We start from the raw sequence: 60,948 nt of genomic DNA, 5'->3' as shown, positions 1-60,948 counted from the left end.
CCCCACTAGGAGAGTGTAGGAAACATTGTTCTTCCACTGAAGGGCCTGGGGGGTGTCTCTGATGTTTCATTGAGGGGGCCAGGGAGAAGGAGTTGGGGTGAAGGGGCCTGGGGGCTCTTTTGCTCCACTGAGAGGCCTGGGGGTCTCTGATGTTCCATTGAAGGGGCCTAGAGTAGGGTCTTGGGGGGAGGCAAGGTGCAGGGGAAAGGCAGGCTGAGGGGGTGGGGAAGTAGGGTGATGGATCTGGGGGGGAGTGAGGGGGGCAGGTCCCACAGGCTGCCTGCTGAGTGCTGGGGTGTTTCTGAGGGGCAGAATTTCCCCACTCACTGAGCCAGTATAATTCTGACTCAGTCCCACCCCAAGGGACACAGGGTGGGGCGGGGAGGGGGGGGGTTGTGTGGCGTTGGTCAATCAGTTGCTCTCAGGTCAAAGGGCCAGGCCTGGCTGTGTTTGCTTGGAGTTTGACCTGGGACGGTGAGGTTGTGTCATTGATGGAGCTGCTTTTGGGAAAGGGGGGTTAAGAGTTTTCACAAACACTCTATAAATGAGCTGGCCGGGACTTTGGAGCCAGAGTGAGCAGCAGCCTCCAGCCACCCGTGAGTACCTCTCCTGTGGGTCACACAGCCTGCCTGCCTCTCAGCCTGGCTCCCAGAGTGCCTGGGGGCTGGAGCAACCTCACGCGGGCTGCCCTCTCTGGAGTGAGATCTCCCCCTGCATCTCTGCATCCTGACCTGGAAAAGCCACGAGGGAAACAGCCGCCTCTCAAGGCTAGGGGATTTTCCTAGGAGCACGCAGCCCCGAGGGGTTTGCGTGGCTTCCCTGGCCTGTGAGCCCAGGGTTCTGTTTCTCCTTTACCAGCTGTACATGTTTCGTTTGGTTTGTAGGTTTCCGTGCCTTGCTCGAGTCTCAGGAAGGAGCCACGCTCTCTACGACAGGTATGATCCCTAGTCACCCCAGGGCCTGGATTCCGCTGCCAGCCCAGTGGAAGAGGAATCTAGATACATTCAGGCCAGTAACCGTACAGCGAGAGGGACTGGGGACAGATGTGGGGCTCCCTCTCCCTTGGTGTCTGTAAACAGAGCATAGGCATCTCAGCTAAACCATCTGCTCTGGCTTACCCAGGGCCAGGAGGATGCAGGAGTCACTGGGAGGGGCTCTGGCCGGGGTTATGCAGGATTTCACATCAACGAATGTCTGAATTTGCACCCCAGGCCCTGTGTTGTGCTTTGCAGGTGTGCAAAGTGTGTGTGCAAAGCTCCCATCCCATGTCAGCAGGGTTCCCACCCACTTTGCCAGTGCAAATGGCAGGACTGGGCGCAGGGCAGCACAGCGAATCAGCTCCCGGGAAGATGCTGGCACCTTGGTCTCTCCTGGTCACTGCCTTGAGCACACAACAGTTTAGTCTCCTGAGGACTGAAATGCTTTGGTTTAACTAAAGTCTCTGGACTCAATAGACGAGTGTCCGGATTAAACTGAATGGAGCATGATATACAGGAGGTCAGATTGGATGATCTAATGGTCTCTTTTGGCCTTAAACTGTATGAGACAGGGAACTACTGGGTGCACAATCAGCCTGTGAAACTCCCTGACACACAAGGGCACTGAGGACAAGAGCTCAGCAGGATTCTGACAAGGATGGGACATTCCTATGGAGAACACGAATATCCAGAGCTGTGATAAGGATTTAAAAAATGAGAGGTTTGGCACCGCCCTGCTATGGGGCATGAGCAACCCCCTCTCTCACAGAGTCCAGAGTCAGGTGGGGATGGCCACCAGGCGCGTGCTGCTGATAGAGGCAGGAGGCTGGGCTGGATGGATGTGACTCGGGTGGGGAATCCCAACAGTGTTCCAGGAACTATGCTGTACGGAACAACCCCGAGCCAGCTCTGTGGGCCGGGGATGTGGGCTGGACGGGAGCCACCTCATTTCCCATTCTTGATGTCCACTGGTGTGAGCTCATCCCCAGTGCAATAAGCGAGGGGGGGAGGAAGGGGCTAGGCTCAGCACTGTCCACTCTGACTTTCCACGCACACATCCAGTGCACAGGGAGAAAGGGGCATTAACCTGAGGGTTTCGTTTTCCAGCAAGGATGGGGCGGATGGATCTGAAAATTGCAGTGGCCTTCGTCCTGCTGCTGTTTCTCTGCACTGGTAAGAGATGCTGGCGGGTGGTAGATTCCCTGAACCCAGAGATGCGGGTTAAATTCCTCCTCAGGATGTCTAGAGAGATGATGTCTCCTCACGTTCCCCAACTCCAGAGCACGTTATTCTTCCTCCTCCCCAGTTCCAGTCTAGGGGTTGTATCCAGGACCAGGGGAAACCTGAGGATGCAGCCCAATATTTGCCAAAGTGGCTGCTGATTTTAGGGCCTGATTTTCAGAGCTGCTGAGTTCCTGGTGCTCCCCCAGCTTTCCCTGGAGTTAGGGGCTGGTCAGCCCTAGATTCCCTCTTCAGGGTTTTCTTCAAAACATTTCCCAAAATGTTTTTTTCACCAGAACAGAAATTTCCAAAGAAATGTCCAATTTCAATGACATTTCTTGGATTTTTGCCCAAAATGGAACATTTTTTGGTCTCTGGCAACTGAAAGCCAAAAACCAATAACAACAAAGTTGCAGTTAAAAATGAAAAACAGGAGAATGAAGGTAAAGAAAAATGAAAACATCTTTGTTTGAATCATTTTTTTTCATGAGAACAAATGCCAGTTCTCTGCCAGCTCCAGAATGAGTTGCCCTAAAGCACTGGCCGGCTCTCATCCTGGGAGTCTGTTAGGGCAGCATCTCTCAGCCTTTTCTCAGCAGTGACCCCTTCTTCAAAATAAAAGTGATCCCCTACGGGTACAAAAGTGGGAGTTAAAAATACAATGGCTACATTCAGGGCCGGCTCCAGGGTTTTGGCCGCCTCAAGCAGCCAAAAAAAAAGCCGCGATCGCGATTGCGATCTGCGGCGGCAATTCGGCGGGAGGTCCTTTGCTTCCAGCGGGAGTGAGGGACCATCCGCCGAATTGCCGCCGAATACCTGGATGTGCCGCCCCTCTCCGGAGAGGCCGCCCAAGCACCTGCTTGCCAGGCTGGTGCCCGGAGCCGGCCCTGCCTACATTTGATGTTACACATGTCGATAGTTTTGGCTAGCATGAAGTTATTCTGGAAATCCTACTTTATTTGCTTTAGAATTGTGATACAACTGTACCGCACTACAACACAATTTAGAATTGTAATACAATTGTACCGCACTACAACACAATTTAGAATTGTAATTCAATTTTCAATGCCCCACAACCCCCCTCATTTGCCTTTCAAGACCCTTCTGGGGCTTGCAACCCATCCGTTGATAAACACTGTGTTAGATTTTATGGTGGATCTGAGCAATGGCTGCCTCTCCTAGCTTGTTTCAGAGTAGCAGCCGTGTTAGTCTGTATCTGTAAAAAGAACAGGAGTACTTGTGGCACCTTAGAGACTAACAAATTTATTAGAGCATAAGCTTTCGTGGACTACAGCCCACTTCTTCGGATGCATACAGAGTGGAATAAATATTGAGGAGATATATATGCACACATACAGAGAGCATAAACAGGTGGGAGTTGTCTTACCAACTCTGAGAGGCCAATTAAGTAAGAGAAAAAAAAGACTTCTTATCAAACTGTCTGTACTGGGCTAGCTTGATTATCACTTTAAAAGTCTTTTTTCTCTTACTTAATTGGCCTCTCAGAGTTGGTAAGACAACTCCCACCTGTTTATGCTCTCTGTATGTGTGCATATATATCTCCTCAATATTTATTCCACTCTGTATGCATCCGAAGAAGTGGGCTGTAGTCCACGAAAGCTTATGCTCTAATAAATGTGTTAGTCTCTAAGGTGCCACAAGTACTCCTGTTCTCCTAGCTTGTGTTTAGCATGTCACTCACACACCAAAGTGGAGGCTTTCATCTGTCCGGCTGGAAATAGGCTGATTTCCTTTCTGCATTAAACACAAACTCCCTTCCAGCCAGTGTTTGCTGTTGCGTGTTGGTGCATGAACAGCATCTTGCGTGGAATGGATGTCTGTGGTGCAAGAATGGTACCGGGATATTTGTGACAGGTGCTTTGCACATCAAGGGATCACGAGGATTCAGCTTTTCCAGTTTGTCTCATGTATCAGAGGGTAGCCGTGTTAGTCTGTATCCACAAAAACAACGAGGAGTACGATGGCACCTTAAAGACTAACAGATTTATTTGGGCATAAGCTTTCATGGGTAAAAAAACACTTCTTTAGAGGCATGGAGTGAAAATTACAGATGCAGGCTTAAATATACTGACACATGAAGGGAGGGAGTTACCTTACAAGTGGCGAACCAGTGTTGACAAGGCCAATTCAGTCAGGGTGGATGTGGTCCACTCCCAATAATTGATGAGGAGATGTCAATACCAAGAGAGGGAAAATTGCTTTTGTAGTGAGCCAGCCACTCTCAGTCCCTATTCAAGCCCAAATTAATGTGTTAAGTTTGCAAATGAATTGTAGCTCTGCAGTTTTTCTTTGAAGTCTGTTTTTGAAGTATTTTTGTTGTAGGATGGCTACTTTTAAATCTGTTATTGAATGTCCAGGGAGATTGAAGTGTTCTCCTACTGGCTTTTGTATGTTACCATTCCTGTTATCTGATTTGTGTCCATTTATTCTGTTATGTAGAGACTGTCCAGTTTGGCCAATGTTTGTCTCCTGGCTTTCCAATACCAGTGTAAAAGCAGCTACCTCCCTGGACATGGCCCCTCCTCCCCTAGAGAGACCTGAGCCCCATTTTCTGTCTCTGCAGAGGCTGCCAGTTATCGGCTGCAGAAGCGAGAGGCTCAGGACTCATTCTCCCAGATCCAGGAGGTTGCCAAGAGTTATTGGGAGCGGCTGAATTCAGCGGTCCAGGGCTGGATGGACAGTGTCAAATCTTGGTAAGGGGTAGGCAGAGTGCAACCCTCCTGGGTGTAGGGTTCTGTCCCATGTAGTGGCACCAAGACCACTTAGAGAGGGATAAAATGACTCTGCTCTACAGCCTTAGCTAAGAGCCAGTTGGCTTTTAGTTCATGTGGTAGGTAGAGTCTCATGCACTAAGTTCCAGAGGTCCCAGGTTTGATCCCGCCCGCCGACGACCAGGGTCTGTCAGTATTACACAAGCAGAGATTAAATCTGGAGGAAGCCACCAGCATGGTTGGTCTTTCCAGGCAGCGTTACCTGGAAGAGATATACCCCCAAAGGGAGTGGTTTGGGAGGTGGTGGTCTCTGGCTCCGCGCAGACAGAGGGTTTGCTCTGTTGGTGACATAAGCCCTGGAGAGTCCCATGTGGGTTACAATCCTGGACGTGCACAGATGCAAAGAGCATGCACTAGTTGTGACCTAACAGCCCTTCCCCATTCCTGGGGCTGATTCCCTATCGCCTTCCTTCCTGCGACTGGGGCAGGCCCTCTGGCAGGTAGGTTAAAGCTGCCTTTGTGGTTCTTGAAGTTTGAAACTCTGCAGGGTCCAGCTCAGGCCCTAGTGTGGCTGCTTTAATATATGCAGATGATACAAAACTACTCAAGCTAGTTAAGTCCCAAGCAGACTGTGAAGAGCTACAAAGGGATCTCACAAAATTGGGTGATTGGGCAGATGAACAACATGGCAGATGAAATTCAATGTTGACAAGTGCAAAGTAATGCACATTGGAAAATATAATCCCAACTATACATATAAAATAATGGGGTCTAACTTAGTTGTTACCACTCAAGAAAGAGATCTTGGAGTCATTGTGGATAGTTCTCTGAAAACATCCACTCAATGTGCAGCAGCAGTCAAAATGTTGGTAACCATTAAGAAAGAGATAGATAATAAGACAGAAAATATATTGCCTCTATATAAATCCATGGTGTGCCCACATCTTGAATACTGCGTGCAGATGTGGTCGCCCCATCTCAAAAAAGATATTTTGGAATTGGAAAAGGTTCAGAAAAGGACAACAAAAATGATTAAGGGTATGGAATGGCTGCCATAAGAGGAGAGATTAATAAGACTGGGACTTTTCAGCTTAGAAAAGAGATGACTAAGCGGAGAATATGATACAGGTCTATAAAATCATGACCGGTGTGGAGAAAGTAAATAAGGAAGTGTTATTTACTCCTTCTCATAACACAAGAACTAGGAGTCAACAAATGAAATTAATAGGCAGCAGTTTTAAAACAAACAAAAGGAAGTATTTTTTCACACAACACACAGTCAACCTGTGGAATTCCTTGCCAGAGGAGGTTGTGAAGGCCAAGACTATAACAAGGTTCAAAAAAGAACTAGATAAGTTCATGGAGGATAGGTCCATCAGTGGCTATTAGCCAGGATGGGCAGGGATGGTGTCCCTAGCTGCTGTTTGCCAGAAGCTGTAAATGGGCGACGGGGGATGGATCACTGGATGATTCCCTGTTCTGTTCATTCCCTCTGGGGCACCTGGCATTGGCCACTATCGGAAGACAGGACACTGGGCTAGATGGACCTTTGCTCTGAGCCAGTATTGCTGCTCTTATGTTATGTTCTTTTCATGTCTCTCTCTGGGCCCTGGGACGCAGAGATGGATGCTATGGCTCCAACATGGCATTCTATCCCATTTGGGAAGGTCCTCTGAGCAGGGCGCATTAACAGACAGCTGTCCCCACCTATCTGAAGCCCCTCTATGCTGCCCGAATGGCATGACAGGACCCTAGGAAGCAGGGCCCATGTGTCAGTGATTTTCAGGGCTCCATGGCTGGATTTGGTGCTGGTTTTACTCTAACCATGGACTGTATTTAATAATGATGCTGACAGTGCAGACCATCCCGCAGGGACTAGGGTCCAGCCCTCTCACGTGGCTTCTCCTCATCCCCTCCATTTTCCTTCCCAGGGAAATCTACGAAAAAACCACATCGGCTGCGGGGACCTACACAGAAATCCTGAAGGACCAGGTTTACCATTGGTGGCATGGGGAGCAGTAACATAGGCTGCCGTCCACCCCATCCCCATCCCCCTCCCCTCCCCACTGCCATTCCTACAGGGACAAGCCAGGATAGTGAGCGGGTTCCTCTATGTTCATATTTGTTCACGTGCTGACACTTTTCTGCTTACAGAGTCAATAAAGCAAATTCCCTTGCCTGGCTCCATTCACTGCTGTGTGTGTGGATCTGTGAGTGACACAGAACTTGGCATGTATGGGGCTCACTCAGAGTCTTAATTATAACTGCACCTCCTGTCTCATTATCCCTGTCTTCAGATATTGGGAGGAAACTGAGGCACAGCGATGGCACGTGAGAAGGAGTAAGCTGCAGACAGAGGAACAGAACCCACAACTCCTGACTCCCCCCTCATTCTCCACTAAGTTGAGAATAGAACCCAGGCGTCCTGAGTCCCAGCCCCCTTCACTCTAACCATTAGAATCCACTCCACCCAAGCATCAGGCATCCTACCTTCCAGCCCCTTCCTGTTCCAACTGACTGGACCCCACTCCCTCCAAGACACCCAAGCATCAGGCATCCTACCTTCCAGCCCCTTCCTGTTCTGACTGACTGGACCCCACTCCCTCCAAGAGCTGGGAGTGGAAAAGGTCATACTGCAAACTTGTTCTAGCGCCTAAGTTTCCTCCCTGTTTGAAGCTAGCTGCCACTGCGGGGTTTGGGATGGGCCCATCTATTACATTAAGGGGTTGAGTGATCAGTGCTAATTTTGTACTTAAAGTACTGCACAAGATCTTTTCAGGGGGAATAAGGCAAAGCACCACATTTATTGGTAATACATGTATCAATCAACACTGTATCATATGCATATGAGATACAAAATTTTATTAGAAAATGTTTAAAAATGGATGATACAGAGTGTTGAAACTTCAGTTATTAGTCATCCGGGGTAACATACAGAGTATAGGGGGATGTTAGTATTTTGACGTTGGATAGCACATAACACATACAGTCTGCAATATCCCCAATGGATGGGTACAAAGTGGATGAATCAAGGTACAGTCAGCAAGCAGTGAGGATACATCACTCATATAGGAGTTACAGGCAATCATAGGTATAAATAAGTGGGCCGGGTAATGAGGATAGGATGACCCTCATATGGTGGAGTTCAGTTCGGTTCGGTGGGTTCAGGGTTCAGGGGATAGGGTCCAACAGAGGAAGTCTTCAGGTCTCTTCCTCATTGTGGGTGCGCGGAGTCACGCTGGCTCACTCTCGGTATTGGCGGTGGCCGGTGATGTGCTCTGTATAAATGTCTCGGGACCATCGGATAGTGTCCGAGACCATTAGACATCGCAGGAGCTGCACGTAGCGATGGCCTACCCCGCAGGTCCTCAGTACGCACTCGTTACAGGGGTCCCATCTTATACTCATGCACTTACACACACACACAAGCACACTCCGTCTTGTTGTTGTTACCAACTAGTTGCTCCCCTTAACTTCACTGGCCAGGTGAGTTAGATGGGGGAGGGGTGGAGCCGGGCTTCTGCTGATCCAGATCGATGCTCCCATGTTGACAAGACGAGACCCGGGGTCCTCTGCAAGCCACCTCAAATTTATAGCAGCTTCCCTCTCATGCAAATCTGTACCAGCTTCAAAATCCGTGTCTGTGTCCATTGGTCCTTTGTGCTGCTTCTCTCTGGGGGTTGTCCCAATGCTGTTCAAAGAGGGTGTTTTCGAAAGAAGGTACTCGCTTCTAACGTCCCTCCCCTCCCCCCGAGGCCATCAATATGTCTGCTCTTCTTTAGTGAGCCCACTTGACACGTTTTATTGTCCTTTTGTCTGGCTCCCAGCCCCTCTCCAAGAGTTGCAGCTGTCTGGAGGTGCTGCCTCCCGCCTTCCTCATCCACACCTCGTTCATTCAACAGGGCAATTGATTAAAAGGGGGAAGATCTTGTTCTACTCCGAGCAAAAAGACATTTTTCTTCTACTTTAACTATCCGGAGGGGCTATAACATTATACCAAGGCTCAATACAAAGTTTTCTATATAAGGATCTGATACAAAGTTGTATGACAAAGTCATATGAAAGTTATATGAAGGTGCTTAATGCAGAGATTTATCCACAGTAAAACTGCAAAGGCACATTGAGCCAAACACACAAACATACACAGACACAAAGCCTTGCACACCAAGAGCCATACATCCCCACATACATGCCCATAAAAACTCATCCACAAATAGCCAAACACTCACCCCCACCTGCATACGCACCCCATGCAGTCTTACACATACACACCCAATCTCAATATCCACACAGAGCGATACATACACATAAATGACCCTTCCCCCAACACTTTTTTTTTGTATGCAAGTCCCCCTTGTGAATGGGATGGTGATTCTGGGTGACTCACAAAGTGATAAATAGGAAAATTACTGAGGTCACTAAAGAGGAAATGTAGGCTGAATTCTGGGGATAAGGGGGAGATTTAGGGCAAAATGGTTTGTTACAGGCAAAGCATTAGGATTAGCACAGTGGAGGTAACTCAGAAGATTTACGGTGAGATGCAGATGGAACAACTAGTCGGGGTAACTGCGGTGAAACATAGGGGACTAGAAATATAACGTAGGGTAATGCACCCTACATCTTCTCTAATCACTCATGTTCCTCTCTGTGAATCACAAGTATATCTAGAGGGAAACTTTAGGGTGTAACACAGGTGACTGGGTGGGGGGAGATTTAAACTGCAACATGTGGAGACCAGAGGGGAAGATTTAGGGTGTAACACATGGGTCTGGTAGGAAGATTTAGGTTGTAACACACCAGGATAATTACAGGTCAGAGACTTCAGGTGTGGGGAAAGGGAGGCAGGTGCTTCTGGGGACTTTGCACCCAGTGAGCAGGAATCCAGCAGATGTGACCCAGCCCCAACCCAGCCTTTATTTTGGGCACCTCTCCACCCCAGCCACAGCCCCAGGCCATCATTTATGCAGGTTTCAGTTTCCTGCACAAGCAGAACAGCCAGAGCGGCACTGATGCGTCGGAGAGCAAGATGCAGTGCAGGAGAGGTGCAATGCACAGTACTGCCAGGCCTCACGCTCCGTCCAAGCCCTCTATCCCTTGGGGAGAAGGGTTGTGTTCTCAGCCTCTCTCCTGTGCTGGACGATGGGGCAAGGTTCGCATGCAAACAGCTCTGCACTTTTCCCAAGTGTGCCTCTGTGCCAGTGTGTTTAGATGAGGGCGCATCATGTGTGTGCGTGCATGCACACACGTACACACAATGCACATATGGCTGATATATCTGCAGGGCGTGCATGTGGGTGAGTCCATATCTGTGCCGCATGCATGAATAGTGTGGGGGGAGAGGGGTGTAGGCATGAACTGCCTCATTCCTCTACATGTTGCTTAAATGGCAGCATCCTCTGTGCTGACCCTTTCTACCTGGGCCTGAAGTTATTCAGGGATTCACATAGCACATGATGGACGCCTGTGCTCTGAACACTTACTGTTGTTTAAATTACTTTTAAGGATTCACTGCACTTTGCCCAACGCTGCCACCCTGGGAGTTGCCTTGCTCCTACTTATAAGCCATGGCCTGGTGTACCCAGGGATTTGTAATTGTAGACTTTGGTGTATACTGCTGGGTGCCTGCTGGCACTGGCCACTGGGTCTGTGGGCCCCCTGCAGCTTCTGGAGGTATGTAACTGGAACAAACATGGCACTGTGATGTGATGCAGTGCTCTGTATCTGTGACTCAAACCGGGATGCCTCCTGGGGTATGCACAGGAATTTCTGTCTCAAATTGGGACAAAAAGTCTAAATCTACATTTTTCATGGAACAAAGTATTCTGAAATATTCCAGTTTTGAAATATGAAAAGGACCCTGTTGAAAGTAAAGGGTAAAATGTTTCATTTCAATAGGGTTGAAAGGGTTTGTTTAGCTAACATTAAAACATTCACTCCCTGGCATGATCCCTCTCTCACTCACCCCTTGACCGTGCCTCACTGATTGCACTTGTACAGCACCCAGCACAAAGAGCTGTCCACCTAGGTGGGATCTGTAGGTGCTTCTGCACTACAAAATAATAACAACAGTGCCCTGTAAGTTAAAGCCTCTGACTAGGACTAGCTGCTGAGCGCAGTGACTCTGCATTGAATGGCAATTTACAAGCCTCATTCCATACCGATGCAGAAAGAAACACACTTTGCTCTGTAAGTCACAAGAGATGGTGAATTCTCTGCATAGTGAGTGGGTTTGTGCCCATGTCCCATTGGTGTTTATTTTCCCCATGTAGGAGGAGGGTGGTTCAGGTCAGCCCTTTGGAGATGCATTTAACAATGTTTAATATGCTAACAATTAAATGAAAGAGAAGGTGGCCCAATAATCCCGAGAATACCACCACCACCAGGGTCACTCACTGGAAAATCAAACACTGATTAGAGCTTGTTCTGCCTACTGGTGTTAGTTACTTTCCCTTGTCAGAGCAAAGAAAACGACTATACATCCAATGTGCTCTCAGAGCCAGGCGGCACCAGGGTTGGGGTTCAGTCCTGGGGTCTGAAGAGAGTGAACAATGACCACTGGCCATTCAAGATTGTGGGCTTGCTAGAAATGCAGAGTTACAATCATACTAGGACATGAACTACCCCATGGTTATAGCAACAGAGGGAGAGTTGTATCTGCAGTTGCCTGCTCAGCACAAGGAAAGTCACCCCAGTGCAGCAGGCAGCTCAGAGCAGACGTACCTTTCAGGCCTGTCTAGCTAGGCCCTTCTATGGCCCCAATCATCTCTCAGGGCTTTTCTACACTACAGGTTAGATCAGTATAACTTATATCACTTAGGGATGGGAATAAGCCACTCCCCGAGCAACATAAGTTACACTGACCTAAGCGCCGGTGTGGACAGCATTATGACATAGCTACCGCCTCTTGTGGAGGTGGTTTTATTATGCCAATGTAGTGCTTCTAGTGTAGACTAGCCTTCAGTCTCACCCCCAGGGGGAAGCAGGTAAAACTGTCCCTCTTAGAAGATGGGGACCAAAGCTCAGAAAGATTCAGTGACTCAGCTGAGATCACGCAGTGAGTCTGTGGCAGAACCAGGATCAAACCCAGGAGTGGGGCTGGGCAGAAAACTGGTTCCCACCCAGCTCAGGAGAATTTTCAACATTCAAATTTTCTCTCCCATCTCAGATTGGGATGAAAAGTCAAAATTTTAAACATTTCTGTGAATCAAAAATCAGAAATAATTTTTGGTTTAGGTCAAAGTGTGACTGTAAATGGCTCTGTTTACTTACAAACCTTCAGGAGTAAGTGCCAGCCAGCCCTGGAAGAATGGAGACTAGGGGTCTCACGGGACATGTAACTATGTCACCTGGTACTGGAATCCATCTTAAACCTGGTGCTTTTCCATTTAGAAGGAGGGGTGGGGACCCAGAGAGATAAAAGATTCCTGCCTTGTGCCAAAGCCATAAAAGGGGCTGGAACAGAACAAAGGGGTCTGCCAGTCATGAGAAATCCCCTAGTTACCATCTGAGCTGGAACTATCAAGGACTGTACCAGGGAAAGGATTGGGCTCAGAATAGGAAGGAGTCTAGTCTGTGAAAGAAACTTATTGGAACATCTCTGAGGGTGAGATTTACTGTATTCAGCTTCTTAATATATTAGGCTTAGACATGCAGGTTTTGTTTTATTTTGCTTGGTAACTTACTTTGTTCTGTCTGTTATTACTTGAAACCACTTAAATCCTACTTTTTATACTTAATAAAATCACTTTTGTTTATTAATTAACCCAGAGTAAGTGATTAATATCTGGGGGAGCAAACAACTGTGCATCTCTCTCTATCAGTGTTGTAGAGGGCGAACAATTTATGAATTTACCCACCGTGTATAAGCTTTATACAGAGTAAAATGGATTTGTTTGGGGTTTGGATCCCATTGGGAACTGGGTGTCTGGGTGCTGGAGACAGGAGTACTTGCTGAACTGTTTTCAGTTAAGTCTGCAGCTTTGGGGACGTGGTTCAGACCCTGGGTCTGTGTTGCAGCAGGCTAGCGTGTCTGGCTCAACAAGGCAGGGTTCTGGAGTCCCAAGCTGGCAGGGAAGACGGGCTCAGAGGTAGTTTCAGCACATCAGGTGACAGTCCCAAGGGGTTCTCTGTGATTGAACCCGTCACAGTGAGTGTTCCATCAAACCTGACACTGTTTCACAAACAGTTTCTGTTTTGATCAATTGGCATTTTCCAACAACAACAAAAGTTGAATTGGAAAATTCCTGACCAGCTCTACCGAGGAGCACTGAGTCCCAGTCCAGCACATTAATAAAAAAGCCCTGCATTTCTTCACCATTCATTCCCATGGAAGCCCCCTATTCGGAGGTCTTACGTGGGCTGCCAAGCCTTGGGCTGTGGATTTGACATGCCCAATGCCTATTTATCACTTCCAGCCCATGTTAAAGGTTGAGTTGCACTGGGCGAATTTCACCCAAATGGCATAGGAAGCAGGTCGTGCCCTGAACTATTTTTAGCCCCAGTTCCCTCCTCTGCAGCAAACCCCTCCCCAAGGGAACGCAGCAGGTGGAGCAGACAGTTATTTACCTGGGGAGACAGATGTGGTTTTGTTTCTAAATTCAGTCCCTAATCACTGACAGCTGTTGGATCATGTGGACAGTTCATCTTGTATAAACCCACCCCATTCTTGTGCCCAGCTCAGCCTGGCACCATGGAGATCGTCTTGTTCGCTCTTCTGCTGAGCGCCACAGGTAACTGCTCTCCGCACTGGCCTCTCCTTTCTCCTTGTTCTAACTCCCCCAGGCTAATCCCCATCCATCCCCTTTGCCTTGCAGCGGCCTCACAGCTGGAGGATGATGATAAGATAATAGGTGGATACGAGTGCTCGCCCCACTCCCAGCCCTGGCAGGTCTATTTCACGTATGGCTCAGGCTACCGCTGGTGCGGGGGGTCACTCATCAATGAGTGGTGGATCGTCTCAGCAGCTCATTGCTACAAAAAGTGAGTAGACGGGTGCAGTTTGGGAGGATTCATCCCTGTCCTAGCACAAGGCACAGGCCCCTTTGGGTAGGAAGAAAGTCTTCAGTGGGACCCAGGCCTTGTGGGTGTTATGTGGGGGCCTTAAGTCTTACCATGGTCCCAAGCAACTGAACCATGGGAAACACTGTGATGCAGTTGCCAAAAAGGCTAATATAATTCAAGGGTGCATTAGCAGGAGTGTTGCATGTCAGACAAAGGAGGTCATGGGCCATTTGACTTGGAACCGGGGAGGCCTCAGCTGATGAAGTGGGTCCAAAGCTGGGTGCTGCACTTTAGCAAAGATGTGGACAAGCTGGAGAGAGTCCAGAGGACAGCAACAAAAATGATCAAAGGTTTAGAAAACCTGACTTCTGAGGAGAGGCTAAAACAACTGTTATAAAGAAGCCAGGGATCAGTTCTCCCTGTCCACTGAAGGTAGGACAAGCAGCAATGGGTGTAATCAGCAGCAAGGCAGATTTATCTTAGATATTATGAAAACCGTCTAGCTCTCGGGGTAGTTAGGCACCGGAACAGGCTCCAAGGGAGGGCGTGGAGTCCCCGTCAATGGAAGGTTGAAGAACGGGCTGAACAAACACAAATCAGGGCTGGTTTAGGGTTACTTGGTCTTGCCTCAGTGCAGGAGGCTGGATGTGATGACTTCTCGAGATCCCTGCATTTCTATGACTCGATGGCTGTTCCCTGCAGGCCCAGTACCCTGGTGGCTCATCTCGGGGAGCATGACACCAGTGCAGACGAGGGCACTGAGCAGCATATCCAAGTGGCCAAAGCCATCCAGTTCCCCCAGTACAGCCAACGCACCATGAATCATGACATCATGCTGGTGAAGCTAGCCCAGCCGGCCCGGTTCGGTGCCTACGTGCAGCCAATCCCCATCTCCAGCAGCTGCCCTGTGCCAGGGACAGAGTGCCTGGTCTCTGGCTGGGGGAACCTTCTCACATCTGGGGGTAAGATACAGTGGAGACAACTTCAGCTCAGGGAGCATCTGCAAGGGGGAGGGGTCATCAGCAATAATCCTGACTTACACCAACTCCAATGGGGTTACTCCTGATTTACACCGGCATGGGTGATGGGGAATCTGACGGGTGCTTCCCTGCCATTGAATAGTCTGTGGCATTCAATCCCCATTCTCTCTCCTCCCCAGTTCAGTACCCGGATGCCCTACAGTGTCTGAATGTGCCCATCCTCTCTGACTCTGCCTGCCATGCCGCCTACCCTGGTCGCATCACCACGAACATGTTCTGTGCTGGCTACGTAGAAGGGGGCAAGGACTCTTGTCAGGTATGGAGGGAGTGGCTGGTTAGGTTTGTGGTGTGTGGGGAGGTTGCCTTTCATTCAGCTGCCCTGGGGTTCAAAGCGAATGCTGTTTCCTCACTACATGGCAAGCGATCGCCATGCTTGGGTTTTGCAAGTACAAGGACAATGAGCTCTAGACATGTGTCCTGGGGATGTCAGGATCAGGTGATCATGATGTCATTGGCATCATTATAGGGTGCACTTGCACGTTTCTGGGATATTTCCTCTCAGTGGAGCCAGGCAGGGCCGGCTTTAGGAAGTGCGGGGCCCGATTTGAACAGTTTCAACGGGGCCCCGACAGGGATGACTTAAAAAAAAAAAAAAAAACCACGTTAAAAAAAACACGTGGGGCTTGTACTCACCGGGCCGCGCTCCTAGTCTTTGGTGGCGGGTCCTTCACTCACTCCGGGTCTTCGGCGGCACTGAAGGACGTGCCGCCAAAGACCCGGAGCGAGTGAAGGACCCGCTGCCAAAGACCTGGAGTGCCGCCGGGTGAGTAAAAATTAAAAAGGTGCCTCTAGCCAGGGAAGGGATTCTCTGCCACTTGCCCCCCCCCCCCCCCCTCTGGGCAACCCTGCCACTGGGCGCGGGCCCTCTTAAGCGCGGGGCCCGATTCAGCGGAATTGGTGGAATTGGCCTAAAGCCGGCCCTGGAGCCAGGTGTCTGTGTGTATGCGCGCACACGAGTGATAGGGTGTTCATGTGTGCAGAGGCATATGGGTGAGTTTGTGCAGAGAGGTGTGTATGTCAAGGGGTTTGTACACATTACTATTTACAGAAGGTGGGGTGTGTAAGTGTGTGTGCACAGGGGTGTCTGTGTGCTAGTATAAATGTGTGTATTACTAGTGCCTGAGAGCAGGTTCAGGCCCCGGTGAAAAAATTTTTTCGGGCCCCGCAGCAAGGGCAGACTGGCTAAACAGGGCCGACGAGGGCGGGGGGGGGCGGGGGGGGAACCATGGAAGCTGGGCCCCGGTAATTTGTACCGGCTTCCCCCCCGCCCATCTCATTGGCCCTGTGCACAGGGATATGTATGTGCATGAATATGCATAGGAGGTTATGTCCGTTCCAAGGAGGACACCTTACCCCAGCTTGCAGCTCTGCAGAGAGGTCACGCTCACTTGCTAGACAATAAATCCACACCAACAGGAATGTCTGACCTACAGTTTCTAGGAAAAGCCCTAAAATTCTGCTCTAGCCCAGGGCCTAGGCACCAAAGAACTCTGACTAACCCCCTAATGTACACGGCCCCTGGGCTGTGCACTGGCCCCTGTGCCTCGGGCAAGTTGATTCAGTCTCCTTTGACTCTGTCAGTTCCTGTGATGTGGTCTGGCACTTCCCACCCTAGTACTTGGCTGGTGCTGGGATGTCCCAGCGAGGGCATGTGTGAAGGAGAAGGATGGGGGGCCTGCGATGGGCAGGTCTTCCCACTGTTACCAACATCACCTGGATCTCGGCTGACTGACAGCCACGTCCAGCCCTAAGCGGTGACTCCTAGTCGCTTGCGCATAGTTCTCTTGCCAGATTCTAATGCAGGGGTGGGCAGAATTTTTGGCCCGAGGGCCACATTGAGGTTGCAAAACTGTATGGAGGGCCGTGTAGGGAAGGCTGTACCTCCCCAAACAGCTTGGTCCCTGTCCCCATCCACCCCCTCCCACTTCCCACTCCCTGACTGTCCCTGATCCAGCCAACCCCCCCTGCTCTTTGTCCCCTAACCGCCCCCTGGAACCCCACCCCTTATCCAACCCCCTGCTTCCAGTCCCCTGACTGCCCCCCGACCTCTATCCACACCCTCACCCCTGACAGGCCCCCCGGGACTCCCACGCTTATCCAACCCCCCCTCACCATTCTCCGTCCCCTGACCGCCTCCCTCCTGAACCTCCGCCCCTTATCCAACCCCAGCCCTGGCCCCCTTACCATGCTGCTCAGAGCAGCATGTCTGGCAGCTGCGCTACCCGGCGGGAGCCAGACACTCTGCCGCACTGCTCTCCAGGAGCATGCAATCCCACTGCCCAGAGCGCTGCCTGCGCAGCGGCGTGGCAGGGGGGACAGCAGGGGAGGGTTCAGGGGTAGCCTTCCCAGCCGGGAGCTCCGGGGCCGGCCAGGACAGTCCCACGGGCCCGATGTGCCCACGGGCCGTAGTTTGCCCACCTCTGTTCTAGTGCCATGAAGGGACCTGCACAACTCTTTGTTCCCTGCAGGGAGACTCCGGTGGGCCAGTGGTCTATAATGGAGAGTTGACGGGAGTGGTGTCCTGGGGCATCGGGTGTGCCCAGAAGAACTACCCTGGCGTCTATACCACAGTGTGTAACTACGTGTCCTGGATTGCGGAGGTCATTGCCAACAACTGACATGCGCAACCGCAGAGTATTTCTCCTGGCAGAGAGGCTGCGTTCAGACCTCTCCGTCCCGCTTTGCCTGCTGTCTGGATAAAAGTGATTGAAACCTTCCCAGTAAAACCGGGGGGCTGCCGTGACGCCAAGAAACCCAGTAGGGAAGACACAAGATGCTTAGGAGAGAAGCATCAAATGAGGCTATGAAATCCCAACTCATCAATAAAACTCAGTTCCTACATCCTGCTGAATTCTTGGCATTTTTAGCCCAAATCAGCGCTTGCCTCCCACACTGGTATTGTTATAATTAGATGAATATTATGGTAGCAAGCGGATGCCTCAGGAGGCCCCTGCTGAGCTGGGTGTTGCACAGACACAGTGAGTGACACACCCAGCCAAAGCCAGGTCCAATTCTATAGCTGGGAATTGAGCTGCAGAGAGATTCAGTGACTTGCTCAAGGGCACACAGGAAGTCTGAGCTGCAAATTGGCAGCAGATAGCTGTAGTTCCAGCAAATGCCCCTGCTGCATTAAATCATAGACTATCAGGGTTAGAAGGGACCTCAGGAGGTATCTAGTCCAACCCCCTGCTCAAAGCAGGACAATCCCCAGACAGATTTTTGCCCCCGATCCCTAAATGGCCTCCCCAAGGATTGAACTCACAACCCTGGGTTTAGCAGGCCAATGCTCAAACCACTGAGCTATCGCTCTCCCCAAAGGTCATCGAGTCCAGCCCCCTGCCTTCACACTAGCAGGACCAAGTACTGATTTTTGCCCCAAATCCCTAAGTTGTATGGGATGAGTGGGGTGGGGGGCTGGGACTCATGGAGGCTGGCAATATATAGCATGTCCCTAGTTTTCAAGTCACTGAGAATCTCATCCACTTCAGTAAGGCTTTTGCCTGGGTTTTGCCAGGACTCCTGGGTTCTATCCCCAGCTTGCTTGAGGAGTCACCAGCTCTTCCTCGCAGGAGAAGTGGTGTAAAAGCGTTTTACAAATATCAGTCACCACAGATGGCAACTGGGGACAGGTGCATTCAAGAGGAGAGGTGTGTGGAGGAGGGGAACCTCCCTGGTGGAGGTGTGAAGTCCCATGCCACAGAACCGCAGCAGCTGTGAAAGGTGGCCTTCCCCCAGCTATGGCTCCTGGCTGAGTGCTCCATGAGTATTCACATGCAGATCGTGAGCTCTCAGGGCAGGGACTACCTTGTTACCATACAGCAGGGGCTGGCATAGCAGGGCCTTGTCCCCAGGCTAGGCCTTCTCGGCCCTACTGCAAAGCACCTGAAAATAAATGGTTCTGCAGCCATGCAAGGTGTCCTATGAACATATGGACATCGCAGGTCCCAGTCTGCATTTCTCTCTTGTCCACATGGAGTATGGCCCAACAAGTCTAGGGGAGCCAGAGTGGCTGCACAGGTACATCTGAACCTGAACACATTAGTTATGCTAACCCTAACCCACAGACCCTCCCCCTACAGGAATTCCACCTTCTCCCTCTGCAACAAGACAGAATCCTCCCCCGCTCCCCACTCACGTCTCATCCACACCCTGCTTGAGTCACTAGCAGGCTCTCTGCCTCTTAGCCTGTCTCCACTGCAGCTTCCCCGCAATCCTCTGTCCCGCCCTATCCCCTGGGGGGTCAAAGACAGTAGTAGGGCTGTGGGGCATGCTGAGGGTCAGGGAGATTGGCTGGCATCAGAGAGGCTGGGCAGGTTGGGTTTATTCCACGGAGAAGCTCCCAGAAGATAGTTACCTTGGTGCAGCCCCCCACCACACCTCCTCATTAACCCTGAGAAACCAGCCAGCTGCCACATGACCTCATCCTGGGGTGAAACAGCTGAGGGGTTACTTCCCTCTGCGCTCTCATGCACTGACCTCAGAGTCAGACTCAGTGCTCACTGCATTTGCGGGAGGGGACAGGACACTGGCCTGAGCAGCCCAGCGGGGCTGGGTTCTTCCCCCTGCTGGGAGAGGGAGATGGGAATGAGGCAGCCTGGCTGGGAGCAGCCAGCTATTGTGGGGGAAGCACAGGGATGAGGAAATACCCAGAGAGCATGATGCAGCTCCACACCCCTCAATAAACACCCCTCAAGCATCTGCAGACCTCACATGCAACAGCCTCGACAGGCTGACCCTGCTGCCCTCACCCCCAGCGATGCTGCTGGGGCTCACGGAGCTAGGGCAGCAGGAGGGCACGCGCAGTGAGGCACCCGCAGATCCAGCACCTCTGCCCCTCACGCCCAGGGGAGAGCCCGGTGAGCCTCCCCTCAACAGCGATTGGCCCCAGTTTAGCACTCAAGGGTCAGCCCCAGGATTCGGCAGGGCCACGGGCCATGGTAGCCAAGGCCCAGGGTCTCGGGTTATTGGCAGACACTTAGGGATCAGGGTTAGTAACTGGCCACCACAGTAAACAGAGGGAGCCCTTGTGCAATAGCATGTGTGGCAAAGTCTGGTGCCCTTAGCTGGGTTGATCTGGAGCTAAGCTGTGAGCCAGGCCTCTCAGAGCAAAGGCTGCTCTGCTGTTGTTTTTTTAGCCAGTGATGCAGCCCCCCAGCCTCTGACCAACTCAGGTCAGTCTAACTTCAATACCTGGGAAGCTATGTGAAGAAATGATTAGGAAATCCATTGGAAAGCCTCTAGAGAATACAGGCAGGGGGCCTGTAACCTGAGCCTTGCCGCCCCTGGCTGAAGCCTGCGGTCCTCGGCTCTTGCCCTGGGCGGTGATGCTCGGGCTTTGGCTTTGGCCCAAGCAAGTCTAAGCCAGCCCTGGCGACCCCATTAAAAATAGGGTCACAACCCACTTTGGGGTCCTGACCCACAGTTTGAGAACCGCTGACCTAGAGCAGTGACTTTAGCAAGCACAAAACCAGTGCAACATGTCTCATCCCCAAAATGGTACCTCCCGTAGCACAGCGCCCCCATATGCCATGCCAGGGTCCTGGGGTCAGCTCTAGCTGCAAGGGGAGTGTGCCCCCGACTCATACCCAACTTGCTCCCTGCAGTACAGCACCCCTGAGTTCTGGGTGGGGGAATGGGGTCAGCTCCATGAGGAGAGAGTGCCCCCCTATTGAGCTCCCACCATCCTCTAGCACTGAACTGGGGCATTAGTATCAGCACTGACTATGAAAGGAGAGTTCCCCCCCTACTGAGGTCCCATCCCACTCCCTGAAGACAGCTATTAAGAGAGATCTCTGGAACTCCTGCCAATGTCCTGCTCTTATGGTGCATATTGAGGGGTCTGGTATTAGAAGAATCAATCTGGCTAAGAATCAGAAATAAAGAGGTCAGTTGTATTTTAAGGCGTTATTAATTGCCATCAGTGGCTCATGTGAAAGCTGCATCTGCTGCAGATTAGTAATAAAAACTTTCCATAACAGCTCCCCTATAAATACCTGAGGGCTGGGGCGTGTTCTTTTCTGTCCAACAGCCTGGAGAGAAGTATGACAATGTGGCTCGTGCTGGCGTTGCTTGCGGCGGCAGGTAATTATGTTGTATGCAGCCAGGCTAGCTTGTGGAGCTCGGTAGTGACACGGGCCGGGACATAGCTGCAAAGTCAGAGTGAAATTAAACAGGCTCCAGCTAAGCCTGTTAGAATGAAGCTAATGTAATTTCTGCCCAAGCTACTGAATTAGTGACCGAGCGGCTGAAACCTCTGGGTTTGCCTGAGGATTACGGTGTCAATGTGATGCATTAGTGATGGAGGAAGGGCCAAGTGCTGTGCGGAGTCCTGCCTCTGCCCAGCAGGAGTAGTGACATACCGAGACATGGGAACAGCGTGTTGGCCCATTTCAGCATAGGATGGAGTCGTGTCTATCTGACTGGTGACTGTTACAGAAATAAGTCCCTATCCAGCAAACTGGGTCCATAACTTCACTCACAGGTGCAAACCCTATGGGAGGATTCACCTGAATAAGGTTTTACACGCGTCTTTGCAGGATCAGGGGCCAATGAAATGAATCCCACAAGCCAAACTTAAGCATGTGCTCAGTCTGCACCACCTTGTCAAGGCTTGCAAGAGGTTAATGCTCCCAACAACTGAGGACACAGGCCCTTTATCTCCCTAAGAATTTTATGCAAATGATGTTGGAGAGTCATTTTCAAGATTAAATTAATTTATGTATAAGATGCCTCCATGTCACTGATCACAGCACAGATTAGTGCAAAAGCCCAGGTTCTATTCACCCTATGGAATTGTTGCAGAGTGTGGGGGGAGTCAGGGCCCTGGCCCCCGACCCCTCCCTTCCTGAGATTCACCCTGACTCTCAGCCAGCCAGCAAAACAGATGGTTTATTAGACGACAGGAACACAGTCCAAGACAGAGCTTGTACGTACAGAAAACAGGATCCCTCAGTCAGGTCCATCTTGGGGGAGGGGGGAGCTCAGACCCAGGTTCTGGGCCTCCCCCCCATTTCCCCAGCCAGCTCCAAACTGAAACTCCCTCCAGCAGCCTCACCCAGCCACACCCCCCGGCTCCTCCTTCAGCCTTTGTCCACCTGGCCCCAACTCCCTGGGCTCAGGTTATGCAGGACAGCCACCATCCTTTACGTCAGGCCTGCACAACTCGTAAAGCGGCTAGGGCCATATTACTCCAAAGAAAACAGCTGAGGGCGGAACCCCCCCGGCCCCGCCAACCTCCCCCCCCAGCACCGCCCAGCCCCCCCAAAACAACCTCCCCCCAGCGCCGCCCACCCCGCGGAAACAAATCCTCCTTCCCTAGTGCAGCCCCACCAAAACAGCGGTATTGAACCTTGGTAATATGTTATAGCGGGCCCCTCAGATAGTATAATTAAGGTAAAAGAAACCTGTCTTTTTGCTAGAAGTAGAATAAGATCTTCCCCACACTTTGTAATCAATTCCTCTGTTGAATGAATGAGGTGTGAATGAGGAAGACATGGAAGGCAGGCACCTCCAGACAGCTGCAACCCTTGGAGAGGGGATGGGAGCCAGACCAGATCAGTAGAATAGGTCAGCCACCGATTCACCACTCGCCTCCTCAGCTCCCCTCCCCCGCCGCCGGCTCACCTGCCCCCCGCCACTGCCTGCCCGCTCGCCTCTTCAGCCGCCCCGGCTCACCTGCCCCCCGCCACTGCCTGCCCACTCGCCTCCTCAGCCCCCCCCCCCACTGCCTGCCCACTCGCCTCCTCAGCCGCCGGCTCACCTGCCCCCCCGCCACTGCCTGCCCGCTCACCTCTTCAGCCCCCCCCCCCACGGCCCGCCTACTCACCTCCTCAGCCCCCCCGGCTCGCCTACTCCCCCCTGTCACTGCCCGCCTGCTTGCCTCCTCACCGCCCCTCCTCCCCGCCGCCGGCTCACCTGGCCCCCCCACCTACTCATCCCCTGCCACTGCCTGCCTGCTCGCCTCCTCAGCCCCCCCTCCCTCACCTGCTGCTTGCCTACTCACCTCCTGCGGGCCACACAGTGAGCCCACGCGGGCCGCATGTTGTGCTTTACGTGCTGGCCGTCAGGCATCATCCCTCAGTGAACTCACACCCTTATTTCCCATCACCATCTAGTATCAATGCAGACAGTAAACGTAAAACTCCCATGCAACATTACCAGGTTAATACTCCCTACTCCGTCACAGGGATTTATTCACCTTCTGCATTTTGCTCGTCTCGGGCAGGTGGAACAAAACTCAGCAGTTGCGTTTTCTAGCTCCCACTTGCATGAGCCAAAGTTCTTGTCTTTAGTTTTCCACCACAGCAAGGAAATTAAAAAACAAACAAACAAACAAAAAACTAAGGTGACAGCTACTATCCGATCTCGCAGTCCAGCCCACATGGGAAGCACCAGCCCATCAGAGTTTGTATGGATCCGACTGCAGGATTGGGACCCTGGTTCCCATTGAAGCAACACTCTTGGTTTTAGGTCTTGGTAAAGTCTCCCATTTACAAAATGTACCCCGGGGAAACTCAGCATGGTCGCCGCAGCCACTGAGTTCAGTGACAGCCCATCAGACCCTGGGCCAGGCCAGATGAAAGGGGACAGGAATGAGAGTCCAGATCTTCCCCAGCGAGGCTGCATGCATCTCCCCTTGTTACCAGTTCACCCCTATAACCACACTAACGTTGTCTCCCCACAGCTGCTGCCCCACAGGGAGTAGACAAGATAATTGGGGGATACGAGTGCAGCCCCCATTCACAGCCCTGGCAGGTTTCCCTGAACACTGGGTACCATTTCTGTGGCGGATCCCTCATCGCGGACCAGTGGGTGCTGTCAGCTGCCCACTGCTGGTACTAGTAAGTGAGGAACTCACCGTCTGTGTGTGCTTGTCACTGTTGTTATCGCAGTCCCAGAAGGGTGGGAGCAGGCTGGGGCTAGGGAGGTTGTGGGGGATGTCCAGAGGGGCTCTGAGCCACCGTTCGTTTCCCAGCCCCGACTCCATGCAGGTGATCCTGGGAGACCACAACATCCAGGTCTTTGAACACACCGAGCACCTGATGCGCATCGAGACCATCGTGTTGCACCCCAGCTATGACGAGCAGACACTGGACCACGACATCATGCTCATCAAACTGGCCCACCGCATCCAGCCGGATGCCTACGTGCGACCCGTTCCCCTGCCGACCGCTTGCCCAGAGGTTGGGTCTCTCTGCACGGTGTCAGGATGGGGTAACATCCTCAGCGATGGCTGTGAGTTCCCTCTGTCTCAGGAGTCCCAGGCTACTCAGCACATCACACTCAGCTGTCTAATAATTATATGCGGATGACACAGCCCACACTGTGCAGATGTTCAGGAGGGGACAGTCCCTGTCCTGCCCAAAGACCCACTGCCCAGCTGTGTCTGTGCTTGGACTGAGGCTAGAGATAGGGACAGCAAACAGGGATTTTATACAAGCCTGACTCCCAGGTCCCCCTGCTCTAGTCCTTTCGGAGCACGTTCCACTCCCAGAACTGGGACAGAATCTGAAGTGCTTCACTCAGAGCGTGCTGCCACCGTGTGCAACATTCAGGGTAGTAAAAAGAACAGGAGTACTTGTGGCACCTTAGAGACTAACAAATTTATTGTAGCATAAGCTTTCGTGGGCTAAACCCACTTCATCGGATGCATGTAGTGGAAAATACAGAAGGAATATATATATATATACACACACACACACACGGAACATGAAACAATGGGTGTTACCATACACACTATAAGGAGAGTGATCAGTTAAGGTGAGCTGTTGTCAGCAGGAGAGAAAAAAATACAAAACTGTTTGTAGTGGTAATGAAAGTGGCCCATTTCCAGCATTTGACAAGGAGATACAAGGAACTGTATCTCATAGTTTTACTTTGTGTAATGGCCCATCCACTCCCAAAGTAAAACTACTTCCCCATGCTTATCTGCCCCCCGCCCCCCAGTTCCTTATATCTCCTTGTCAAGTGCTGGAAATGGGCCATTTTCATTATCACTACAAACAGTTCCCCCCCCCCCCCCCCTCCTGCTGACAACAGCTCACCTTAACTGATCACTCTCCTTAGAATGTGTATGGTAACACCCATTGTTTCATGTTCCCTCTGTGTGTGTGTGTGTGTCTGTGTGTGTGTATGTATATATTATATATATCTTCCTTCTGTATTTTCCACTATGTGCATCTGATGAAGTGAGCTGTAGCCCACGAAAGCTTATGCTACAATAAATATGTCTCTAAGGTGCCACAAGTACTCCTGTTCTTTTTGAGAATACAGAATAACACGGCTACTACTCTGAAACCATTCAGGATAGTGATATAACTCAATGACTTACCGTCACTCCCCCTGAAGGAATATACCAGCGTGGTGTGGGAAGGAGGAGAATCCCTGGTAAGACCAATTCTTCTCTGCCTTTTAGTGCTAAGCGCCAAGAACCTGCAGTGTGTCGAAGTTCCCATTGTGAGCGACCAGGTGTGTGAGCGCTCCTACCCCGGGATGATCACCAGCACCATGATGTGCGCTGGGTACCTGGAAGGAGGCAAGGATGCATGCCAGGTAAAGGCTACCAGTCATGGTCCTGTCTGGGTCTTACAGCGACTCTAGCCCTTCTGCTAACACACCAGAGGTCAGGAGGGATCTGTCAATGCAGGCCCTGGGTGATGCATGCAGTACAAGGGACTGGAGGGATTCAGAGACTTTAACAGGCCATTAATTTGGTGGTATTGCTTTCCCTCCACTCACACACAGGGAGATGCTGGTGGACCTCTGGTCTGCAACGGGGAGTTGCAGGGCATCATGTCCTGGGGATTTGGCTGGGCCCAAAAGGATCACCCTAGCATCTACACCAAGATCTGCTCTCTGCTGTCCTGGATCAAGAGCACCATGGCCGCTAACTAGCTCAGACAGAACAACACTTTCCACTTGGGAACATGGACTCTCCTCACTCTGCTGGGCCAGGACCTGGGCACAAAACAGAACTCACATTCCATACACATGGTGAGACCATCTCAGTGCTGGGAGGGGCAATGCCACGGTAAGATGGAAAGAGGTGCAAGAGATGGCAATAAATCCAGCTGTCACCACATTAGTCTTGTCTGTGTCGTGCTCTGCGTCATAGCAACTAGCCATTGTTAGGTTTTATGGCCAGAAGAGACCTAGTCCGATCCCTGGAACAGCACAAGCCAGAGAATCTCTCCCAGCGACGCCTGCACTGTAGGGAAATGTTCTGCCCTCTTGGTGCCCTTTTTTATTCAGTGCTTCTCAGACAATCCCCAAACCTGCAGTCAGATCCGACCGCACACAGAGTCACCAGGGCCTGACCACACAGATCCCACCGCACACTCAATACCACGCAGTCACATCAGTAACTCACCCAGCGCCACATGTCTGCACCTTCTGTATTAAAGGGCACTAGTTTAAAAGGGTGCTGGGTGCTAGGCACCGACCTCACCCCCAGACACTGCACACATTTACCCTGAAAGTTAAGTTTCAGATTGGTAGCCGTGTTCGTCTGTATCAGCAAAAACAATGAGGAGTCCTTGTGGCACCTTCGAGACTAACAAATTTATTTGGGCATAAGTTAAGTTCCTCTCCGCCAGCCAACATCTGAGTATTAAGGCTTTCAAGACAGATTGTGGAAACACAGGAATGGCCCATAGTGGGGTGGGGGTGCCTCTGTGCAGCACAGGACAATACTATTTTGGGTTTACACTCCAGAGGGGGTGTGCGCTTGAGTACTGGGCAATCCCCGAGCTGAGTCTTCCCAGGCAGAACTGATCTCAGTGTCTGTGTCTTTCTGCAGCTGGGCGTGTCCCTACCTGTGTGGCTGGAGGAGGCTGGAGGGCCTGGCTCAGCAGGACAGGGTGAGGGAGCCCAGGCTAGTGGAACAGGCGGGCTCAGTTGTACCCCAGTATATCAGGTGGCACCCCAGAAGGTGGGAGGCTACCCATCACAACAACAACATAAGAATGGCCATAATGGGTGCGACCGTGCCTCAGTGGGTCACAGCTGAGGATGCCAAATTCAGGATGGACTGCTGAGAAATAGGGCAGATACACCCCAAGACAGGTGGCTATTCCCCCCATAGGATAAACCAGCAACAAAAGTAAATTTCTGTTTCACCACACTGGCTAATAACAAGTCATAAAAGCAGTTTCCGTGGGCATCCCAGTCTTTGTATTACCACTGAAAACACTAGATTTAAAGGTGAGCGGTTCTTTACAACCAGACTCATTAAATAAAGCAGGGGTCGGCAACCTTTCAGAAGTGATGTGCCGAGTCTTCATTTATTCACTCTAAATTAAGGTTTCGCGTGCCAGTAATACATTTTAATGTTTGTAGAAGGTCTCTTTCTATAAGTCTATAATATATAACTAAACTATTGTTGTATGTAAAGTAAATAAGGTTTTTAAAATGTTTAAGAAGCTTTATTTAAAATTAAATTAAAATGCAGAGCCCCCCGGACTGGTGGCCAGGACCTGGGCAGTGTGAGTGCCACTGAAAATCAGCTCGTGTGCCGCCTTCGGCACGCGTGCCATAGGTTGCCTACCCCTGAAATAAAGGTTCCTCTGATCCCAAAGGACCAGTCACACACACAGGTCAATATATAACTTAGATCTTACCCCAAACTCACACTGATGCCAATCCTTTAGTATCTAAAATCTAAAGGTTCATTCAAAAAATGAAAGAAAGAAAGGTGAGAGTAAAAATTGGTTAAAGGAATCAAATACATACAGTAATTGCGAAGTTCTTGGTTCAGGCTTGTAGCAGTGATGAAATAAACTGCTGGCTTATGTCAAGTCTCTGGCTGCTTCCAAATCATTGGAAGGTCGTCAGTCCATTGGTTAGATGCTCCCATTAGTATAAGTTCATAGTCCAGAGGCTGGAGCAGGACAGAAGCAAAATGGAGTGGTTTCCAGGGCCATTTATCTCCTCTGCCATGTGGAGGGAAACCCATTGTTTGAAACAAAAACTTCAGCATTGCTAGTGAAGAATCACAGGTGACCAGATAGTGTTTTCAGTCACATGGACAAGTCACATGTTCATACCCAGTTTTGCTCAGTCATTGCAGGAAGCCATTACCTATACTCCAGACAGCATGTTTACAGACCAACCTGCTGTGGGGCAGCTACCCAGTCCTAGAGAAAAGGCCAGGCTAATTGGGGGAAGCAGCCTCAGCTGGGGCCATGCTCCAATCAGGCCACACCTGGCCCTGTTATAAGGGCTCAGGGAGGAGCTGGGTCAGACAGTCTCTCTTATGCTGTGGAGAGAGAAGGACCTGTTACCTGGGAGCTCAGGATACAGGGAATGGAGCAGGTCTGGGGAAAGGTAGAAGGCACTGCGGAGCTCCAGCCTGGTAAATCCCTGGGCTGTGGGCCTTGCTAAAGGCCAAAGCTGGCACAGGGGTTGCAGAGGTGTAGCCCGGGGATAGGCAGAGGCAGCTGGTCTGACCCCCTTGCCCATGATGAATGGCCTTTACAGACTGTCATCTTCCCCAGGGAGTGGGGGCTAGATGATGACTGGCAGTAGCTGCTGAGACAAGGTGGGTTTAGAGGGTTGGGGGTTCCCCTGGGAGGGGAGACCCGGGGTGTGGGTGTACTGCTAGGGCAGAGCGCTGAGGAAAAGGGTACTGGGGTCTGGGAGGGATATGGGGCTTGAAGCAGGTGAGACACTGGCCTGCAGAGGGCGCTCTGGAGCTGGAAAAGAGCTAATTCCCTGGATGACCAGCAGGAGGCACTGCACCGGTGAGTCTTCGCTTCGCTACACAGCCACTCCGTGTCGATGGGCATCTCCCATGGCCCATTATGAGTTAAGTGCCCTTTTGATGGGCCACTCAATTTGAATAGTCCCTCAAAGATGTGCTGGCTAACTACCTTGTTAGTTACCCCAGGAGCAAACATTTGAAATACAGATATAGAGCAAATACTCATAACTTCAAATGCAAAAAGATACATGTATACAGATAGCATAATCCTAACCTTTTCCTAGACATCCCACATGCCCCATTTTCTACAAGATTTGTTGAAAATATATAATAGTGGTTACAACAATATCTACATAGTCATGACCATAATGGGTCAGACCAATGGATACACGATGTGACGGAGAGACTGCCGAGACTCATCAAGCCCTCGGATCGCTACCCCTTCCTGCTTCTCCATGTGGGCACCAATGATACTGCCAAGAATGACCTTGAGTGCATCACTACAGACTACGTGGCTCTGGGAAGAAGGATAAAGGAGTTTGAGATGCAAGTGGTGTTTTCGTCCATCCTCCCTGTGCAAGGAAAAGGCCTGGGTAGAGACCGTCGAATCGTGGAAGTCAACGAATGGCTACGCAGGTGGTGTCGGAGAGAAGGCTTTGGATTCTTCGACCATGGGATGGTGCTCCAAGAAGGAGTGCTAGGCAGAGACGGGCTCCACCTAACAAAGAGAGGGAAGAGCATCTTCGCAAGCAGGCTGGCTAACCTAGTGAGGAGGGCTTTAAACTAGGTTCACCGGGGGAAAGAGACCAAAGCCCTGAGGTAAGTGGGGAAATGGGATCCTGGGAGGAAGCACAAGCAGGAGAGCGCAAGAGGGGAGGACTCCTGTCTCATACTGAGAAAGAGGGACGATCGATGAGTTATCTTAAGTGCCTATACACAAATCCAAGAAGCCTGGGAAACAAGCAGGGAGAACTGGAAGTCCTGGCACAGTCAGGGAACTATGATGCGATTGGAATAACGGAGACTTGGTGGGATAACTCACATGACTGGAGTACTGTCATGGATGGATATAAACTGTTCAGGAAGGACAGGCAGGACAGAAAAGGTGGGGGAGTTGCGTTCTATGTAAGAGAGGAGTATGACTGCTCAGAGCTCCGGTATGAAACTGCAGAAAAACCTGAGAGTCTCTGGATAAAGTTGAGAAGTGTGAGCAACAAGGGTGATGTCGTGGTCGGAGTCTGCTATAGACCACCAGACCAGGGGGATGAGGTGGACACGGCTTTCTTCTGGCAACTAGCAAAAGTTGCTAGATCGCAGGCCCTGGTTCTCATGGGAGACTTTAATCACCCTGATATCTGCTGGGAGAGCAATACAGCGGTGCACAGACAATCCAGGAAGCTTTTGGAAAGTGTGGGGGACAATTTCCTGGTGCAAGTGCTGGAGGAACCAACTAGGGGCAGAGCTTTTCTTGACCTGCTGCTCACAAACAGGGAAGAATTAATAGGGGAAGCAAAAGTGGATGGGAACCTGGGAGGCAGTGACCATGAGACAGTCGAGTTCAGGATCCTGACACAAGGAAGAAAGGAGAGCAGCAGAATACGGACCCTGGACTTCAGAAAAGCAGACTTTGACTCCCTCAGGGAACAGATGGACAGGATCCCCTGGGAGAATAACATGAAGGGCAAAGGGGTCCAGGAGTGCTGGCTGTATTTTAAAGAATCCTTATTGCGGTTGCAGGTACAAACCATCCCAATATGTAGAAAGAATAGTAAATATGGCAGGCGACCAGCTTGGCTAAACAGTGAAATCCTTGCTGATCTTAAACGCAAAAAAGAAGCTTACAAGAAGTGGAAGATTGGACAAATGACCAGGGAGGAAGATAAAAATATTGCTCAGGCATGCAGGAGTGAAATCAGGAAGGCCAAATCACACTTGGAGTTACAGCTATAAAGAGATGTTAAGAGTAACAAGAAGGGTTTCTTCAGGTATGTTAGGAACAAGAAGAAAGTCAAGGAAAGTGTGGGCCCCTTACTGAATGAGGGAGGCAACCTAGTGACCGAGGATGTGGAAAAAGCTAATGTACTCAATGATTTTTTTTGCCTCTGTCTTCACGAACAAGGTCCGCTCCCAGACTGCTGCACTGGGCAGCACAATATGGGGAGAAGGGGACCAGCCCTCTGTGGAGAAAGAAGTGGTTCGGGACTGTGACAATGCGGTTCTGGCGGAACCCAACTGAGAGTGCCAACTCAGGACAAATTGCTCAAATAGGGCAGTTACAGCCCAAGGCTGGGGTTTTTTCCACCTCTAAGGCAAACCAAACCAGCCAGACTAGGAGGACTTCGGTCTCACCCCACTGGCTAACCGCAAGTCTCACAAGCAATCTCCTTAGACACTCCAGTTTCCCAGTACTCCCACCAGTGCCACTCGTTATGGGGACAAATGGTTATGAAAACCAATACCCCAGTAAAAGAAAAAGGTTCTCCTGATCCCAAAGGACCAAGCCCCAGACCCAGGTCAATATACAAATCAGGTCTTACCCACAAATCACGCTGCTGCCAATCCTTTAGAATCTAAAATCTAAAGGTTTATTCATAAAAGGAAAAAGATAGAGATGAGAGTTAGAATTGGTTAAATGGAATCAATTACATACAGTAATGGCAAAGTTCTTGGTTCAGGCTTGCAGCAGCGATGGAATAAACTGCAGGTTCAAATCAAGTCTCTGGAACATCCCCCGCTGGGATGGGTCCTCAGTCCTTTGTTCAAAGCTTTAGCTTGTAGCAAAGTTCCTCCAGAGGTATGAAGCAGGATTGAAGACAAGATGGAGATGAGGCATCAGCCTTATATAGTCTTTTCCAGGTGTAAGAACACCTCTTTGTTCTTACTGTGGAAAATTACAGCAAAATGGAGTCTGGAGTCACATGGGCCAGTCCCTGCATACTTTGCTGAGTTACAAGGCTTATCTGCCTTCTCTCAATGGGTCCATTGTATAGCTGATGGTCCTTAATGGGCCATCAAGCAGGCTAGGCAGAGCTAATCTCAGCTTGTCTGGGATGTCACCCAGAAGCATAGCATAAGTTTGCCATACAGACAGTATAGAGCCAATATTCGCCATACAGACAGTATAGAGCCAATATTCATAACTTCAACTACAAAACTGATACACACATATAGACAGCATAATCATAACCAGTAAACCATAACCTTGTCCTAGACACCCCATTTGACCCTCTTTATACAAGATTTGGGTGCCACTACAGGACCTTGGTTGCAACAATGATCTATACGGTCCCAGTTTATGTCAATAACGTCACAGGGACTATTTAGAAAAACTGGATGTGCACAAGTCCATGGGGCCGGATGCGCTGCATCTGAGGGTGCTAAAGGATCTGGGGAAATAGAACAGGGTGGCCTTCCTTTTAATAGCCAGAGCTTTGAATCTGAAGGCCCCGAAATAAACCCTCTAGCAGAGATCTGTTATGCTGACGGCCTTTATACAGAGTAGTACAGGCCTTAGCATGAGCAAGAATGAACAACACGGTTCTTTTTCCCCCCTCCTCTGGTCATTACCCTTGACCGAGTCTGGCAGAGAACTGTGTTGTTCAGTCTTGCTCATGCTAAGGCCTGTACTACTCTGTATAAAGGCTGTCAGCATAACAGATCTCTGCTAGAGGGTTTATTTCGGGGCCTTCAGATTCAAAGCTCTGGCTATTAAAAGGAAGGCCCCCCTGTTCTATTTCCTCACAAGGAGTTGGCGGATGAGATTGCAGAGCCATTAGCCATTATTTTTGAAAACTCATGGCGATCAGGGGAGGTCCCGGATGACTGGAAAAAGGCTAATGTAATGCCCATCTTTAAAAAAGGGAAGAAGGAGGATCCGGGGAACTACAGGCCAGTCAGCCTCACTTCAGTCCCTGGAAAAATCATGGAGCAGGTCCTCAAGGAATCAATTATGAAACACTTAGAGGAGAGGAAAGTGATCAGGAACAGTCAGCATGGATTCACCAAGGGGAAGTCATGCCTGACTAACCTAATTGCCTTCTATGATGAGATAACTGGCTCTGTGGATGAGGGGAAAGCAGTGGATGTGTTATTCCTTGACTTTAGCAAAGCTTTTGATACGGTCTCCCACAGTATTCTTGCCAGCAAGTTAAAGAAGTATGGGCTGGATGAATGGACTGTAAGGTGGATAGAAAGCTGGCTAGATCGTCGGGCTCAACGGGTAGTGATCAATGGCTCCATGTCTAATTGGCAGCCGGTTTCAAGCGGAGTGCCCCAAGGGTCGGTCTTGGGGCCGGTTTTGTTTAATATCTTTATTAATGATCTGGAAGATGGTGTTGGCTGCACTCTCAGCAAGTTTGCAGATGACACTAAACTAGGAGGCGTGGTAGATACACTAGAGGGTAGGGATCGGATACAGAGGGACCTAGACAAATTAGAGGATTGGGCCAAAAAAAACCTGATGAGGTTCAACAAGGACAAGTGCAGAGTCCTGCACTTAGGACGGAAGAATCCCATGCACTGCTACAGACTAGGGACCGAATAGCTAGGTAGCAGTTCTGCAGAAAAGGACCTAGGGGTCACAGTGGACGAGAAGCTGGATATGAATCAACAGTGTGCTCTTGTTGCCAAGAAGGCTAACCGCATTTTGGGCTGTATAAGTAGGGGCATTGCCAGTAGATCGAGGAACGTGATCGTTCCCCTTTATTCGACATTGGTGAGGCCTCATCTGGAATACTGTGTCCAGTTGTGGGCCCCAAACTACAAGAAGGATGTGGAAAAATTGGAAAGAGTCCAGCGGAGGGCAACAAAAATGATTAGGGGTCTGGAGCACATGACTTATGAGGAGAGGCTGAGGAAACGGGGATTGTTTAGTCGCCAGAAGAGAAAAATGAGGGGGGATTTGATAGCTGCTTTCAACTACCTGAAGGAGAGTTCCAAAGAGGATGGATCTAGACTGTTCTCAGTGGTGGCAGATAACAGAACAAGGAGCAATGGTCTCAAGTTGCAGTGGGGGAGGTGTAGGTTGGATATTAGGCAACACTATTTTACTAGGAGGGTGGTGAAGCACTGGAATTCGTTACCTAGGGAGGTGGTGGAATCTCCTTCCTTAGAAGTTTTTAAGGCCCGGCTTGACAAAGCCCTGGCTGGGATGATTTAGTTGGGAATTGGTCCTGCTTTGAGCAGGGGGTTGGACTAGATGACCTCCTGAGGTCCCTTCCAACCCTGATATTCTATGATTCTATGAATGGTCCACCTGGCCCAGTATCTTGTCTTCCGACAGTGGCCAGTGCCAGGTGCTTCAGAGGGAACAAACAGAACAGGCAATCAAGTGATCCATCCCATGTTGTTCAATCCCAGCTTCCGGCAATCAAAGGCTAGGGACACCCAGAGCATGGAGTTGCATCCCTGACCATCTCTGTTAATAGCCATTGATGGACCTATCCTCCAGGAGCTTATCTAATTCTTTTTTTGAACCCAGTTATACTTTTGGCCTGCACGACATCATCTGGTAACAAGTTCCACTGGTTGACTGTGCATTGTGTGAAGAAGTACTTCCTTTTGCTTGTTTTAAACTTGCTGCCTATTAATTTCATTGAGTGACTCCTGGTTCTTGTGTTATGTGGAGTAAACAACACCTCCTTATTTGCTTTCTCCACACCATTTATCTATCATATTCCCCCATGAGTCATCTCTTTTTCCAAGCTGAAAAGTCCCTGTCTTTTTAATCTCTCATATGGAACCTGTTCCATACCTTTTCTCAATTTTGTTGCCCTTCTCTGTATCTCTTCCAATTCTAATATTTTTTTCAGATGGGGTGACCAGAACTGCATGCAGTATTCAAGGTGTGGGCCTATCATGGATTTAAATAGTGGCATTAAGACATTTTATATCTTATTATCTATCCCAGAGATCGGCAACCTTTGGCACATGGCCTGTTAGGGAAATCCTCTGGCAGGCCGGGATGGCTTGTCTACCTACAGCATTCACAGGTTCGGCCGACCGCAGCTCCCACTGGCCATGGTTTGCCATTCCAGGCCAATGGGGGTGCAGGAAGGGGCAGCCAGCAAATCCCTTGGCCCGCGTTGCTTCCCGCAGCCCCCATTGGCCTGAAACGGTGAACCGCGGACAGTGGGAGCTGCGATTGGCCGAACCTGTGGACGCTGTAGGTAAAGAAACCATCCTGGCCCGCCAGCGGATTTCCCTGACAGGCCATGTGCCAAAAGTTGCCGATCCCTGATCTAGCCCTTTCCTAATGGTTCCTAACATTCTGATAACCTTTTCAGATGCTGCTGCACACTGAGTGGATATTTTCAGAGAACTGTCCACAATGACTCCAAGATCTTTCTTGAGTGGTAATTTAGACTCCATTTTGTATGTATAGTTGGGATTGTTTTCCAACGTGCATTACTTTGCATTTATCAAAAGTGCAAACAACAAGATCAGGACAACCAAATCTCTGCTACCTCCCTGACTCAGAGCCAGCTCTAGGACTGGATTTAGGGGCCGGTGACCCAGGCAACCACCTTGGTTACTGGGCTGGGGGGGGATGTTGGGTTCAGGGTGCGGTTTTTGATGTTGTCAACAAAAGGGGGAAATGACAGGGATAGGGTTACCATATTTCAGCAAGCAAAAAAGAGGACGGGAGGAGCCCCGCCCCCGTCCTGCCCTGGCACCGCCCCATCCTGCCCTAGCCCCGCCCCTGCCCCTCTCACTTCCCCCCCTCAGAACCCCCAACCCTCCCCTCGCTCCTTGTCCCCTGACTGCCTCCTCCTGGGACCCCTGCCCCTAACTGTCCCCCAGGACTCCACCCCCTACCTAAGCCTCCCTGCTCCTTGTCCCCTGACTGCCCCCTCCTGAGACCCTCCCCTACAAATGCCCCCCAGGACTGTACCCCCTACCTGTACCCTGACTGCCCCAACCCTTATCCACACCCCCACCCCCAGACAGACCCCTGGGACTCCCACGCCCCATCCAACCACTCTCCACCCCCTGACAGCCCCCCCCAGAACTCCCAACCCATCTAAACCCCTCTGCTCCCTGTCCCCTGACTGCTCCGACCCCTCTCCCCACTCCTGCCCCCTGACAGCCCCTCCCAGAGCTCTCAATCCCCCCCCCCGCTCCTTGTCCCCTGACTGCCCCCTCCTGGGACCCCTGCTCCTAACTGCCCTCCAGAACCCCACCCCCTACCTAAGCCTCCCTGTGCCTTGTCCCCTAACTGCCCCCTCCTAAGACCCCCCCCAACTGCCCCCAGGACCGTACCCCCTATCTGTACCCTGACTGCCCAAAACCTTATCCCTACCCCCAGAAACCCCCCCCCCGAACTCCCGACCCCCCCCCCGGTCTCTTGACTGCCCCTTCTCCGACCCCCTGGCCCCCTTGTTGTTGGCCTTTCTTCGCCTAATGTCTCGGTGAGCCATTCGTCCCGGCAGGCTGGGGAGCAGCGGGGGGGGAGCTCCAAACTGCCGGAGACGATCTGTGAATGCAGGGAGTGCTCTCTGCTGGAGGGGAGAGGAGGGAGAAGTGGAGGAGGGTCTCTCTGGCTGTCGGAGCCCCATGTAAGTGGCACCATCCGGCCGGCCGGCTCGTTTTGCATGGGGGGGGGGGGAGTCCGGACATTTACAAATTCCCCCCGGACGCTATTTTTAGCGCAAAAAGCCGGACATGTCCGGGGAAATCCGGACGAATGGTAACCCTAGACAGGGATAAATCATGCAAGCAAATTGTGCATCATAGTTGTGAAAGGAGTTACAAATGCAATAAAAAAATAAAGTATTCAAAAGTTTAACAAATGGGGGAGGGGCACCGAAAACACTTCTTGTCTGGGGCACTGTTTGGGCTAGGGCTGCCCACTGTTAGGTGAGCGCGAACCACAAACCTCCTGAAGTTATTCGCAGTATTTGTCCTGGGTTTTTAAATGGTGCCCAGGCCATCACCTGTGTCCTTTTGCAATCTACTACTCAGCTGGCCATCCCTTTGGCTGTGAATTGTTGTTCCACTCAATCAACACACAGCTCGGCCCATGTGACATCCTCAGGGCCATACAGGTAATTCTGGATGCAGCCCACAATGGTAAATAGGTTGAGAACCACTGCACTAGCCTGGTTCCCCATAGCTGAACAGGGGGTGTTGGGGGGAGGTCTGAGCACCTCAGTGAGTTTCATGCGTTTACTGCATGTCCCGTAGAGTTTAGCAATCATCCCTCTCTGGTGTTTGCCCTCCTGGCCCCAGGCTTGGAACGTCCCCATTTAACACCAGTTAGAAACCCAATTAATCTGTGTCCTGAAAAGACCAAGACCCTGCAGGCACATAACATTACTCATGTGAGTCAAACCCATTGTAGTCAATGGAGTTACTCACCTGCCCCTGCAAGCTCCCAGAGCTTTTAGCGTTGGATCATTTGCCAAAACGATTTCCATCCTTTTGTAGGGGCTGTGAGCGGTGAATGAGAAACACCCCCACCCCACTATGGGCCATTCCTGTGTTTCTACAATCTATCTTGAAAGCCTTAATACTCAGATGGGGGCTGGTGGAGAGGAACTTAACTCTCAGGGTATATGTATGCAGTGTCTGGGGGGGTCGGTGCCTGGCACCCAGCCCCGACACCCTTTTAAACCAGTGCCCTTTAATACAGAAGGTGCAGACATGTGGCGCTGGGTGAGTTACTGATGTGACTGCGTGGCACTGAGTGTGCGGTGGGATCTGCGTGGTCAGGCCCTGGTGACTCTGTGTACATTCGGATCTGACTGCAGGTTTGGGGATTGTTTGAGAAGCACTGAATAAAAAAGGGGCACCAAGAGGGCAGAACATTTCCCTATAGTGCAGGAGTCGCTGGGAGAGATTCTCTGGCTTGTGCTGTTCCAGGGATCGGACTAGGTCTCTTCTGGCCTTAAAACACTAGTTGCTATGTTAATTATTATTAATTAGCTGAGCTTGTAATCGTCAGGACCCAGAGCACAACACACACAGAAATAACTTGTTGCGGCAGCTGGATTTATTACGGTCTCTTGCACTTGCTCTGGCTATGCATCACCAATCCTCACCGAGATGGCCTCCCTCTTCCCCTTGTCTGGGTCCAGCGGAGTGGTGAGAGTCTACATGTTCCCAGACGTGACACATTCTGTCTGAACTAGTTGGCAGCCATGGTGCTCTTGATCCAGGGCAGCAGGGAGCAGACTTTGGTGTAGACTCCGGGTTGGTCCTTCTGGGCACAGCCGACCCCCCAGGACACAATGCCCTGCAGCTCCCCATTGCAGACCAGTGGACCACCAGAGTCTCCCTGTGTGTAAGTTGAGAGGAAGGAGATGCCAGCAAATTAGTGGGCGGTTAGTCACTGTACCTCCCCAGTCCCTTATACTGCATGCATCACCCAGATCCCTCCCCCTGTCTGCTGGCAGGAGGGCTAGAGTCTCTCTAACAGCCTGACAGGGCCGTGGCCATTAACCCTCACCTGGCATGCATCCTTGCCTCCCTCCAGGTAGCCAGCGCACAGCATGGTGCTGGTGATCATCCCGGGGTAGGAGCCCTCGCACTCTGCGTTGCTGAGAATGGGGATGTTGACGCACTGCAGGTTGTAGGGGCTGAACACTGAAAGGTAGAGGGGAATTGTTAGCACCAGGCATTCTCCTCCTTCCCATGCTGCACCCTGGAGGGATGAAATCTGCCTGAGCACTAGCCAGGGAGGCAGAATACTCTGAGTGGGCATGAGCGCACCTGGATTCTCTCCCTGGCTCTGGGAGGGGAGTAGGGGCTAGTGGATTAGGGGGGGGGGGGAGGGAGCCAGGATTCCTGGGTACTATCCTGGCTCTGAAAGAGGAATAGGGGCTAGTGGGTTAGAGCAGGGTGTGTGGGGTGGGGGAGTCAGGACTCCTGGGCTCTGTCCACAGCTCTGGAGGGGCTTTGGCTTAGCTTCCCCCCTCTATAAAATGTGGATGGGCTCCCTGTGGGGTGGGGAAGGGGCACATGTGAGGATGGTTTAGTTACTGTTGGCAATACCCATCGCCTTGTGTCTGGCCTTTGTTTTCTCAGATATGGGAACAAGGGCCTTGTGCTAACTCCATGCACCTGTCGCTGTTTCAAGCTCCAGTTCTCAGCCGGCCTCAGCGGACGCTAACCTCTGGGCTGTGCCAGCTGGCCAGGTCTGGGCAGTGTCAATACAGGGCGGAGGGTGTGCAGAGATGGGCTCAGAGCTCATCACTGGGGTTGTGGAAGGGGGCTCCAGTGGAGTTTGGCAGGCCAGGTCAGGGTACCTCACTTGTATAAAATCCCTCTTTGCTGTCCCTCCCCCCCCCAACCCTGCCTCTCTGTGTCTGTGCTTTGACTAGGAATTCTCTGGGCAGGGACATCCACAAATGCCTGGTACATCGTGGGCCGTGTCATCAGCAGATGATGGCGCTCAGCAGCCTCGGAGCTCCTGAGACAGAGAGAGGGCGAAACTCACCACCGTCACTGAGGATATTGCCCCATCCCGACACCACACAGGAAGTGCCGGCAGCTGGGCAGGCGGTCGGCAGGGAAACGGGCTGGACATAGGCGTCCGTCCGGACAGGGTGAGCCAACTTGATGAGCATGATGTCGTGGTCCAGTGTCTGGTAGTCATAGCTGGGGTGCCACACAATGGTCTCGATGCGCATCAGGTGCTCGGTGTGTTCAAAGACCTGGATGTTGTGGTCTCCCAGGATCACCTGCATGGAGTCGGGGCTGGGAAACGAACGGTGGCTCAGAGCCCCTCTGGACAGGCCGCACCAGCCCCTCTAATCTCAGCCTGCTCCCACCCACCTGGTGCTGCAATAAAGATGCAGTCACACACACACACACACACACACACACACACACACACACACACACACACACAGAATTCCACACTTACTAGTACCAGCAGTGGGCAGCTGACACCACCCACTGGTCCGTGATGAGGGATCCGCCACAGAAATGGTACCCGACATTAAGGGAGACCTGCCAGGGCTGTGAATGGGGGCTGCACTCGTATCCCCCGACAATCCTGTCTACTCCCTGTGGTGCAGCAGCTGTGGGGAGAAAGCATCCACTGGATTACATGGGTGACATCTGTAATGAAGTGGCAAATCCTGCAGTGGGGTTGGGAAAGCTCTGGACTCTTGTTCCCGTCCCCCCCTTTGGGTCTGACGAGCTGGTGGTGGGCCCTGGCGCTGACCAGGATGGATGCTGTTAGTGTGTCGAATCCTTAAAGTGGAGGACTTTAGAGAACCTAAACCCAGGAGTGTTGCTTTAATGGGACCACGAGCCCACTCCTGTAATGGGATCCACACAGATGTTCTCTCAGTGGGACTCCAGTGGGCTAGTGCTCTCCGTACGGGTCGGACTGTGGGATCGGGGACTGCTGCTATCTCTCCTTGGGTTTTTACATTTTCTTGCTGTGTTGGAAACGCACCACAAGAGCCTTGACTCATGCAGACAGAAGCCAGGAAATGAAACTGCTGAGCCTTGTTCCACTTGCCTGAGATGAGCAAAATGCAGAAGGTGAATAAATCCCATACAGGGTGACTAGAACTCAGGCGTTTGCACCAGTCTCTGCCATGATCAGTGACATGGGAGCATTTTAGACATTGAAAATGATCCTCCAATGTCTTTTGGATAAACTCTGAGAGAGATAAAGGGCCTTGTTTACAATCTGCAGTGGGAGGGAACGTGTCTGTCAGGAGCATTAAACTCGTGAGCACTGGCAAGGTGGCGCAGACTGAGCACGTGTGAGTCTAGGATGCCCATTTGGCTTGTGGGATTCATTGTTTAGGCCCCGATCCTGCAAACACTCGTGCATACATATGACCTTACTCAGGTGAGTCAGCCCATTGGGTTTGTGCACTATAAGTTGCTGGATTAGGGGCCTTATTTTGGCAATAGTCATTTTAAATACCACTGTTAGATAGACCGGGCTCTCTCCTGTGCGGCAGTGCGCCACTGCTCTGTTCCCATTTATCTGCATGGATTGTTAAATTGCATAGGCAGTTGCTTGACTACACTTCGGTTTGTTATGAGGTAGATTCAAGTGACCGAATAACCAGGATCAGCGAGGTTTATTGCTGAAAGCCAGTAATAAGATAGTACAGGGAAAAGGTTCTATACGATACCAGTCTCCAGGAAGCCGTCTCATTCAGCGTTGTTACATTCACCTAACACGGAAGGTGTGCTCACGAAGTTACGCCCCTAAAGCCATCTTTTTATACCCTGTCTGTTTACAAGTACAAGGTACTCTGTATGTCATCTGAAACTAGATTTAACTAATCCGCTTTCTACCTTGTTTTCCTGGTACCATGTCCTACCCCTTATCTCTTTGTTCTGAAGACTTGCATTCCAGGGACCAAAGAGCATGAAGGCACCTCCTGGGTCTGAGGGTACATCTACACTACAGCGGGGAGTCGGTTTAAGATACGCAAATTCAGCTACGTGAACAGCGTAGCTGAATTCGACGTATTACAGCCGACTTACCCCGTTGTGAGGACGGCGGCAAAATCGACTTCTGCCGCTTTTTGTCGGCGGCGCTTACTACCACCTCCGCTGGTGGAGTTAGAGCGCCGATTCGGGGATCGATTGTCGCGTCCCGACGGGACGCGATAAATCGATCCCCGAGAGGTCGATTTCTACCCGCCGATTCAGGCGGGTAGTATAGACCAGACCTGAGAGAGGGTAGAACAATCATGTCTTGTCCTTTTCCTTAGGGACATTCCAGTATAGGCCTATAAGAGCAATTCCTTATCTGGTGCTATGGTAAAACTGTCATCTGTCCTGGGCTTGACAGCTTCCCTATTTGCTTAAGCCAAAACTTTCTTTAGAAAATGGAAGGGGCTATGGGATACTTAGCATAAGTGAGCAGGGTTCTATAACAAGCATAGGCCACTCTAGGCTATGTAACTGTTATATTGCTCTTATGTGTTTTAATACTTACTGATATATACCTATTGATAATGTGAGTTATATAAGCACTAGCCCAGCATATATTAGTCAACACACGTCTCCACTCCTGCTGGACAGAGGCAGGACACAGCAGAGGACCTGGCCCTTCATCCATCCCTAATACAGAGCATGGACGCAGCGATGCCCAGGTGAACCCAGAGGTTTCAGCTGCTCCATTACTAATGCACTAGCTCCGGCAGAAATTACACTTTGTTTCATTTTAATCCTTAGCTGGAGCCTGTTTAATTTCACTCTGACTTTGCAGCTATGTCCCTGCCACTCGTCACTACCGAGCTCCACAAGCTAGCCTGGCTGCATACAACATAATTACCTGCCGCCGCAAGCAACGCCAGCACGAGCCACATTTTCATACTTCTCTCCAGGCTGTTGGACAGAAAAGAACAAGCCCCAGCCCTCAGGTATTTATAGGGGAGCTGTTATGGAAAGGTTATTACTAATCTGCTTGCTGGAGGTTTCTCCAGGTGGGCAGCAGATGCGGCTTTCACATGAGCCACTGACAGGGTAATGAAACATGTGATAAAGTATGTCTGGCTTGTTTATTTCTGATTCTTAGCCAGATCTATTTTTCTAATACTAGACACCTCAATATGCACCATAGGAGCGGTCCAATGGCAGGTGTCTGGACTTCTGGATACCATTCCTAACAGTTGGCCTTAGTAAAAACCCAGGTTGCTACAGGGAGTGGGGTGGGAGCTCAATAGAGATGCTCTTCCCTTGCAGTCAATGCCCAAGTGCAGTGTTAGGGGTTGCTGTGCTACAGTCAGTGGGTTGGGGTCTATTAGGGGGTGCTCTCCCCACTCAGTCAGTGCTGGACCCAGTACCCTATCATGGCACTAGAGGGAGCTGTATTACACAGAGCCAGGTGGGGATGTGAATGGAGACACTCTCTCCTTGCAGTCAGTGCGGGCCCCAGTGCCCCATCATGGCAGTATGAGGCGCTGTAGGGTAGGGAACAAGGTGGGGATGTGAATGGGGGAACTCTCTCCTTGCAGTCAGTGCAGGCCCCAATACCCCAGTGTGGCAGTATGAGGCACTGTAGGGTAGGGAACAAGGTGGGGATGTGAATGGGGGCACTCTCTCCTTGCAGTCAGTGCAGGCCCCAATACCCCAGTGTGGCAGTAGGGGGCACTGTGCTGCTGGAAGTACCATTTTCGGGCTGGGACATGTTACCCTGGCCATGGATTCTGTGGTTGCTGAAGACCCCATGCCATCAGCTGTGAGAGGTCGCTCTTAAGCCCCCTGTCCTGGCAAATCCCAATAAGCTTTGAGAGAGGAATGCAGTGTGCACCTGGAGAAAGTTGTGAGAATGGCAGGGTTGTTGCCTCATGGCTCCCTTTCTGTAGGAGGTCTTGCTAAGGTTGTGCCTGCACTGGGCCATTGGGGACCTTGGCTCTTCTCCAGTACAGACAAGGCTATGGAGCAGGGGAAGCTCCTTAGTGGCTGGCTGCTTAGACTGTGAGCTCTGGGTCAGGGTCTGTCTCTTGTGTGTACAGCCAGGGGTGTGATGGGGCCCCGACCCCAGACTGGGAAAGTCAGCCATGCCCATGGTACAGTAACCTGAACCTGCTGGACTCTCCAGATGCCGCGGGCAGAGCTGTCCCAGCAGTGAATTACAGACTTGCTTTCCTAGTGTTTAACTAGTGGTGCTATTGGCGATGAGGGACAGGCTACACAGCTCTACAGCCAAAATGCTTCTGAAATAAATGTAGTCAAACTTTACTAATTCTGGGTCACTGAGAACGAAAATGATGCTTAAAATTGTTGATTGGCTCTAGTTTTCAAGATATGCTATTGGGTCAGTATATACGACCCTTGACTTGGGAATGGCGGAGGATAAGTGAGTTATAAAGGGAAGGGATCTCAATTTAAACCAGAAATGACTAAAATACATCTTTGACTGGATCTATGAATAAATCTGTGACTGGGTTTGGACAGTACTTGCTTTTTAGGCAAAACAATGAATGATGCAATCTGAAGCTGGTATTGCATCATACATGATATGAATTGCATCATGTTATTCCTAGAAGTCATGGATGATGCAATCATAACGAAGCTTACGTCACTCTGCTGAACAAATTGCCCTATATCAGCTCTAGAAATCATACAGTGTCGTGCTCTTATTTGTCAGTGTTTGATTTTGCAAAGGGACACATTTCTGTTTAGCCAAAATGAGCAGAGATGCCTCGTACTTGTGTGAACAGTGCAGATAACTTCTGCTATGTTTGTGGTGAAGTGACTTTTGCATCACAAAAGCACAGTATAACCACTATGGTTAAGAAAGCCTATCACCTTTATTTTGGCTGCAAAATTGGAGATCAGGACAAGAGGTGGACCCCACACATATGCTGCATCACTTGTGCAACAAATCTTCGCCAGTGGTTGAACAGGAAAAGGAAATCTATGCCTTTTGCAGTGCCAATGATTTGGAGAGAGCCAACAGATCATACCAGCAATTGTTACTTCTGCATGGTGCCTCCAGTTGGGAAAGGTGTGTCAAAGAAGAAAAAGTGGACTGTGCATTATCCAAACATTCCATCAGCTATACGCCCAGTACCCCACGGAGAAGGACTGCCGGTTCCTGATGCACCAGAATCATTCTCACTTGAGTCAGACGAGGAAGAGGATGAAACTTCTGGTCCTGAACCATCAATGTCACAGGACCCACATTTTCTCCCATCCTCCTCCTCTGAACCACACCTCATAACACAAGGTGAACTGAATGACCTTGTCAGGGATTTGGAACTACCCAAGAGTAAGGCAGAGCTGTTGGGCTCCAGACTACAGCAGTGGAATCTCCTGGCAGGTGATGTTAGGGTTTCCATGTTCCGTGACCGTCAAAAGGATCTTGTCCAATTCTTCTTCATGGAAGGTGATCTTGTAGACTGCAACAACATCGATGGTGTGATGGCAGCCCTCAACATCATTCACGATCCAGATGAGTGGAGACTGTTCATTGATTCATCGAAGACGAGTCTTAAAGCTGTTTTACTGCATAATGGCAATGTTTTGCCATCAATTCCAGTTGGTCATGCAGTCCATATGAAGGAAACCTATGACAACATGAAACAACTTTTGAGGTGCATAAACTATGACCAACATCAGTGGCAGCTTTGTGGCGATTTGAAGGTTGTTGCTCTCTTGTTTGGTCTGCAGACTGGATACACAAAGTACTGCTGTTTTCTCTGCGAATGGGATAGTCGTGCAAGAGATTCCCACTACATCAAGAAAGATTGGCCACTCCGACAGTCATTGGAGCCTGGGAGGAAAAGTGTTCAGCATCCACCACTTGTTGAATCAAGGAAGATTTTGTTACCACCCTTACACATCAAGCTGGGTCTGATGAAGAACTTTGTCAAGGCCATTGACAAAACACAAGCAGCTTTCAAGTACCTCCGTGGAAAATTTCCAAGGTTAAGTGAAGCTAAGATAAAGGAAGGTGTCTTTGTTGGTCCTCAGATTCGTGAACTTCTTCGAGATGATGCATTTGACCATGCACTGCGTGGCAAGGAAAAGACGGCATGGAAAGCCGTCCAGTTAGTGGCAATAAATTTTCTCGGAAACAACAAGGCAGACAGCTACAGGTTGTTGGTGGAAAACCTCCTCAAGGCATACAAAAGCCTTGGTTGCAACATGTCACTAAAGGTACGTTTTTTGCACTCTCATCTAGATTTTTTTCCACCGAATTGCGGAGCAGTGAGTGGCGAGCGATTTCACCAGGACATTGCAACAATGGAGAAACGCTATCAGGGCAAATGGAGCCCATCAATGCTTGCAGACTATTGCTGGACAGTGACAAGAGATGCTCCATTTATTGAATACAAGAGACAAGCCAAGAAGCGCCGAGTAGACACTGAATAGGACTAAACTATGTACTTAATAGTTTTTTGCCTTTTATTTCATAATAAATTTTATTTATATAACCCTTTTGCTGATTTTTAAAGTGTTACATAAACAGGATAGGTGAAATATTATCATGTAAAGCAACAATAAACACATGAAAAGACCTAGGTTTACAATTTATGATTAAAACTCTACTATCTACACAATATACATAGACATAAAATGTAAAAACTTAAATATCTTAAACAGTAGCTAATCAGTTGTTTTAATTGTCATATTTGAATTCAGCACATCAAAATACATAATAAATAGCACATTTTATCTCTGAAGCAGACGACTTCTCAAAAATTGTAGACCAGTGCTATCAGTCTGTGCCCCTCCTCCTCATGGTCTAGGAGACAGGAGCTGGACTGTGGGGAGAGCAGGATGTGCTGGCAAGGGGCCACTTGTCCCAGGTGAGTGTGGAATGACAGACCTCCCTATTTCCCCTCCCCAGCCCCGTCTCTCCATCTGACCCCGTGTGTGTGTGTGTAGGTATGGAAGGGGGGATGGGGTGGGATGGAGGAGCTGTGTGTGTGTGGAAGGGGGCTTTGGTTGGAGGAGTGTGTCTAGGGAGAGGGGTGGTCATGATGTCTGTGTGGAGGGATGGGAAGATAGGTAGGTTGGTGGGAAGGGATGAGGAGGGGGATAGGTAGATGGGTGGGGAGGGGGAGGGGATGGGGGGGATGAGGCAAGGGATAGGTTGGTGGGAAGGGATGGGGGCATTGGGGGGATGGGGTGGGGGATAGGTAGATGGGTGGGAAGGGGGGAACTGGGATTGCTTAGTCTGCAGAAGAGAAGAATGAGTGGGGATTTGATTGCTGCTTTCAACTACCTGAAAGGGGGTTCCAAAGAGGATGGATCTAGACTGTTCTCAATGGTACCAGATGACAGAACAAGGAGTAATGGTCTCAAGTTGCAGTGTGTGTGTGTGTGGGGGGTGTGTGTGTGGGGGGGGGGTGGTTAGGTTGGATATTAGGAAAAACTTTTTCACTAGGAGGGTGGTGAAGCACTGGAATGGGTTACCTAGGGAGGTGGTGGAATCTCCTTCCTTAGCGGTTTTTAAGGTCGGGCTTGACAAAGCCCTGGCTGGGATGATTTAGTTGGGGATTGGTCCTGCTTTGAGCAGGGGGTTGGACTAGATGACTTCCTGAGGTCCCTTCCAACCCTGATATTCTATGATAGGTTGGTGTGAAGGGATGGGGGGGGGGTGGAGGTATGAGAAGGGGGGAATAGGTAGATGGGTGGGGTCAGATGGGGATAGGGGCATGAGGGGGATAGATGGGTGGGAAGGGATGATGAGGGGGGTAGGTAGGTTGATGGGAAGGGATGGGGGGTGGGAAGGGATGATAAGGGGGGTAGGTAGATTGGTGGGATGGGGGGATGAGGAGGGTGTCATGGAGTGTGGGGGAGTAAAGACACTGCACCCCCCACTTCCTGCCATTCACCGAGACACTCAGTCAGCCAGTAAAACAGAAAGTTTATTAGATGACAGGAACATAGCCAAAAACAGAGTTTGTAGGTACAGAAACCAGGACCCCTCAGTCCGGTCCATCTTGGGGGGCAGTGACTCCAGACCCCAGTGCCAGACCTCCCTCCATTTCCCTAGCCAGCTCCAAAACTGAAATCCCCTCCAGCAGTCTCACCCAGCCACAGCCCCCAGCTCCTCCTCCAGCCTTTGTCCAGTTTCCCGAGCAGGTGTCACCTGGCCCCAACCCCCTCCTGGGCTCAGGTTACGTGCTCCAGTATCATCCCTCAAGTCACCCCCTGATATCCCAGCAGCACCAATGCAGACAGTACCAGTAAAACTCCCATGCAACATTACCAGGTCAATTCTCCTTACGCCATCAACTCTCTCTCTCCCCTTCGAGACTGAACTGAGTGGGTCACGCTAACCCAGGGGTGGGCAAACTACGGCCCGTGGGCTGCATCCGGCCCCTCAGGCCGCATCCGGCCCCTCAGGGCTTTGGATCCGGCCCTTGGAATTGCCCCCCATGGCGCTGCGGGCCCCACGCCGTTCTCAGAAGCGGCCAGCACCACTTCCCTGGGGCCCCCAGGCAGGGGGGCAGAGGGCTCCGTGTGTTGCCCTTGCCTCCAGGCACCACCCCCAGCAGCTCCCATGGGCTGGGAACGGGGAACTGCGGCCAATGGGAGCTTTGGGGGAGGTACCTGGAGGTGCGGCAAGGGCAGCGCATGTGGAGCCCTCCACCCCCTCTCCCCCAGGGGCCGCAGCGCTTCCTTCCAAGGAGCCTGCCCTGGCCCCAGTGTGCGCCGCTGCCACCCCGGAGCCACTTTAGGTAAGCGGCGCCAGGCTGGAGCCCTCACCCCTCCTGTCCCCCACCCCCCAATTCCCTGCCCTAAGCACCCTGCTGCACCCCACACCCCTCCTGCCCCCAACTCCCCACTATATGAGCCCCCTCATATAGTCTGCACCCCTTCTCTGCCCCAATCCCTTGCCCTGAGCCCCTTCCTGCACACTGCACCCCCTCCTGCACCCCAACCCCCTGCCCTGGCCCTGCATACATTTGCCCATCCCTGCTGTAACCAGTGACCTGGGGAAGTTCAGGCCCCCCTCTCTGGGGCAACGCATCAGCTATCACGGCACTTCCCTTCACATGGGCCACCTCCATATCGTAATCCTGCAGGAGCCGGCTCCACCTCAGGAGCTTGGCGTTGGCTCCTTTCATCTGGTGCAGCCAGGCCAGGGGAGAGTGGTCGGTGTGCACGGTGAAGTGACGCCCAAAGAGATATGGCTCTAGTTTCTTGAGGGCCCACACCATGGCCAGGCATTCCTTCTCGATGGCCGCGGAGTTCTGCTCCCGGGGTAGCAACTTCTTCCTCAAGTACACGATGGGGTGTCTCTCCCCCTTTTCATCAGCCTACATTAACACCGCACCCAGCCCTGTGTCTGAGGCGTCAGTCAACACCATAAAGGGCTTGTCAAAGTCTGGGTTTGCCAGAACTGGGCCACTGACCAGACCCTCCTTCAGCGCCCGGAGAGCCCTCTGGCACTGCTCGGTCCAGACCACCTAATCTGGCTTCCCTTTCTTGCGTAGCTCAGTGATGGGGGCAGCTATGGAGCTAAAGTGTGGCACAAATCTTTGCTAATACCCCGTGTGATGGGGCAGCACCACCCCGCACTAGCCCCAGCAGTGTCAGACCAGTAGCACTGACAGCAGAAGTTCCGCTCCTTCCGTACTGGGCATGCGCCAAGTGCTCTGGGAGTATAAAAGGAGGGAGCTCAGCTCAGTCTGGGCTGGCGGCCACAGGGGTAGGACCTGACCGGGAAGCTCCTGTGAAGGACCAGCCACCGCCCGTGAAGGTGCCGGGGACGGAAGCCTCTCCAGGCCGGCTCGAAGCCCTACTACAAGAGGAACCTGAGGAGGCAAGTGACCCGGAGCCCCGCAGAGAACCTAGGGACTCATGGGAGACCCCAACTATCAAGCTGGTAGGAAGCGACCCGAGGGGAGGGTGACAGACTGGTACCTTGCCCCTGGTAAGCTTCAGCGTGTTTCAGTAGGACCCCCCCCATCCCCCGCTGAGCTAGTGGCAAAGTCCGCGGCCCGGTGGAGTGGGAGGGACTCTGGCCACTAGGTCGTACTGCCCTGTAACCAGAGGCTCAAACGCTCACACCCCGTCATCCCAAAAGGGGCTTGGACCTGCTTTTTGGTTTGGGGAGTGGGCCAGTCTCTGATCGCCTCCACCTTGGCTGTTTCTGGCTTTAGGCAGCTGCTCCCCACCCGGTGGCCCAGGTAAGAAACTTCAGCCATCCCCACCTTGCACTTCTCCGCTTTTATGGTCAGCCCAGCCTCCTGGAGTCGGTCCAGCACTTGTTTAACCTGGGACACATGGTCCTCCCAGATCTGGATAAAGACACAGATGTCATCAATATACGCCAAGGCAAAACTCTCCATCCCCCTCAGCAGCTGATCCACCAGGCGCTGGAAGATGGCTGGCGCCCCCTTGAGGCCAAAAGGCAAGGTTAGGAAATCATAGAGCCCCAGAGGGGTGATAAAGGCAGATTTCAGTCTGGCATTTGGTACCTGCCAGTAGCCCTTTGTAAGATCCATGGTGGTAAGGTATCGAGCTCCTCGCAGCTTGTTTAGGCATGGGGTAGGCATCAGACACAGTGATGGCATTAAGCTTCTGATAGTCCACACAGAACTGGGTTGACCCGTCCTTTTTGGGGACCAGCACCACAGGCGAGGCCCAAGGGCTGGAAGATGGCTGGATCACCTCCCAAGGCAGCATGTCACTGACCTCTTTCCAGGCCCTGAGAAGTTTTCCCTGCAACGTGAAAGGAGAAGCATCTTATAGGAGGATGCAATCCTGTCTCCACCCAGTGAACAGTCACATTAGTGAGTCCAGGCTGGTTGGAAAATAGCTGTCGGTATACATGCAGCAACCCTCTGATCTCAGCTTGCTGGACAGGGTGTAGCTGATCAGAGAGAGGAATTGTTTCCAGGGAGGAGCCAGCTCCTGTCTCAGGGAATAGATCTACAAATGGTCATGTCCCTTCTCCCCACAATGTCCACACACAGCCAACACCACATTACCCCTGTCATAATATGGCTTCATCATATTAACATGGTACACCCAGTGACGGAGTGCCCAGTTGGACAGTTCCACCACATAGTTTACCTCATTTAGATGCTTGACAACCTTGAAAGGGTCTTTCCAGGCAGCTTGTAGTTTTTGTTCTCACGGGGATGAGAACCATCACCTGGTCTCTGGTGGCGTAGGCGCGGGCCCGCACCATGCGCTCATACCAGACCTTCTGCTTCCTCTGGGCTCTGGCCAGATTCTCCTTGGCCAAGCCCATGAGCACAGCAGGCCTTTCTCAGAAGGTCAAGACATACTCCACCACTGATTCTCCATCGGGAACGGCCTTCCCCTCTCATTCGTCTCTCATCAGATCCAGGGGCCCCCTTATCCTTCTTCCGTATAACAGTTCAGAAGGCAAAAACCCGGTAGATTCCTGGGGCACTTCCTTGTATGCGAACAGCAGGTGAGGTAAGTACTTGTCCCAGTCCTGCGGGTGCTGGTTCATAAAGGTTTTCAGCATAATCTTTAGAGTTCCATTGAACCACTCCATCAGCCCATTGGACTGGGGGTGTTATGCTGAGGCCTAGATGTGCCGGACCCCACATTTCTCCCAGAAGCACCGGAGCAGGGCTGAAATGAAGTTGGATCCTTGGTCTGTCAAGACTTCCTTGGGGAACCCCACTCGGCTGAAAATGGTCAGCAGTGCATCCGCCACAGTGTCTGCTTCAATAGAAGACCAGGCCACTGCCTCGGGGTAGCAGTTAGCGAAATCTACCACCACCAGAATGTAATTTTTCCCTGACCAAGTCATCTTGCTGAGAGGCCTCACTATGTCCACAGCCACCTTCTGAAAAGGCTCCTCTATAATGGGCAGAGGTCTCAAAGCTGCTTTCCCCTTGTCCCGGGCCTTCCCCACCCTCTGACGGTGTCACAGGATCGGCAGTACTGTCGGACAGTAGTAAAGACCCCAGGCCAGTAAAAGTTCTGTAGGAGCCTCTGCCTGGTACACCGGATTCCCTGGTGTCCTGAGAGAGGGATGTCATGGTCCAGGTACAGTAGCTTGCGGCAATACTTCTGGGGGACCACCAGCTGCCTCCGGATCCCCCATGATGCCACTTCCCCTGGGGGAACCCATTCTCGGTACAGGAATCCCTTCTCCCACAGGAACCTCTCCTGGGAACCTCTCCCCATAGTCTGTGCCGCACTGAGGCCAGCCAGGTCCCTTAGCTTCCACAAGGAGGGATCTTTCTGCAACTCAGCCTGGAACTCAGCAGCTGGGGTAGGGATGGGCATCTGCTCCCTCTCACCGGCTGGGTCTGAAACTGCCACCCCTCTGAGCCTTGTCCCTTCCTTTGGCACTTCCTCCCCACTGGGGTAGGGTCCTACACCTCCGGTGAGGTACCCTCCCTGATGTCAGGGTGTATTGCCCCTCACCAACTCTGGCTACAGGTCACGACTAGGGTGTTCTGGGGGTTGCTTGACCAGTCCTCTAGGTCACCCCCATCAACACCTCAGTGGGCAAATGATGGTGCACCCCCATGTCCTTGGGGCCCTCCTTGGCCCCCCATTTCAGATGTACCCTCACCATGGGCACCTTGAATGGGGTCCCACCCACCCCCGTCAGGGTCAGGTAGGTGTTGGGCACCTCCCGATCTGGGACCATCACCTTGGGCTGGGCCAGCGTCACCTCAGAGCCCATGTCCCAGTATCCATTGACCTTCCTCCCATCCACCTCTTGGGGGAACAAGGCACTCGCTTGGCAGGGACAACTCCGCACCCACCCTGTAAACTGAGAACCTTGAGTCCGGAGCATCCAGACTCCCAGAGGAGCTGGTCTGGGAAACTCCTCCCTCCTGAGCAGTTGGTAAGCGGTCAGCCTTCCTGCCTGGGAAGCCTGTCCCTCCTCCGGCTGTGTCTCTACCCAGTTAACCCTGTGTGGGTTCGGTCTGCTCAGTCTGTCCTTGAGCTTGGGGCACTGGGTCCATATGTGGCCCCTCTGGCCACAATAATAGCAGCCCATGTCCTGTGGGTCCCCTCGAGCCGGTCGGTTGGTCCTGATGCCAGTTGTTCCCCTTGGGAGGGGGTTCTCCACATTCCCCCTTTGGGTGGGGCCCAGGGTGATTCTCTCTCTGCATCATGGTGCACTTATTCTTTTGGGACTCCTTCTTTCCACCCCCTGACCGGCTGTCCACAAACTTTTGTCCACCAACCGTGTCCTCAGGTCAGATGGGCATTGTTCATACAGTTGCTCCAGTATGCCTCAGGAGTCAGCCCAAACTTGTGTAGCGGGGCCTTTTTGAACCGTTCATAGTCCCCTTCCATTCGGCTGTACATCCCTACAGCTTTGGGGTCCAATAAAAGGGTGAGAAACCGGAGCCCGTCTGCAGGGTCAACCCTGTTCAGCTCGCAGGCCTTCTCAAAGGCAATCAGGAATTCATCTATGTCCTCCCCTTCCTTAAACTGGGACAGGATGCACTTATCAAAGCTCCATGCAGTCCTGGGTCCCCCCTCACTCACCGCAGCAGGGGGTTGTCTGCTCCTCAGCTTGCCAACTCCAGTTCCTGCTGCCGTTCTCTCTCCCACTTCTCCAGCTCTAAATTTTATCTCCTTCTCCCGTTCCAGCCACCTCAGCTCCAGCGATGGGGAGCTCTGCCATGAGGATCCCTTGCTGGATGCAGAGGTCAGGGTGCCCTTAGAGTTTGCTGGGCTCCTTCCAGCCCCTCCCCTAGCCATAGGTAGTAGGGGCGTCAGAATGCCCTCGGCAGCAATCTGACCACTCTCAGCCAGCCAGACAACGGTGCCTGTGCTGCATCTGTCGGGCTGCTTCCCTCAGACGGGGATCGGCTCCTCCGAGCGATCCTCCTCCTCCATCTGGGCAATCAGCTGTTCTTTGGTGAGCTTTCCAATGCGCAGCCCTCTCTGCTTGCACAGCTCAACCAGGTCGCTCTTAAGGCAATAGTTATACATCTTCCCGTTGTTCCCAAGTGGCTGTGGACTGGCAGGCCTGTGTGCTCTCAGCTCCCCATGGTTTCCAGGAAGAACCCCTACTGTGCCAGCCCTTATCCAGGTCACCACCTCCTTCCTAGGGTCAAGCCACCAACTTCTCCACCCCTGAAATCTGTCACCGCGGTCTCCAGGGGGACCCCATTACTGCAACAGTCCTTCTCGCTGGTCACACCCTCTTAAGGGTTAAGCGTAGCTTCTCCGACCACCCCCCCTCTGAAACCGCTCCTCTCTGAGCCTTCAGCACACCTGGTCCTCGTTAATCGTCCTCTGTTTTACTGCTCCCCAGTCACTTACTGCAGGAAGCGCCATCCACAGGGTGCAGTGCATCCCACCAGTTGTCACGGAGTGTGGGGGAGTCAGGGCCCTGCACCGCCCACTTCCTGCAATTCACCGAGACTCTCAGCCAGCCAGTAAAACAAAAGGTTTATTAGATGACAGGAACACAGTCCAAAACAGAGCTTGTAGGTACAGAAACCAGGACCTCTCAGTCTGGTCCATTTTGGGGGGGCAGGGGGCTCAGATCCCGATGGTAGACCTCCCTCCATTTCCCCAGCCAGCTCCAAAACTGAAACCCCTTCCCGCAGTCTCACCTAGCCACACACCCCGGCTCCTCCTCTAGCCTTTGTTCAGTTTCCCGGGCAGAAGGTGTCATCTGACCCCAACTAAAAGTTCCCAGAAGTAGGTAAAGCCAGGCCTTCCACTGGAGTCTCATTCTCTGTGGATTAAAATTGCGGTGGTTAAGCAGCGCTTCGTGCTCAGGTTCCGGGATGTCCTTTTCTGGAAAGAATCCAAACATCATTATTTATGTAAACAGTTTAATTTGTGAAACATGTAACCATTTCAGGTTTCCATCTTTTTCAATGCGGTATACCAGTGATCTCAGGTAGTCCACTATGGAGTAAGAACCTATCCACTTTGATTCCAGTGAGTGGTCCCTTTTTCCCATTTTAAGGTACATGACTTGGTCCCCTGTTTCCCACAAGGCTGCCTTTGTGTGCCTTTGTTTCTGAATTTTGTTGTTCATGTGTTTGATGGCCTGATTAACCCTATACTGGAGGGTGGTTTTATCTTCTTGTAACTCATAGACTCATAGACTCATAGACTTTAAGGTCAGAAGGGACCATTATGATCATCTGGTCTGACCCCCTGCATGCTGCAGGCCACAAAACCGTCCCTACCCTTCCTTGACTCTGCTGATGAAGTCCCCAACTCCTGTGTCTTAGTGACTTCAATTGGCAGAGAACCCTCCTGCTAGAGATCCCTGCCCCATGCTGCGGAGGAAGGCAAAAAACCTCCAGGGCCTCAGCCAATCTACCCTGGAGGAAAATTCCTTCCCGACCCCAAATATGGCGATCAGTCTGAGCCATTGAAAATAATCATGCTGGGTTATATTAGATCTCTCTTCTTGATCCTGTACCAGGTAACTAGGATCAATTATTAGGCGCATTGGATGTCCAAACAGAATTTGGAAGGGTTGAATTTTAGTCCTTGGTCTATTACTGCTGCAGATAGCAGCCGAAATCAGAGGCAGTTTATCCAGCCAGTCTTTCCCTGTGTGATTTACTACCTTCTGGAGCACTTCCTTAATAGTGCAGTTGATGCGCTCTACATGGCCTGAGGACTGAGGCCGGTCTGGTATATGGAGCTTTTGTTTAATTCCCAAGGCTTGTATCACTGTCGTGATACAAAGTCTCCCCCATTGTCAGAATCTGTTATTTCGCGGGTGCCATATCTACATACTACCTCATTAAAATCTTTTTGGCCACTACCAAATTATTATCTTTAGTAGGAAATGCCTCCACCCATCCTGAAAAGGAATCAATTATCACCAATAAATACTCGAATCCTTCCTTATTCCTTGGCAATTTATCAATAAAATCAATTTGAACCCTGTGCCATGGCCCAAGCCTTTGTTGGTGCTTCCTGGGTTGCCAGCGCGGAGGATGAGCCTTGTCCTGAGCACACTGCGCACAATTTTGCATCCATGTTTTAACATCATCTTCCATACACTCCCATTCTGCTACTTACTGTACCCTTCTTAAAGTCCCTTCCACTCCTTCATGCATAAACTGGTGGGCTACGTTAACCCCTGGTCTACACTACGAGTTTAGGTCGAATTTAGCAGCATTAGATCGATTTAATCCTGCACCCATCCACATGACGAAGCCCTTTTTGTTGACTTAAAGGACTCTTAAAATCGATTTCGGTACTCCTCCCCGACGAGGGGATTAGCGCTGAAATCAACCTTGCTGAGTCGAATTTGAGGTAGTGTGGACGCAATTCAACGGTATTGGCCTCCGGGAGCTATTCCAGAGTGCTCCATTGTGACTGCTCTGGACAGCACTCTCAACTCCAATGCACTGGCCAGGTAGACAGGAAAAGCCCCGCGAACTTTTGAATTTAATTTGCTGTTTGGCCAGCATGGCGAGCTGATCAGCACAGGTGACCATGCAGTCCAAGAATTGCAAAAGAGCTCCAGCATGGACCGAACGGGAGGTACTGGATCTGATCGCTGTTTGGGGAGACGAATCTGTGCTATCAGAACTCTGTTCCAAAAGACGAGATGCCCAAATATTTGAAAAAAATCTCCAAGCGCATGAAGGACAGAGGCTATAACAGGGACCCGCAGCAGTGCTGCGTGAAACTTAAGGAGCTCAGGCAAGCCTACCAAAGAACCAGAGAGGCAAACGGCCGCTCTGGGTCAGAGCCCCAGACATGCTGCTTATATGATGAACTGCATGCCATTCTAGGGTGTGCCCCTACAACTACCCCAGCCCTGTGTGTGGACTCTGTCAATGGATTCTCATGCACCAGGAATGCGGATTTTGGGGATGAGGAAGATAGCACACAGCATGCAAGAGGAGAAAACGTTTTCCCCAACAGCCAGGAACTGTTTATCACCCTGGACCCAGTACCCTCCCAACCCACCCAAGGCGGGCTCACTGACCTTGAAGGCGGAGAAGGGACCTCTGGTGAGTGTACCTTTGTAAATATTGTACATGGTTTAAAAGCAAACATGTTTAATGATTAATTTGCCCTGAAGACTTGGGATGCATTCGTGGCCAGTACAGCTACTGGAAAAGTCTGTTAACATGTATGGGGATGGAACGCAAATCCTCCAGGGACATCTCAGTGAAGCTCTCCTGGATGTACTCCCAAAGCCTTTGCAAAAGGTTTCTGGGGAGGGCCGCCTTATTCCATCCTCCATGGTAGGACACTTTACCACGCCAGGCCAGTAGCACATAGTCTGGAATCATTGCATAACAAAGCATGGCAGTGTATGGTCCCGGTGGTTGCTGGCATTCAAGCAACATCTGTTCTTTATCTCTCTGTGTTATCCTCAGGCGAATGATATCATTCATGGTCACCTGGTTGAAATAGGGAAATTTTATTAAGGGGACATTCAGAGGTGGCTGTTCCTGCTGGGCTGTTTGCCTGTGGCTGAACAGAAATCATCCCCGCTGTGCGCCACACGGTGGGGGGAGGGGTGAAGCGATCATCCCAGATAATAGGGGGTGTGTGTGTGTGTGTGTGTGTGTGGGGGGGGGGGTTAGTTGAGTTTTGTGCTGCACATTAACCCAAAAACCACAGCCCCTCCTTTTAAATGGCCAACCCAATGGGTGCTTGGTATGGGAAATGAGGGCACTGCTGTTTGAAACCATGTAATGTTAACAGCTTGGTTCACCGTGAAAAAGGCTACCTATGGTTCTCTAAAATGGGTCTTTTAAAATACTAGTCTCCCTTTTTTTCCTCCCGCAGCTGCAAATGTTTCAACGCTCCCCGTATCATCTGTGTCCCAGAGGCTGGCTAAGATTAGAAGGCGAAAAAACCACACTCGTGATGAAATGTTCTCTGAGCTCATGCAGTCCTCCCACAGTGAAAGAGCCCAGCAGAATGCATGGAGGCAGACACTGTCAGAGTGCAGGAAAGTACTAAATGAACGCGAGGACATGTGGTGGGATTGAGATGATAGGTGGCATCAGGGTGATGAGAGGAGGCAGGATGCAATGCTGAGGCTACTAGAAGATCAAACTGATATTCTCTGGCATATTGTTGAGGTGCAGGAAAGGCAGCAGGAGCTCAGACCGCTGCTGCAGCCCCTGTGTAACCGCTCGCCCTCCTCCCCAAGCTCCATAGCCTCCTCACCCAGATGCTCAATAATGCAGTGGGGAGGGGGCCCTCCAGGCACCCAACCACTCCACCCCAAAGGACTGCCCAAGCAACAAAAGGCTGGCATTCAATAAGTTTTGAAGTGCAGTGTGGCCTTGTCCTTGCCTCCTCCACCACCCCACCCAGTGCTTCCATCCTCCCCCACCCCTCCTGGGCTACCTTGGCAGTTATCCCCCCGTTTGTGTGATGAAGTAATAAAGAATGCATGAATTTGAATTAATGACTTTATTGCCTCTGCAAGCGGTGCTCAAATGGGGGAGGGGAGGGTGGTTGGCTTATAGGGAAGTAGAGTGAACCAAGGGGGCGGGTTTTCATCAAGGATAAACAAACAGAACTTTCACACAGTAGCCTGGCCAATCATGAAACTGGTTTTCAAAGCCCTGCTGTGCTCTTCTAACCACCCTGATGTCTGGCTGTGCATAATCAGAGGCCAGGCGATTTGCCTCAACCTCCCACCCTGCCATAAACATCTTCCCCTTACTCTCACAGATATTGTGGAGCACACAGCAAGCAGTAATAACAATGGGGACATTGGTTTCGCTGAGGTCTAACCAAGTCAGTAAACTGCACCAGCGCGCTTTTAAACGTCCAAAGGCACATTCTACCACTATTCTGCACTTGCTCAGCCTATAGTTGAACAGCTCCTGACTCCTGTCCAGGCTGCCTGTGTACAGCTTCATGAGCCATGGCATTAAGGGGTAGGCTGGGTCCCCAAGGATAACGATAGGCATTTCAACATCCCCAACGCTTATTTTCTGGTCTGGGAAGTAAATCCCTTGCTGCAGCCGTTCAAACAGATTAATGTTCCTGAAGACGCGAGCGTCATGAACCCTCCCTGGCCATCCCACGTTGATGTTCATAGAATCATAGAATATCAGAGTTGGAAGGGACCTCAAGAGGTCATCTAGTCCAACCCCCTGCTCAAAGCAGGACCAATTCCCAGCTAAATCATCCCAGCCAGGGCTTTGTCAAGCCGGGCCTTAAAAACCTCCAGGGAAGGAGACTCCACCACCTCCCTAGGTAACGCATTCCAGTGTTTCACCACCCTCCTAGTGAAATAGTTTTTCCTGATATCCAACCTGGACCTCCCCCACTGCAACTTGAGACCATTGCTCCTTGTTCTGTCATCTGCCACCACTGAGAACAGCCGAGCTCCATCCTCTTTGGAACCCCCCTTCAGGTAGTTGAAGGCTGCTATCAAATCCCCCCCCATTCTTCTCTTCTGGAGACTAAACAATCCCAGTTCTCTCAGCCTCTCCTCATAAGTCATGTGCTCCAGACCCCTAATCATTTTTGTTGCCCTCCGCTGGACTCTTTCCAATTTTTCCACATCCTTCTTGTAGTGTGGGGCCCAGAACTGGACACAGTATTCCAGATGAGGCCTCACCAATGTCGAATAAAGGGGAACGATCACGTTCCTCGATCTGCTGGCAATGCCCCTACTTATACAGCCCAAAATGCGGTTAGCCTTCTTGGCAACAAGAGCACACTGTTGACTCATATCCAGCTTCTCGTCCACTGTGACCCCTAGGTCCTTTTCAGACAAAGTCGCTTCTGTCCTGCGGAAGAAAGACAAACATGGCACAACCTGTGCAGGTTACAACAGCTGATCGCTCACCTTCCATATCACCGTCCTCTTAAGAGCTTCCTCAACTGTTGCAGGAACTACTCAGAGAAACCTGCAGATGAAAGCCTCAGTGCGCTCTCCCCAAGCAAACTCCCAGGCAAACTCCCGCTGTTAGCCTCTGCTGTTCGCCGCTCAGCTGGTTCGCTGCTGACTGCCCTTATATACCAGTCAGGCCCACTCAAGGCCCACCTGGAACAAAGCACTCCCAATTCACACTTTTCAAACAAACAAGCAAGCAATCAAGCACACGGTTAAACTGACCAACTGTCCCAGCAGCAGGCACTCAGATACTCACCAACACAGCCCCCCTAATGCAGCACTTAGCGTACCTCCTCTTGGACAGCTCCCAGGCAAACTCCCGCTGTTAGCCTGTTGGTGAAACGTCCCTTGTGATCCACCAGTGCTTGCAGCACCATTGAAAAGTACCCCTTGCGGTTTATGTACTGGCTGCCCTTTTGTTCCGGTGCCAAGATAGGGATATGGGTTCCATCTATCGCCCCACCACAGTTAGGGAATCCCATTGCAGCAAAGCCATCCACTATGACCTGCACATTTCCCAGAGTCACCACCTTTCGTAGCAGCAGCTCAGTGATTGCTTTGGCTACTTGGATCACAGCAGCCCCCACAGTAGATTTGCCCACTCCAAATTGATTCCCGACTGACCGGTCGCTGTCTGGCATTGCAAGCTTCCACAGGGCTATCGCCACTTGCTTCTCAACTGTGAGGGCTGCTCTCATCTTGATATTCTTGTGCTTCAGGGCAGGGGAAAGCAAGTCACAAAGTTCCATGAAAGTGCCCTTACGCATGTGAAAATTTTGCAGCCACTGAGAATTGTCCCTCATCCACAACACTATGCGGTCCCACCAGTCTGTGCTTGTTTCCTGGGCCCAGAATCAGCGTTCCACAGCTAGAACCTGCCCCATTAACAACATGATCTCCAAAGCACCGGGGCCCGCGCTTTGAGAGAATTCTGTGTCCATGTCCTCATCACTCTTGTTGCCACGCTGCTGTCACTGCCTCCTCCTCGCCTGGTTTTCCAGGTTCTGGTTCAGCATAAACTGCATGATAACGCGCGAGGTGTTTAAGTGTTCATGACTGCTGCATTGAGCTGAGCGGGCTCCATGCTTGCCGCGGTATGGCGTGTGCACTGAAAAATGGCGCGAAACGATTGTCTGCCCTAACCCTAACAGGTAGGGAGGAGCTGGGTTCCGTCGGTCGTGACACAATGCTATGGGGAAGTCTTGGCAGGACGAACCCAAAGTTTCATGGCAAGGCAACCTCTTTATATAGTGATCTTCCTTCATTGGGACCAATGAGTTTTGCACTGTCATGCTGTAATCAATTGTTGTTTGACGAGTGCTTGTTTTCTTAAATTGTTCTTCTCATCCTTTATTTTGTTTTTTCATCAAGTCCCTCGGGGAGTTACCCCATGCTGGTTTTGATCACAGCTATCTTGTCCCCATTAATAGGTGCCTGTCTCATCTTTAGAGTCCTCGATCTGGCCTCCTCTGACATTTCTATAGGGGTGTGTTGCAGCCTACTGGCGCCCTTACGTCTGTCTTCGGTTCCTCCCTAGCACATCTGGTTCAGCGATAGCCTTCACGCTTATCTCTGAACGCACCCATTCCTCATTAAAAAGTATCAGAGTAGCAGCCGTGTTAGTCTGTATCCGCAAAAAGAAGAACAGGAGGACTTGTGGCACCTTAGAGACTAACAAATTTATTAGAGCATAAGCTTTCGTGGACTACAGCCCACTTGCATCCGAAGAAGTGGGCTGTAGTCCACGAAAGCTTATGCTCTAATAAATTTGTTAGTCTCTAAGGTGCCACAAGTCCTCCTGTTCTTCCATTCCTCATTCACACACAGAACAGAATTGATTTAAACAGAGCATTTTGAACAGGAAACAATCATGGCATTCTTTTACTTATTCTAAAATGCTAAACCTACAACAAAGTGGTGACCCTAAAGGTCTGTCACTGCCTTGAAATCATCCCAGACACACAGAAATTCTGGCTCATGCATCTCTACCAATGGCACATTAGGCCAATCCTTTCTGCTATTCAAAAGGGGTGGCCAGCAAGGGATGGTCAAATCATACATCAAT

At 51.2% G+C, this 60,948-nt stretch overlaps 3 protein-coding genes across 4 annotated transcripts; 2 read left to right on the top strand and 1 right to left on the bottom strand.

Annotated features, from left to right (window-relative positions):
- Positions 1–440: 440 nt before the first annotated feature.
- LOC101935241 (trypsin-like) lies at positions 441–17,811 on the top strand. Of its 2 annotated transcripts, none has more exons than XM_008176672.3 (9): positions 441–596; positions 885–935; positions 2,085–2,150; positions 4,783–4,912; positions 6,862–13,659; positions 13,744–13,909; positions 14,633–14,892; positions 15,090–15,226; positions 17,439–17,811. In XM_008176672.3, exons 5-9 carry the CDS (start codon positions 13,620–13,622, stop codon positions 17,586–17,588), a joined length of 753 nt encoding a protein of 250 aa, XP_008174894.1. In that variant the 5' UTR covers positions 441–596; positions 885–935; positions 2,085–2,150; positions 4,783–4,912; positions 6,862–13,619; the 3' UTR covers positions 17,589–17,811. The 2 variants fall into 2 exon arrangements, with proteins under 2 accessions (XP_008174894.1, XP_065430178.1); XM_065574106.1 differs by having other exon boundaries at positions 463–767.
- Positions 17,812–21,011: 3,200 nt separating this feature from the next.
- Positions 21,012–25,949, top strand: LOC101935525 (serine protease 1-like). The gene is made up of 5 exons (XM_065574141.1): positions 21,012–21,051; positions 23,654–23,804; positions 23,945–24,217; positions 25,392–25,521; positions 25,714–25,949. The coding sequence occupies exons 1-5, from the start codon at positions 21,012–21,014 to the stop codon at positions 25,861–25,863; spliced, it is 744 nt and encodes a 247-aa protein (XP_065430213.1). The 3' UTR covers positions 25,864–25,949.
- An 11,703-nt stretch (positions 25,950–37,652) lies between these two features.
- LOC101938626 (serine protease 1-like) lies at positions 37,653–42,067 on the bottom strand. Its single transcript, XM_005289492.3, has 5 exons — positions 41,928–42,067; positions 39,537–39,693; positions 39,108–39,367; positions 38,118–38,254; positions 37,653–37,946 (listed from the first exon to the last, which is right to left on the bottom strand). Exons 1-5 carry the CDS (start codon positions 41,965–41,967, stop codon positions 37,797–37,799), a joined length of 744 nt encoding a protein of 247 aa, XP_005289549.2. The 5' UTR covers positions 41,968–42,067; the 3' UTR covers positions 37,653–37,796.
- Positions 42,068–60,948: the final 18,881 nt, after the last annotated feature.

The sequence above is a fragment of the Chrysemys picta genome, chromosome 20 (genome assembly GCF_011386835.1).
Source record: "Chrysemys picta bellii isolate R12L10 chromosome 20, ASM1138683v2, whole genome shotgun sequence".
Lineage (NCBI taxonomy): Eukaryota > Metazoa > Chordata > Testudines > Emydidae > Chrysemys > Chrysemys picta.
Note: the sequence above shows the minus strand (reverse complement) of the source record. Positions and strands in the feature narration are given on the sequence as shown.

What these genes read in the sequence shown, in the direction of transcription:
- LOC101935525 (XM_065574141.1), top strand. Translation starts at nt 21,012, where the DNA reads ATGACAATGTGGCTCGTGCTGGCGTTGCTTGCGGCGGCAG. An exon ending in CTGTCAGCTGCCCACTGCTG is followed by an intron (nt 23,805 to 23,944) that starts GTACTAGTAAGT and finishes TTCGTTTCCCAG; the next exon opens with CCCCGACTCCATGCAGGTGA. An exon ending in GAGGCAAGGATGCATGCCAG is followed by an intron (nt 25,522 to 25,713) that starts GTAAAGGCTACC and finishes ACTCACACACAG; the next exon opens with GGAGATGCTGGTGGACCTCT.
- LOC101935241 (XM_008176672.3), top strand. Translation starts at nt 13,620, where the DNA reads ATGGAGATCGTCTTGTTCGCTCTTCTGCTGAGCGCCACAG. An exon ending in TCTTCTGCTGAGCGCCACAG is followed by an intron (nt 13,660 to 13,743) that starts GTAACTGCTCTC and finishes TTTGCCTTGCAG; the next exon opens with CGGCCTCACAGCTGGAGGAT. An exon ending in GGGGCAAGGACTCTTGTCAG is followed by an intron (nt 15,227 to 17,438) that starts GTATGGAGGGAG and finishes TGTTCCCTGCAG; the next exon opens with GGAGACTCCGGTGGGCCAGT.
- LOC101938626 (XM_005289492.3), bottom strand. Translation starts at nt 41,967, where the DNA reads ATGAAAATGTGGCTCGTGCTGGCGTTGCTTGCGGCGGCAG. An exon ending in GGCGTTGCTTGCGGCGGCAG is followed by an intron (nt 39,694 to 41,927) that starts GTAATTATGTTG and finishes TTCTCCCCACAG; the next exon opens with CTGCTGCACCACAGGGAGTA. An exon ending in GCTGCCCACTGCTGGTACTA is followed by an intron (nt 39,368 to 39,536) that starts GTAAGTGTGGAA and finishes TTCGTTTCCCAG; the next exon opens with CCCCGACTCCATGCAGGTGA.